The sequence below is a fragment of the Prunus dulcis genome, chromosome 2 (assembly GCF_902201215.1).
Source record: "Prunus dulcis chromosome 2, ALMONDv2, whole genome shotgun sequence".
In the NCBI taxonomy this organism is placed as follows: domain Eukaryota; kingdom Viridiplantae; phylum Streptophyta; class Magnoliopsida; order Rosales; family Rosaceae; genus Prunus; species Prunus dulcis.
The window spans coordinates 11,856,768-11,908,064 of NC_047651.1; the positions used below are offsets into that span (position 1 = coordinate 11,856,768).

A 51,297-nucleotide genomic window follows, 5' to 3' on the forward strand; every position below is an offset into this window, starting at 1 on the left:
GGTGCGTGCAGTACATGCTGGAACACACTCTTATGTTGCGGTCCATCTAGGCAATTGTAATTTGTAAACGTAAAGAATGGTGGGAAACACTTTCATGTGTTTCTGAAGTAAAATGAACTCATTCTTTGAGACATGGAAGTATTTAGTCGGAATGGGAAGAGAGAGATAGTTTATTCAATTAATCTTGTTAGGTATGGGTGCTTAGGATAATGGCTGGCTAGTACTATGCTAGGGGATTTGAGAGGCATATTAAGATTTTCGGGTTTATTCAAAGGCTTAGCTTAAGATTCCACTACTTGTCGAATTTGGTTTGGTATTGGTCGCATATGACCCTTGAGACACTGGGAGAGTCATGATGATATTTGCGAGGAAAATCTTTGTCAGAATATTTTTGCGTCTTGTTTTGAGCAATTAGCAATAATTTTGTCCTAAGACAAAACAGAGAAATGTGTTTCCTTTAGTTTGGCACTTGTTATTATTTTGATTCTCATGTTTGCTTTCTGGTTTGCAGTTTTCCACAACTTCACCCACGTTTTGTAGGAAATAAATGTGACATGAAAGCAACATTTTTTCCTTGAGCTTTTTCCTGTTATGCTTGATAGTTTCCTGAGCAAGTGAGGATGCTAATTGTTTCTTGACACTTATTATGCAGGAGTTCTTGGTGATGGATTCGTGGCCAGTGGCCTCACAATCCAGAACACAGCAGGCCCTGATGTCCACCAAGCAGTAGCTTTCAGATCAGACAGTGATCTTTCTGTAATTGAGAACTGTGAATTCTTAGGCAACCAGGACACTCTCTACGCACACAGCAACCGCCAGTTATACAAGTCATGCAACATCCAAGGCAACGTTGATTTCATCTTCGGAAACTCAGCTGCGGTTTTCCAAGACTGCAACATCCTCGTCCGCCCTCGACAACAGAAACCCGAGAAAGGCGAAAACAATGCAGTCACCGCCCAAGGCAGAACAGACCCCGCACAGTCGACAGGTTTTGTATTTCAGAACTGCTTGATCAACGGCACGGAAGAGTACATGAAGTTGTATCGCAGCAAGCCCCAAGTGCACAAGAACTACTTGGGGAGGCCATGGAAGGAGTATTCTAGGACAGTTTTTATAAACTGTAACTTGGAAGCTCTTATTACCCCACAGGGATGGATGCCTTGGAGTGGGGATTTTGCTTTGAAAACCCTTTTCTATGGGGAAGTTGGTAATTCTGGAGCTGGCTCTGATTTGTCCAAGAGAGTGTCATTTAGCAGCAAGATCCCATCCGAACGTGTTAATACATATTCTGTGCAGAATTTTATTCAGGGAAATGAGTGGATTTCGACATGAAAATTTTATAAGAATTTTCAAATCCGTTATAACAATAAATATTAATTAGTAGTGAGTGTACAAGAAGCTCATATCAAATTATTAAATACTTTTTTAGTGGAACTGTGGAGGGAAATATGGTTGATTTTTTCTTTGTCAGTTCTTGTAACATTTACCTTATAATGTGCCCTCATTATTATAATTTGCATTTCTGGTTGGCGTGAGATTTGAATGAGTGATGAGCAAAAGGCCATCAACCATCACTGATTTATTTCTTTCGTTTTCAAAGTTTTCTGGGACATTGGACGAACAAGTTTCAACCTCAAGGTAAGTCGCATTCGTTGAACAAGATGAGAGATCCAAATTGGTCTGAGAGACAAGAAATGGAAAAAGTCTGCAGTCTTGTCTGGGTTGATTGAGAATGAAAGTTGAATAAGAACGTGTATTTTCGACCACAATCTTCATTGAATAACACACGGAGAATTGAGATTCAATATTCCAACCACACGGTTTATTAAATTGGACATGTATGTCTTCATAAATAAAAAAAAATATGGACATGTTTGAAAACAAAAATTGAAGAACATCTTACGCTTTCATCTTCTTCTCCCTATGATTCTCCTACGCAAGAGGCACCAGTCAACGGTTGGGGTTGGGGTTGACTCTCGCTTCATAGCCATCGACCACGTCCAAGTTCGTGAAATTGCAATTCCATGGGTTGGTGGGGTTGGCATACCCAATAGAAGAAAAAGTCCCCAGGATAAAGAGAACATCACGAAGTCAATTCTGCAATCAACGGATATTTCTCCACCTATCGAGGGAGATTTTTACAAGTCCAAGCTCGGCTATGACGTTCTCCCCTTTCAACAAGTCCGTTGTTTATTGCTTTCATCAATTTTCTTCATTTTGATTTTGTTGTAAAGGTTTTTGTGTGGAGCCCACTAACTATTCATTTGGAGACTTTGGGTAAAGTTTGTCTGTAACTTTTCTTTAGTGCACATTCACGTGAGTTAGCTACCTCCCCCAATCTGTCTCTAAATAAGGCATTATCCTGCCTTTGCACAGATACCTCCAGATGAGAGAAGAATGAGAGTCAGGTAGAGAAGAGGAAGAGAAAGAAGAAAAAGGGTGAGTGAGTGGAGAGGAAAGAGAGCATAGAGAAATTCTCCAAGAGAGAAAATTTAGTGAGCCACACATATTGTAAACACTAAAGTTGTAGCCCTATTATTTTATATAGTGGAAAAGTTACTGCTACTACTCTCCGAGGATGTAGGGATAGCCGAACCTCGTTAAATGCTGTATCTCATGTACTTTACGTGCAGCTCAATATTCGCACATATTCCAGTTCATTTTACAACACGTTATCAGTACGAGAAGCTCTCAATTATAATTTTTGTGCTACACTATTATTTATACTACTAACCATTATGTTGATGTAAGGAAGAAAAGTAGTGAAGGAGCTGTGGTCTGCTAGAGAGATATACGAGCAAACCAACTGGAAGGATAAGCTCCTTATCTCTAAACTTTTCCATTATTTTATTATTTCTTTACAATATTTAATACATAGTAAGGTTAGTGCATGTGTACTGGTGACATTGGAAAAGCAGAGTCTTGAATTCAGACATGCACAAAACCAATTTAATATGATAAGATATGTTGGAAAGCTGTTTTTGGTTTAATATATTATAATGGCAAAAAGAAAAGAACATATGCAATTGGGAGCATGCATATACACAGAACACATCCTTATCATTCGATTATTGTTTACTTTTATATATGGTTATCTTATATATATATATATATATATATAATTATAATATTAATATTGAAAGGTGGTAATATAATATAACACGTTATATAAAGTGTGCGCGTATATATATATATATATATATTTATTTATTTATAATACTGATATACTTTATGAATATATATATATAGTGGCGGTTTTATCCATTGTATGGTGTAGGTTCATTACGCATATAATAGTATCTATTTAAAAGGGTGACGCGAGTTTATCGTCCATACCTTTACTTTTATTTAAATGTATGGAGCAGAATTAGTGCCCATACAAGCACGTTTACTTTATCGCAAATTTACTTTTACTTAAAGTATGATGTGGAATTAACCCTCATACTTTATGAATTTATTTTACCGCACATTTACATTTATTTAAAGTATGGTGCGGGTTTGTCATCCATACCAGTAATTTATTTACAAGCAATTTATTTTATAGATTAATTGTGTGGTATGATGAGTTTTTTCAGTATATAGATCAGGACCAGAAGTTTATTGATCCTCATCATACAATTACATCGGGACTTGAAGATCCTTGATTATGATATTGATATGAGAGTTGACAGTCTCTCTGGTACTATATTTGTAAACATGAGATTAGGCTTGAGGGTCCTTGATCCTTGACATAAAGGACCTGGGGTTCCTTAATGACTTAACAGTACCGTATTAGTTAATAGTGCCGTACACATGGATAATAACTGTACTGGCAAATGTACTGTACACATGAATAGATACGTATTCATGACTTGATGAATAGTACCAGATATATGAATAGTGATGTATACATAAATATTAACCATTTTGGGTAAACCGTCACTTTATACAAAAGGGAACTTGCAGTTCCTTAAACTCATGGATGAGCAATTAAATAAGATGCAAGAAGTTCCTCAAAATATGGACAATTATGTAAGAGCTTGAAGTCCCGAAATATGTACAGAAAATTGTAAAAATATTCATACCATGAGAATATGTGATTTTGGCCCGAAGTTCAAAATCTAAGGGGATTGAATGTCTATGCCATGAGAATATGTGATTTTTGGCATGAGATTCAAAACCTAGCAGTGTTGAGAACCTAAAGTTCCAACAGTTAAATGGACAACCCTTGAGGTATTATTGCAGATTGTGGTACGCCATATATTTCTTTGGCATAAGAAAATGATGAATTTAATAAAGTTTGATTATGTTATAATCGACACCTCAAGGAAGAAATGTATTTTGTGAATTCTGGTTGTTAAAAATACACCGTGAAAATGGATAATATGAGTATAAACCTCAAATGATGAATTGAGGCTCCCCACATATTTTGTTATATCTGGGCCGGAAGCCCATGGATCCAAATATATGAGAGATCCCGAACTTGAAGTTGTGGGCATATAGTAGTTAATGCTCTTCACTACTATATTGCGATATTATCGTGGCTTCTACTCAATTCATATTTCATGTCCATTTGAAAATGGCGAATAAATTTTGAGTTTGTGTTTAGCCCAGGTCAAAAGTTCTGGGCTCACATGCGTTGAAATAAGAAATTTGAGAGATTTGATGTGGTTACTTGAACCTATAAGACACAAAGTTCCAAACCGTCATTTTAAAAGACGTAAAAACCACAGGTGCAAGTTTAAGAATGTGCGCAATTATTATAACAGGAAAGGAGCATACAACAAATGGATTTTTCCCACCTGTAATGAAGGTGCAGACCCTGTAAAATCTATAAAATTACATTATGTTCCGGAAGCCTCTGAAGGAAGAGGACGGCGCCTCTTAAGCTTAGCCATAAGCCTCTCGCGGTCTCCCAAAATTCTTTCATTGGAGACCTGCAGCATGTCTAGCCTTCTCAGTGTATCAACGGAGGACGAACTCACCAGTTTCAACAAGGCATTATTCTCTCCTTTAAGTTTCTCAACCTCCTGTTGAGACTCATGAAGCATTCTTTGAAGAGACGAATTTTCAGTTGTTAGCTTCTGAACCTCGTTTGCTCTAGCACGCAAACGATCAGCCATGTTAGAAACAGAAGCAGCACTCTGAATGCTAGAAGCCATTGAGTCATCAATAGCCTCTTCCTCAGACCTCCCTGTTAACAGTATTTCATCCATTGGAGTAATGAAATTCCTAGCTACTATGACAGCAGTAGCATCATTCATCATCACAGAATCATTAACTGTGAGATGATGATTTTGGGATACAAAGGATGGACACCAAGCTTTGGCGTCACTGGTTGTTGTGGGAGCATAATTTAAATTGAAATAATTTGGGCAGGAAGAAGAGGAAGCCATTTTAAGAAGGTTTCGAAGAAAGTCTTAGAAAAACTAAAGTTTCAGAAAATGAAGGCAGTTGAGTTGAAACGCAGTTGCTCCAATCAAGTTTTGTAGAGGCAATATCTATAGGAAATGTGGCAACGTTTCTAGGATCCCAATATCTTCTCGGATCCCCATATTCTCTTTTTCTTTCCCAGATTCCAAAACTTCACGCTGCCTCTAATAATGTCTGTCGGCACTTTCGGCGTTTTCAAGTATTATTTCATCAAAGCCGATCTTGCTTTGCGGATTTCACGGAGCTACTTTTTCAAAAGTACCCTGAGAATCGCAATTTTCCTATGGTTAATTTGAAATTCACCGGTTCTACATATTCCTTGTATTTGTGTATAAATGTGTTACTAACGAAATTTTCTTTGCAGATCTAGATATGCGATATCCACTTGTTTTTCATATCAGTGAGCACTCAATGTGCTTAAGAAGCAAGACTATCTCTGATCATCCATTCAGGAAGCGAGACTATCCCTGATCACGTTTCTGCTACATTGGGTAGGACCACATGCTCTAATCTCCTGAAGTTCTTCTAGACTAGGAGAAATGAGAGTTTGTTGTCTGCTCTCATCAGCTTCCTCACCTGATTGCTTACCTTACCTTGCAATCAATATCACAATTTTTGTATCTTTTCTTTCTTTTTATAACTCTCTGTTCATAAAGGATTTTATTTCTTTAGAACGAACATCTGAAGAAAGAATCCATGCAGTGATCCTAACTCTGAGGGTTATTTGTTTTGACATAGGCAAAATAGGTGTGATTTTTGCTCTTGCAGGATATAACTAGATCATCAAGCGCTACACTATATTTACTGGGCCGATATGAGCTTGAATGATACTTGAGAAAAATTTCTCCCACCTAAGGATATAAGCAATACTTGTGTTATTTTATGCTTATATACTTATTTGATATTTTATCTTGAAAGGTAATCAAATGGGGAGATAAGTTCGTTCCAAAAGAATGGCTTGTATGTATTCATGAATTATTAACGCTAATTTTACAGATTGCAAGTTGGATACATTGATAATACACTGCACAGATTAAAGTCCCATAAGAACAGAATATGGGTGTAGCAGTGATCAATATGATGCACGCCTGTTGCGTAACAAATGATGTGAATTGAAATCCCGAAAGGGCAATCCTTTGACATGTCAATATTGATATTGTGCATGCTTAATGCGTAGCAAATTGTATAGGTTAAAGTCCCAGAAATTAATTGACATGTGTGTATTAATCTGTGGCATGCCTGCAGCATGACATATATATGGGTTCTAACTGTTCCAACTCCCTAAATAGAGATTATCCACGCCCTAATGTAAAATAACGCTCCATTGAAGGTTATAATCCACATTCTCACATAATAAAAGCCCTTTAAGTGGCTTGAGTACCCAAAAGCAAAGAAATGCTTATAATTGATGCATGCGCATGCAAATGAGAATGGTGGGATCATGAATTGATGAATGACAAATTTTGATTTTGGAGTAGCTACTCAAATCATCAATGGGCTGTGTTGATTGGAACCATGTTCAATTATTAAATGTCGACAATATCATTGGCCCAAATAGAATGAGGCAATTCCATTGTAGATGAGAATGAACGTGAAAGAACAAACCCACAATACGAACCCCAAAAGATGTTAATACTGAAAGTTATACTTTGGTGTTTGGAATAAAAGGGAATATACTTACTTTGTATGACACAATGTTTCTGGCAAAAACAAGGAATGTTGAGTTTTCTCCATATTTACAGATTCAATTGTTCCCCCTTATTGCACATTTACAGAGACCAACATATTATCTTTAAGGGTTATTAAATGTACGGTGTATATCACCAGAAGTGTATTACCAGAAGTGATTCCCTAAAGGTGTATAAATAGCTAAGTTAAAGCTATATAATGTGTCATAAAGTTTAATCCCTTTAAAAAAAATCCTTGAAAGGATTGAAATTGCGTGAAGCAAGTCCCTGAAGGACATGTGCCTGAAGCACAAGATCTGTACTCAATACTAATGTGCATAAATTGCCTCAGTGAGTACATTGATTATAATATGTTTGCAACATATTGAAACTCCTGAAGAGTTCAAGAAATATTTGTCTCGACTTAAAGATCGAGCATTATGCGAACGAGATTCTTGCTTATACTAAAAAAGTATTGAAACATTTTTATGAGGATTATCCGTTGGGCACTTTAGGGATTTTTCAGAAGTATATTGGACCGGACATTGTATTTTCTAGATAGAGCTCAACTCCATCACCATCATTTTGGGATGGTGTGAGGCATATTTGATGCTATCTCCGCATAACACCATGTACAGGCATATTCTTTTCAAGTGAACTTACAAATAGCCCAGGTTTTGTTGGAAACGCGGACTCTAAAAATTTCTATGATTTACATAGAGATAGCTCACTGCAAATATATTTACTTACTCAACTACAAGAATTGTTAATGGCTATATCCTCTACTCACTCAGAAAGATTTTCGCTCCAAAAGATAATCATGAAGATATCAGGGGGAGATATTCATCAGGGGGAGCATCCAGAAGTATGCTGCACTGATTACTGTAATCTTCTTCCTTCCATCAGTTTTCTACTTCACTGGGTTTTTCTCCAAGCAAGTCTTTAATGATGCAACCGACATATCATTTGTGGTCTCCAAGGGGGAGTGCTGTAAAAGTTTTTGTCTGCAACTATTCATTTGGAGACTTTGGGTAAATTTTGTCTGCAACTTCCCCTTACTGCACATTCACGTGGGTTAGCTACCTCCCCCAATCTACCTATAAATAAGGCATTATCCTGCCTTTGCACAGACACCTCCAGATGAGAGAAGAATGAGAGTCAGGCAGAGAAGAGGAAGAGCAGGAAGAAAAGGGGTGAGTGAGTGGAGAGAAAAGAGAGCAGAGAGAAATTCTCCAAGAGAGAAAATTCAGTGAGCCACACATATTGTAAACACTAAAGTTGTAGCCCTATTATTTTATATAGTGGAAAAGTTACTGCTGCTGCTCTCCGAGGACGTAGGCATATCCGAACCTCGTTAAACGCTGTGTCTCATGTACTTTATGTGCAGCTCAATATTAGCATATATTCTAGTTTATTTTACAACAGATTTAAAGTTTTATACTTTCTTGATTTTTAAATTTTATGTTTGTTTGTTTATATGCAAATTAATATATGACTTGTTTGTTGGGTTGGATTGCTGTAAATGTCAGAGCAATTCAACCAGGATTTGACTCTATCTGGTAAAATCTCAACTACACATTTCAATATTGCATTTGAGTTTAGAGGAGGATGGTAAAAGGACAATGTCAACACAAAAACCATCAGAAAATAAGTTTTTATTTATTTAAAACATATCAAAATGTGATAAAAAAAAATTTTCCCATCAATAAACATCCCAAGTTCTAGAATTATGATAATGAGTTAGTTGATGTAATCTTGTCTTTATAGATTTTGACAAAAACAAAAGAAAAAAAAACTTATCATATGTATAACTTAGTCAGACTATTTATCCGGAATAATACCAAACACCTTATAATATTATGGATAAATAGTCAGTATTATCCGGAACAGATTAATATTATCAGACATAAATAAGTCAGTACAATCCGACATACCAAACGAGACCTGATGGTGTAATTTATAAAATTAAAACCCTATGGGCTATATTGAAAATGACCTCATGGGTCCTTTGTAGTTAGCTTTTAAATATATAAGTTTGTTATTGGGTCGGCATTGAGACCGGAAAATTAAAACATCGAGCTGCATCGAATGGGAAAAACGAGAAAAAAACCGTGTTGACTAAAAAGTCAACAAATCGGCACCGAACTAGACCGGTTCAAATCAGTTCCGATGTCGATTTCACAACTTACAAAATCGAACCGGACTAGACCAGCTCCGTATTATTTTTATTTTTCAAAAAGTATTTAAGTCCAATGCTAAATTTCTAATCCCATAACTAATATTTCCCCAAACTTAACTTCAAAGCACCTTTCTTTTCTAGGCTCAATCATATCTCTTTGCATGAAATTGGATCATTTGTGAATTTTTAAGCCCAAAAAATAAAATTTTAGTTGGAACTTGTAAAAATAAATAATTTGAAAATAAAAAAAATAATATCCTGTCTAAAACTGAAAAAACTGGAAACTGTACCGGAACAGGTTTAAACCGAATCGACCAGTTTCATAATTTTTTTCACCAAAATAAGACCGAACTGCCCCGGTTAAATAGTAATAGTTCCGGTGTGAGGTGGAAACCGGACCGGACCAAACCGCACCATCCCTACTTCGAAGTACTAAAATTTTCTATATTTAAGTTTTAATATTGAAGATGTTAGGTTAGTTGACTAGGGAGTGAGTCTGCCCCTTGCATCCAAATTCTAATCTAGATATTTATTCAAAAACCTATTTTAGCATGACATATTATACAAAAATTCATATAGAGCCTATTTGGAGAGAAAAACCCAAAATTAGTCACTTGTTATTTTCTAATTGGTTATTATAAAATTTTAATACATTAAGAACCAAATAGAAAATGACAAGTGGGAGCAGCTCGAGCTGTCCACCGATAGCCGATAGGTTCGGGAAAAAAGAAAAAAGAAAAGAAAAAGACAAGTGGCTAGTTTTGGGTTTTTCATTCCAAATAGGCTCTATAAGAGTTTTTGTATATTATGTAATGGTAAAATGGGTTTATTAGTGAAATCCTCATTCGAGTCCCCCTCCACATCGATTAGAGTTATTTTAGACTATTGCTTGAACAAAAATTTATTTTATTTTTTATAATACTAGTTGAAATCAATTATCAGAATGGTTTGGTTATAGTTAGAAAAATTGATATTTTATCCTTTTAAATCAATAAAGATAATTTTCTTAAATAATAGCATAGAATAGATTATAAAAGAGTCCACTGCAAGACCGTTAAGCACAACATTTTGGTCCCAAAAAAAAAAAAAAAAAAAAGGCACACACACACATACACAATATTTCGTTGGGCAAAGTGGTCAAATTGGTTGCATCAAAGTAATTTACGGGCTTTCGTCCAAAAAAAAAAAAAAAAGTAAATAATTTACGGGCCAAACGATGGGGATGATAATTGGGCTATTAGCTTGATCCAGCAGCGTCTACAGCGAACTGAGCTGAGCCTAAAGTCCCGTCAGGTGTCCGTGCCTCTCATCTCACAAACTTGAAGAAGAGAAAGTTAAAATTGTTCAAAATTCCACTCCCAGAAGAAGAAGAGAATGGCGAATCAACATTCTTCATGTTCTTCCTCGCTCGGAAGTCCAGTGCTTTTAGTTTTGTTATTGTTGTTGGTATCTCCCACAGTTCTCGCCAAGTCTCGTCGCCCAATCTCTGTAATGCCTCTGTTTCTTACTTTCTGTTAATTTCTTTATTCGATACTATGCTTGTTGGGGTTTTTGTTTCTTTTTATTAATTCTGAAATTTGATGGGTTTTTGTATGTGGGTATTTGGCAGGATATTGAGACGAGGCAAAAGAAGAACCAATGTTATGCAGATATTGAGAGGTACCAACCTCCTTCTCTCTTTTTAATTTCCCATTTACTAATTTTTTGTGCTTTGCCTAGTAGTAAGCATATTGTCAGCTTGCAAATCATAGATAAGATAGTGCTCTGATTGCTTCTTTTTTTTTTTTTTTCCCCTTTCACTATGGGAATAGCGGATTGTGGGGTTGGCAATGCAAGGCTTCTTTGATAGCAAAAGAGAATTGTGCTGTGCGATGCCTTTCTTCAACTTGTTATGAGCTTGTCTATGAGAGTGATCCGGTAAGATGGACTATTTTATACTCTCCTTTGTTGGCTTGGTTCCGTTATACTTATTATTTTATGTGGCATGTGTTCTGGTTGTAGCTTGAAGAAGGAGAGAAAGATCTAGTTAGGGGCCAAGAGTTCAAGTACTGTATGCACAAGTAAGTTCCATGTATTTAGGGATACTAATTTTTTTTTTTTTTTATGTACGATTGAGTTGATGCAACGTGATAATTAGAATTTTGAAGATAACATAAGGGCCATAGTTGAAAAAATGTAGTTTTTACATTTGATTACTGGATTTTTGAAGCGGTCAATGGTAAAGATTGCTTAGAACATCAAATCACCAACTTTTTATTTTTATTTCCTTGGAAAAAAGGACTTTTCCTTTTCTTTTCATTAGGAAAAAAGATTGAGAACTGCCAACTGGTTCACTAAGAAGGTGAAAAATCAAGCCTCTTTTTCCTGAATATAAGAATGTAGCCTTGGCTGCTCTTGTATCCTGTAATATAGAAAACTTGAGATGATTGCGATACCTTAGCCAACAGTACAAAATTGATTTGGCTGATTGAAGTCTTTTACATTTTGCAGTTGAGTGTTGGGGCACTTTAGGGACTTAATTCTTTGTTGGGTTTTCATATTTGCTTGTGTTGACCTGCCTGTGGGCTAATTTGTCTAGTATAGACACTGAGGGCAGTTGTTGGACCAGTCTAGGACCTCTTAAAAGACACAATTTCTGGTATTATACTGAAATATATCCTCAGAACTGTAATGACTAGCAAATAGTTGACATTCATAAAGATCCCCTACCTAATGGAGGTTGGCGAGTTGAGTATCGCACTATCATTTGACAACTGGGATATATTCTTGAACCTTTCTCTTCCTTCTAAAATGTTATTACTATTTTCTCAGTTTTTAATTCAGTGTTGGTGGTGCTCATCAAGGCCAGTCTCCCGTGGTTTGAGGTCCTTCAGGTTATACCAGCAGCCACCTTTCGTATTTACTAGCACCAAATTTTATTATGAATTGGATCAAATCTGGTAATTGAGGAACATAATTTTTTTAGGGAGAAGACCGTTCTTTAATGGGAATTGAGGGATACAATGGTGGAATGGATTTTTGAGTGGATTAGATAGATCCTTTCTTTCGACACCAAAAAAAAAGATAGATAGATCTCTTCTAGTTTTTCCATGCATTCCATGCAGATTGATTTTGTGCTATCCTTATTTCTTTTTTCTGTTTTTTTCCCTCTCATTCCTCAATGCTTGGTTATGGCCAATGTGATAAATTTCTTACTTAAAAATAAAAATAAAATAACTGATCTGGACGTTGGACGTGCTACAAAGATTATTGTTATTTAGTGTGAGGATGTGAACCTTATTGTCACTTGGTAATAGTAGATAGTGATGTGGATCATGCCTATTTGGTCTACACTCAATTCATATTATAAATTAGGTCTTTCTGGAAGTGGCTTTGAAAACTTGTTGAGGAATTCTTTGCTTTATGGCAGTGTTGTTAAAGTATAACAAATTTACCATAGGTTGGGGATTAGATGTGCTGTGTTGGCTGCCATCCTTGCTTCTGTACTTACTAAGATGCTGAAGTTATATTGGCAGAGTATTTTCTCCTACTGTTCAGATAATGCTACCCTGCTGCCTTTTGTGGTATATAGAGCCTTGAAGGAAGTTGTGATTTTTCTTTAAGTGAAAGTGTATATATAAAAAGTCAAATCAGATGACTAATCCTGCTCCTATAAAACTACGTTATTCGGTGATGGAGAATAGCATGTCTTTTGGGGCTTCTTTTTACGAAAAATACATGTCCTTTGGAGCTAGAAGGTCCTTTCAATTATGCAACAAGTCAATTGTTCAGGCTACTTAAATGGATGCATTTTAGTTTATTGTAGTTTCAAAAAATACGTGCATGTGGGTGTGCTTAGTGATAATGTGATGAGCTGCATGTCCTAAGTATCCAAACTTAGCATAAGAATGTTTTTGCTACAGAGATTTCAATTCTTACCAGCGTGTTGCTTTGTCTCTGCCCTTTTCTTTTAGTTTGTGCTTAGTTTGCCAGGCTGGTTGAGTAATTTTGTGTTGGTTTTTTGAGATTACTTGTATTGGTGTTGTAAAAGTTGGTGTCTGCTGCAGCCTTTTCTTTCTCACTTTTTGGTGATTTTTATCTTACAGTTCCCGATTCAAGCTAGAGACAGTTTACCTACATAAATAATCGCATCAAGGCATTGGCAAATTACTTGGGGTTGTTTTGTAACTCTTGATACATGTTTCCTTGCAGGTTATCTTTGGGAGAAAGCCTTGAGGGTATCAAGGGTTCATTTAATTATTAAATATCTGAGCTAAAAATGTTGCTTGTAAAGTAAGTTCGTATGAACCCATCCATTTCTCCAACTCTGGAAAAAGAAGAAGAAAAAAAACAGGATTGATAAAAGTCAAGAGTTCATTTTCCAATTCTCCTCTTGCATGCAGTGGAATGATTTGCAGGTTGAACCGCAAACTAGGTTCGGGCTATCCAGAATGTCTGGCATTAGGGTTCATATTTATCCTTCCATGATTAGGAGTTTACCAAGGCGACAACTAGCAACTATTTTCTTTAACGTCTGTAATAGTGACATTAATATGCTTGGACTTTAGTCAATCTGAATGAAACCGAGGATAGCCTAGCGTCCCAATTTCTCATGTGCTAGCATATTCATGTGGCTGTATTATGAATTTTCAGTAAGAGAAATCAAACCTTTGTATATTATCCTGATAGAGATGAAAGAAAATGTGTTGCTACTATTTCAATTTTAACATGGAGGTTCAGAGTTTTACTTCAACTTTATTTTAAAAGGTGTGCTGTGTTTCTTCCTATATTTTGCTTTTTTTTTTTTTTTTGGTCCAATCGTTGCTTGATTTCAGTAATTGAAATTTTATCAATCTTACATTTCATTACTTTAGTCTCAGAGCCAGTTTTTTCCTTTTCTTTTCTTTCTCTTTGTTAACGCATAACGAGCCAACAGCTAAGTCATCAGGGTAAGTCATTAGGATTAAGATAGGTCAAGAGGTCAATGTCATCCCATCCTTAATTAGTGCAGCCAAGACCCCCCAGCATCTTCTACGAAAATCTTGCCCAATAATAGGGTTGGATATAAAATCAAGCTCCATGAAAAAGGATATATGACAATAAACAGCGAAGAAGAAAAAATATATAATAAAAACAAAACTTTCCCTTTCCTATTTGTTGCAGGGGCCGTCAGCCACTTTCCTTTTCCTAGTATGAGAATGTTTCCTAATATGAGAAAAAAAAAATATATATATCTCTCCTTTTTCTACACGGACAAGGTGTTATGGGTAGGCTATAAAATCACCCTAAAGTATCTTAACTTTTGCAACTCAAATCTCTCAACCAAAGCCAAAAAAGAAACTCTCCCAAGTTCTCAACTCAAAGTCTTAGTTAATATTACAAAGACCAAAACAATGGCCTCCGTTGAGATGAAGAAGATAACTCTGAAGAGTGACGACGGTGAGATCTTTGAGGTGGAGGAGGCTGTGGCCATGCAGTTGCAGACCATCAGGCATATGGTGGAGGACGACTGCGCCGATGGCCCAATACCTCTGCAAAACGTGACTAGCAACATCGTAGCAAAGGTGATCGAGTACTGCAAGAAGCACCATGAAGAGGATGCTGATGGCGAGAAGAACAAAGAGGACATTAAGAACTGGGATATTGAGTTCATGAAGGTGGACCAGAGTACTATGTTTGACTTAATATTGGCTGCAAACTATCTCAATATCAAGACCCTGCTGGATTTGACCTGCCAGACTGTGGCAAACATGATCAATGGAAAGACACCTGAAGAGATCCGTGAGATCTTCAACATCAAAAATGACTTCACGCCTGAAGAAGAAAAGGAGGTTCGTAACGAGAACCAATGGGCATTTGAGTGAGAGAGTTAAAGATCCCCTACATACCTGTTATTATTACACAATTTAACCTTTTGTCTATTATTTTTCTTCTAGTTATAATTCAATTGTTTTTTTTTTTTAAATAATTTTTTTTGTTAGATGATTGCTCAGATGTAACCAAGATTTCTACAAAACCTTGTTTGTCAAATATTTCTAATGATAGAGTTATGTCTCCTATTTTGTCTGTTAAGAAACTTCTTTGTTGTCGATAAATTCTTAACAAATTACATCTCTTGGAAATTAATCATAGAATAACTAAACTGGACTCACATGAAATCATTTGCATTCATACAAGGGCCATTCTATTAATTTTACATTCAACATGTTAGCTTATATACATATATATATATATATATATATATATATATATTAGGCAATGGGAATTGAATTCACGAGACAAGTCTTGCTTTTGGGGATTTTGGTTATTTTGAGTTGGGCAGTATTCTCTTTTCTTTGTTTGGTTTTGGAATTTGGATTCTTCAACTTGGTGGCTGGTTTTGGTTCTGTCTCGGTTTAGTATGCAACTAAAGAAGACGTACGACGAAAAAATATGCAGGAACAAAGTTAATGACGATCTTAACTAACCAATTATGTTACGTAAAAGATTAATGAACAGAATTAACTAATTATGTTAACAACTTAATGACTTTTCTAATTGGTTCTTCCCAAGTTTGCAAATTGGCCAAGTTACTCTATGGATTGCAATAGAATTCAACTCAAAATAATAATAAATTGAGATTTGTTTTGTTTTGTTTTGAAGCTGGAAATTTACCATTCCAGATTGAAATTTTTGGATGGCGAATGAATTCAATACACAAATAATAATTCAGGAGCTCAACACAAAACAATCATTGTTTTAGTCATTCACAACACTTTGAATTAATTTCATCAACATGCTTACATGTTTTCACCGCACAATTGTTTACATCGTGAAATAACGACACAGACATGATGACATGATGACTACATGACAAATTTATCTACCTTCTCCACTTGATGTTATCTCTGCGTCAGTAAAATGGACGGATGGTTTTGAAGAACATTTTGACTAGATGGTGAAAAATGGACAAGAGGAGATTCGTAAGGAGAACCAGTAATCTATTAAAATTAATATGTTGGATATCATTCGTAAGGAGACTCCCTATAATTCAACTGGTTTTTGGGTTTTTATTTTTGTTTTCGCTTAGGTGATTGTTTAGTTAGGTATAACCAAGATTTCTGCAAATTTCTCTTTTGTTAAATATGAAAAGGGTTTGTTTGTTAAAAATAATACAAATAAAAGTTTACATATACAAGAGTTATGTCTCCTTTTTTGTGAGTTAATTCGAAGCTTCTTTGTTTTTGATAAATTCTCATTACATCCTTAAACTTCCCAAAAATGAACTCGCACGAAATAATTCCCATTCATATAAAATTTAATAATTTTTTGCAATAATACATTGCCCAATTCTCATTTTGGTCGTTGAATTCGAAAAATAGCTCAGCTCTAATTTCGTTAGCACCGTTGATCCTACCACTGGATGTCCCAGCTGAGTCTAATTAAGTACCGAAGCACATTCTATTATTGTTTTCCAAATACCAATTTTTTGTCTCACAATGTACACTAGTCAGTAAAATTAATGTGAATTTTGATTAATTATGTGACGTATTTTATTAATTCTTTAACCCAAACACATCATACCTTTAAAATTAGAGTTGAACCAACAAACATTAAAAGAGAAACTCAAAACCTCCATCTTAAATATATCAAGATAATATACCAATGCAGGAATAACAAAAAAGGACATAAGGTTTACACAAAATCAATCTGTGTGGAAAATTTAGAAGGGATCTATCCAAACCAGTCAAAAATATATTGCACTAATGTGTCCTTCAATTCCCATTCATCTCCCTCAAAAGCTTTCTTACTCATTTGTCAGATTTAATCTTATATTCGTAATAAAATTTTGTGGTATTAGATACGAGGCCGATGGCATAATCTGAAAGACCTCATGATACTACGTACAAGCCTCTTGGGTTAGTTGCAGATAACGAAACAAGTTTTGTAGAAGATAAACACAGCTTTTGGCTGGGAGGAAAACTTAAACATAAACATAGTTACAGAGAAAGAGAGCATGTAGAAGAGAGCATGCTTACAGCCCTTGTTAGTATTTCTCGGAATTTCAAAGATAAAAGAAACTGAGATTGAGGTTGGGACTTCTTGTGCTGTTCGTTTGTGGACTATAAAATGTTTAAAGTTAAATTAGGGCTCATCTTTCTCTCTGAAGTTGTGCCTCAACCTCGTCGTGTATGCTAAATGAGTATTTTGCTAAACAAGCTGTGGCTTGAGGAGATTTTAAGTCGATGCGTTCAACGCTTTTTTAAACATATTGATCACAACAGAACCTAAGTATCTACTAGATAAATTGGCCCACAAGGCTAGTTAAGACAAGCAAATACGAAAAACCCAACCAAGAATTAAGTCCCTAAAGTACCTCAACACTCCACTGTAAAATGTAGAACAAAAGTACTTCAAACAAAAACGTATTTTGACAATAAGATGAGTTTCCTTGTACATTCATTAATTAATATTTGCTATTATTATAAACGGATTTCAAAATCCCTACAAAATTTTCATGTTGAAATCCACTCATTTCCCTGAATAAAATTCTGCACAGAATATGCATTAACATGCTCAGATGGGATCTTGCTACTAAAGGGCGCTCTCTTGGAAAAATCAGAACCAGCTCCAGAATTACCAAACTCCCCATAAAAAAGGGTGCTCAAAGCAAAATCCTCACTCCATGTCATCCACCCATCTGGGGAAAGAAGAGCTTCCATAGTACAGTTTATAAAAACTGTCCTTGAATACTCCTTCCATGGCCTCCCCAAGTAGCTCTTGTGCACTTCGGGGTTGTTTTGATACAGCTTCATGAACTCTTCGGTGCCATTGATCAAGCAGTTCTGAAATACGAAACCAGTTGATTGTGCAGGGTCTGTTCTGCCGTGAGCTGTGACGGTGCTACTTTCGCCGTTCTCGGGGTTTAGTTGTCGAGGGCGGATGAGGATGTTGCAGTCTTGGAAAACTGCAGCTGAGTTTCCGAAGATGAAATCGACGTTGCCTTGGATGTTGCATGACTTGTAGAACTGGCGGTTTCCGTGTGCGTAGAGAGTGTCCTGGTTGCCTAAGAATTCACAGTTCTCAATCACAGAGAGATCACTGTCTGATCTAAAGGCTACTGCTTGGTGGACATCAGGACCTGCTGTGTTCTGGATTGTGAGACCACTGGCCATGAACCCATCTCCAAGAACACCTGAAAAATAATAAGAAACAATCAGAACCTTACTTTCAAAGCATAATAAAAACAAGCAATAAATATAAATAAAAAGTTACGCAAATAACCTACCGACTGTGGCAGAATTGTACGTGGAGATTCCAGGCATGCCCACATTCAACGACCCTGTAATTACCGTTTTGCCAATCCCGTCACCCAAAAACACCACGTTCCGCTTCTCTAAGGGCACCCTCACAATCTCGCCGTACACCCCAGCCTTTATGCGGATCACGAACTTCTTCTCTCCCGCATTATCCGGTGCGGCGTTCACGGCCCTCTGAACCGTCCTGTAGCATTTCTCATACTTCTCCTTGCACACCGTCACGTCCGCCGTTAAATTCGACGGCACTCCTCCCCGAACCCCCTGGCCTGACCCTCTGCCCTCGACCCGCTCCCAGAACCCTTCGCGCTCGGTCTTGGGCGGGGCCCACAACTTGGTGTCGTTTCCGAAGTTGTCGTACGAGAACATCATGCTGAGGGCGTTGCTGGACTTTCCGACCAGCGAGTCGAGAAAAGACATGGTCTCGTTGACCATCTGGGTGTCGTTGGCGTACTTGAGGCCCGACCAGCAGCCGTATTGGTACAGCAGCGCGGCGCTCATCGAGGCACGTGCGTTTTTAATGCTTCCACGTGACAGGCCGTCGGTGGTGAGAGAAATGCGGTACTGGGAGTTCCCGAGGTCGTCGAGGCAATTGTTAGCAGCGGTGGTGCGGTTTTGGTTGCCTGCAGACGAGTCTAGGATAGCCTTCACCATCTTCTGCGCCGTGTGGAGGCTATCGGTGGAGACCTGGATGGCGGATTGGATGGCTTGAATTGGGGTGGTGTTTGGGTCAGTGACGAGCCCGGCTAAGGAGGCCTGACAAGTGTCAGGAAATCGCGTGGCTTTGCAGACTTGCTGGATCAGAGGGACGGGGACGGTGACGTGCCTGCGGGGTTGAAGGTTGCGGGCGGCGGAGGTGAGAGAGAGGAAGAGCGTGAGGGAGAGGAGAGGGAGGAAGAGGAAGGAGGCCATGGATATGAGCAAGAGGAACTTGGGTTTGGGAGAGTTTTTGTTTTCGCTTTGAAAGTTGGAGGGTTTGAGTGATTTTATAGCCTATATATATAATGCTACCACCTTGTCGATGCAGGAAAAGGAGGAGAAATATTTTCTATATTTTTTTCTCGTTTTAGGAAATCTCTTCTTATACTAGGAAAAGAAAGTTGGAAAGGGAAAGTTTCTCTTTCCTTTTTCATGCAGGTAGCTTGGTTGGGATGGGAAAACCCTCATGACATTGACAACCATTGGTCAAACATAAAGAACATAGAAGGCTGTGTAAATAATTCCGTTGACTCAACAAGGGAAAGAACTAGAGCTAAATTACATCAGTATATATTACAAGGAAACAAAACGTATTAGGTAAGAGTAAAGTCAGACCAGAAACACAATCAATTATGGATTCAATGCGTCAGAGAAGGGGGAATATTTGATGTAATAAGAGTTGACTCCCCTTACAAGGTGGAGGTTTCCAGTCTCACTTAAGTTTCCTATTGTGAGGGCGATAATATACACATACTACAAGGATGCTAAGATTCGAGATCACTATAATAGTGGGTCATTTGCAAAAACTTGTTCTTTTGGTCACATGTTCCTTATGTTAATCGATTGTCAATAATAATAATGTGGCAAAATTTAGATATTAATTACTTGGGGTTAATAAGTCTTAATAATAGTGTAATTTATCATGAGTGCTATTATTTCTACCCACCTGTCTTATTTTCCCACACACTTTATTTTTAAATTTTAAAAACAAAATTTATCCCTTTACAAAATGACTTTTAAGGACAAATTTAAAACTCTCTCTATTTATTAATATAATCTTGGCACATCATTAAAATTCAATCTCAGGGTTTTAAAAAAAAGGACACATTGCCACTTTTACTTGGGGAAAATAAAACAAAGGGAACCTAATGTCCCGCTTCTTTCTTCAGAAAGGATGAACAGAACCCACCCAAACTCTGAAACTCAAATATCCATTTTTATTGTCTAGTTTCATGCCATATTGAAATCTAATCTCTTATCTTTTCCTTCCGGACTAGAATTTAGAATCTTTAGTTTTTTCTACTTGGCTAATTTTTTTTTTTTTTAAACAGACCTAATATACTTCCTTTTTCCAAAAATAATAGAACCTTCAACCATATGTAGGCGTTAGAACACAAAAGACAAAAAGAAATTCCCGATTGAGAGAAATAATTGAAAATAAGATAAAATTAATAGTTTATTTTGAATATCACAGAGAGAGAGAAGCAAAGGAACCATTCATGATCATGGGAATCAAAATACAATGGGTTCTATTTGGGTTTTGAGGGTTTATATTTTCTAAGGAAGAGAGGTTTGGGTTGCGAGACTTAAGCGGGGACGGGCTAATAGAAGAATTTTTTAATTGTAATGGAAAATATGAAAATACAATTAATGGTTAATAAAAAAATTACTAATGATTAGCAAAGAGAATTTACTAGAATTAATAATTAAAGGTATTTTAAGAATAATGGTAGATAGAAAGATAAGTTCGTGTTCTTTCAAATTTATATGATGGATGGGAAGATAAGGCGGATGGGAAAATAGGATAAGGAGGTGGAAATAGCAGCACTCTTTATCATTTTAAGTGCCGCTTCGTTTCATGAATTTGGCTGAATTCCAAATAACAATCAATTGGGTATTGCAAAAGATGGGTAGTGGCTGTGATCGATGGGTATTGCAATTAATTGAGTATTTTTATGGAAGTTAAAAGTTATAAATTAGAGGAATATTGATAAGTTGCAAAGCATATAACGGGTTTTGGCTGAATAGTGATGACATAGGAGATAATAGAAGACAGAGATACAAAGACGTAACAGAAAGAGCTTTTGTACAGATGAATATGGATATGGAGGGTTTGAGTTTTACTTTTAATGTTGAGGTGTGCTGGTGGGTAAAAGAATTAGTAAAAAATCTCGCATAAATAATCAAAATCTTATTTTACTGACTAGTGGTACATTGTGAGACAAAACGCGGCATTGTAAAACAGTAATTGGATGTAATTCATTTGAGTTTCTTGTTTATTCTCCAGCTATTGCTTGAATTCCAGGAATTGAAACGGTATCAATCTTACATTTGAGTAGGTTGACTAAAAGTGCGCCAGCAGCTAAGCCATTACGGTTAGTAAAATGGTGAGAAAATGTACGAAAATATGTCATACAATTAAGTTTCTGCATGATGCATGTGTGAAACTAGCCAGCATCCTAACACGTCTTCTAAATTTTGTCATGGGGTTTTGCCTATCGAGGGAAAAAGGAATTATCAGAATATATGGTATGAAAAAAATATACGACAATAAATCGCAAAATACAAAAACTTTCCCTTTCCTTTTTGAAAAAGGAGCCATCATCAGCCCATTCCTTTTCCTAATATAAGAATGCTTCCTAATAGGAGAAAAAAATTGTCTCCTTTTCCCACTTGGACAAGGTGTTATGAGTAGGCTATAAAATCATGCCAAGTCTTTGAAACTCAAATCACTCAACTCTTCAACTTCCAAAGCCAGAAAAGAAAAACTCTCCTAAGTTTTCACCTTAAGGACTTAGTCAATATTACAAAGACCAAAACAATGGCCTCCGACGAGATGAAGAAGATAACCCTAAAGAGCGAAGACAACCAGACCTTTGAGGTGGAGGTGGCTGTGGCCATGCAGTCACTAACCATCAAGCACATGGTGGAGGACGACTGTGCCAACGACGCGATACCTCTGTCAAATGTGACCAGCAGCGCCCTAGCGAAGGTGATCGAGTACTGCAAGAAGCACCATGAAGAGGATGCCGATGTCAAGAACAAAGAGAGTCTCAAGAGCTGGGACGCTGAATTCGTGAAGGTGGACCTAAGCAAGCTTTTTGACTTAATCTTGGCTGCAAACTATCTGGACATCAAGAGCCTACTGGATTTGACTTGCCAGACTGTGGCGGACATGAGCAAGGACAAGAAACCTGAAGAGATCCGTGTGATCTTCAACATCGAGAATGATTTTACTCCTGAGGAAGAAAAAGAGATTCGTAAAGAGAACGAGTGGGCATTCGAGTGAGAGAGTTAGACAACCCCTACATACCTTTTTTCTTTTTTCTTGATAAATTGTTAACATATTACATATCTTAGAAATTAATCATATAATAATTAACTTTCTTTTTTAGGGTGCCAAAATTCGAGAAATTTTATCATAGACGTAAATAAAGGGTTTGCATCCTCAGCTAGTACAATATTAAACCGCCGATGTGACCAAATCACATCCCAAACATGGGAACCTCTAGAACGAGTGACAAAGCGAGTAACCTCATGTCCTGCTTTGTTCCTTCTACGAGATGTAAACAAAAAGTTCACCTGCTCTAGCTGTTGAGCAAGCTCCCAAATGTCAAAAACAATGCCAAACTGCACTCACACAAAATAATTTCCATACATACATGAGCCAGTAAGAGTGCGAATTATTCTTCCCCTCGTCACAAACCATTCCAACCACAAGTGTCCCATCACTTCACAAATACCTTCACACATTATTCTATCCAATTTCTTCACACTTACGAGGAAAAAATAGCTAAAATAATTTTAAAAAAAACTTAATCTTGTGTTTGAACTTTTGTAACCATGCATGGATCATCTCATGCTGCATGTAATAAATTTTTTTATTGCATAAATAGCTTTTTGAGAGGAAACAAAATTTAAGGTACTGTTTACTGGTTTTGATATTTACTCCTAAAGAGTTCATAATTTGAGAAACTGAGAGGATCATCTCAACTCAATAATATTTACAAATGTATAATGATGGAAAAATTGATGGTTATATAGTATATTACCTCGTTCGTTGCCAGTTTCTATATCATGCTCTATTATCATCAAATTACAGAGGAACTTTAGGAAGCGATAAGTTTTAGTGGAATGCGAAAATGCTTCTTCAATTATGTCTCTCTTTCTCTACTCTCTTATTGTTACAATAATTAAAAATCAATAAGGTAAGGGTTGTTAGCTCAAGTAGTTAAGAGTAGTTATCCTGCATTCGAAGTGCTAAAGTCATCTGTATGGGAGTTAGATGCACAATTTCCTAAATTAGGGAGAATGCAATGAGAATTTGGGAATGAGGAACTATGAAAATGAATTTATAATAAAAATTTATAATGAAAGGTATTTGAGAAAAAGTACTATGGTATTATGAACAAAAGTAATATTATCCCCATTTTTTGAACAATTTGTTACAAATCAAAAGGATAAAATCATAAAACCCCAAACAAATCTTCTTCTTTTTTTGTTTAACAACCAACACCAAACAAAATAATTACTTTCTGACAAAAAATATCCCACATTTTAATTGATATGGCAGAAAAAAATGTTAGCTACAGTTTTTATTACAAAAAATACGGAAGCTAAACCAATCGTTGCTGCTATACTGCGGTGCCTTTAAAATATATATTTTTTAAATAATTAATAGTATAGTCGCGGGTCTATACTCCTATAAAAAAAAAGGTAAAAAATAAAAAGAGGGCACCTAGGTGCTAGGCAGGTCCTTTTTATAAATTGTATAGCCGCACCGTTATATTTTGTAAATATAATATATTTAAAGAGTATAACCACATGGCTATATTGGGTCCCTTTTTTTTAGTTTTTAAATAAATAGTATAGCCGCATGGCTATACTATTTAAATATTTACTGGTTAATTTCTTGACCCAGTACGTTGACATAAAGGTAAAAATGTCATTTTCCTCCACATAACATAGTTAGTTAATGCACGTATGATATGCATACGTACCTATTAATAATAAAAAATTATTGTTTGTCGTATGCTTTCGAAAAATAGGAACAAAATTGTATATTATTGAGCTCAAATGTACGATTCGAGTATTATGCACGGACTCATACATTATTTCACAAATAAGACAATAATATTTTTCAAACATTTTACAATAATACACTTATTATTCGCCAATTTTATTTGGAATTTCACGTATTATAGAAAAAAATGGCTACAAATTACAAAAACATAATAAATAAATTTACATTTTTATCAAATGATCGAATTTTTTACCGTATGTTTTAAAGAAAGTTATTGAATAATAAACTTAGATATTTTATACGTATTATAGCCGCTTCATATTTTAGTAATGATACAAAGGTAAAATGAAATGACTACATATAAGATCATCATTTGTATAAAGCGATACATATATATTTTTTTGGAGTGTAAAGCAACTTGAACTTTTAATGCTACACTTACCACATTTTTATCCCACATTTCTATACCACATGATGTGGCATGTCCATATCATATATCACATCAATTAAATTAATGAAGTTATTTTAATAAAGGAAGTTTAATTAACAATTTTTTTAAAGTGTTAATAAATCATAAAAGAAAAGAAAATATTAAGTAATTTTAATTAATGTGGTTGTCCATCTCATCTGCCACATCATGTGGTATAAGAATGTGGTATACAAATCTGGTAAGAGTAGCATTATTCTTTTTTAAAACTAAAATATGGTTTCCTAGTAAATTGGATAAGGGATGGTGGTGTGTTCCAAACCATTGGATGCGTAAAAATGAGATTAGTCTCTTTCTTTTTATCTAGGGTATTTTGGGGTTTTCAAGTGTTTCACTTTTCCTTTATATGCGTAGCAACAGTCTTAATTATACGTAGCAAGATTAGCCTAGCAACCAAGTCTTGCTTATGCATTACTCTTGCATGTCTTCTTCCAGTAAACCAGAGGTGGCCACAGTCTTGATTAGCCTAGCAACAATCTTGATGAGTTTCAGGGATACTTCTTTATCTCAATAAACCAGTGGTGGCTATAGCTCATGACGGTAGTCCTCGAAGGCGTTGCGTCCATTCTTGTCATCTTGGGCGAAGGATGAGTTTCGGGGGTAATTCTTTATCCCAGTAAACCAGTGGTGGCCATAGCTCACGATGGCAGTCCTCGAAGGCATTGCATCCAGCATTCTTCTATTCTTGGGCAAAGAATGAGTTTCGAGGGTAATTCTTTATCCAATAAACCAGTGGTGGCCATAGCTCACGACAGCAGTCCTCGAAGGCGTTGCGTCCAACATTCTTCTCTTCTCATATAGGGAGGCCGAGGCCGAGTCATATATGCAGAGGGGTAAATGTAAACCTATTAATTTGGTTTATTTCCTTGTAGATATATGCAGATGAAATAGGTGCAGATCATCAGGCTCGCCAGAAAAATTATTAATTTGGACATGGTAATGTATATTTTGTTTGGCTCCTTCGTTTATTTGAATTTGTATTAATCAAGTTATGGTGAAATGGTTGTCAGTTAAATCTCTGTCTTTTATATAGAGTGGAGTTTGGATATGATTTTGCATTTCTGATGCTATTGGGATGCTTAAATAGAATTTATTTAGATATGAAGATACTGGTATTATTATCTCATGGATTTAGCCTGACATAACATATTTACACCTCAGAAGACAACTTTACTTATTTACTCTTGTCAAGAATTGTTAAACTAACACATTTGTGAAGAAATTTGGGATTTGAGTTCTGCATATTGCATATTATTGTACTCTGCCATATCATTCTCCTTACTGTGTTTTTCAAATGTATTGAGCTTATCCTTACTGCTCTAACCCTCTCTCTGGCTCTCCCTTGCTTATTTCTCCATCTCCGGCTCCCACATCAGACAAACGGGTAAGTCAAGTCAAATTTTTTTTTTTTTTTTTTTTCATTTTTTGCTTGAAATCCCACTCATCAGAAAACAGACAATACAATTACTATCATAGATTATGAGACTTTGAGAAATCATTCCTCAGGTTATTTGATGCATTTTGAGCAGCATGACAATTGAATGGTACAAAATTATTAAAGAGGATGTTTGTTAGAAAGTACGCTACTAAATTACATTCTTTAAAGGTATCCAAACAGTAATAGATACTCATGTTACTTAAGTATTGTGTCAAATGACACCATAACTTCTAGACTGGAACACATGGACTCAAAATCATACAATTATCGCATCCTTAATAGGTTCTGCTAGAGTTCCATCAAATTCAAATCATATTAGCTTCCGAAAGTAACCTCATTCGGGAAATTGATAACATCCAGTAAAAGACAATACGGCATATACTATTCGAGAACAATTGGTGTATCTACATTATCACCATCAAGCCTGTCTAGAAATTCAGATGGGATGTCACCTCTGAGAATTTGGACTCTGAATACTAGCCTAGTACTGCTGCACTCCAGTTGTTCAAACACACATGCATCTCCAACCTTCAAATTGTTGTCAATGGCAAACACTTTCCAGTTATCAAGCTTTTTATAATTGGATGATCCATGATATGTCATCTCCCAATTCTTGCCTTGAAATGTGAGAACCGTGGGGATTGAACAGGAAGGTAGTGTTGCACTAAATTTGCCTGGGACCACCTACTCGAACAAATGATTGTTTCAACAAATTAGACTAATTAAAGAGAAGAAAATGATAATCCCAAAGTAGTGAATTAGAAATGCACAACATTATTGCCTACAGTTGCAAAGAAAAAGAAAGTTTCAGCAGTAGCTAAATTATTTTTCGCTTAAACAAGGCAACTCTTTATTTAAAACTAAGACGTATGTGCAAATTGCCCATACATTATGTTCATCAAACAAATTGTTACTTCATTGCAATGGCCAATTGACAACTATAATCATGTAGAATGGCATCAATAGTTAAGAAATTGACATAGAAGGAAGTCTCACCACCATTTAAACATGAGAAATTAGGGGATTATTTACCAGTTGGTACATGGGTTTGATAGTTGTTTTCGTCAGAACCACATCAAAAAAGGGTTTCCCAGAAAGTGGCCAAAATTCATCCCCTTCCAGTTCAATCACGGGATTTGATGTGGATAGATCTTCCATTTGAGGTTCTCCCATTTCATCAACTGGAAATTAACAAAGAAATTATCTGCAAAAACAATCATAATACTAATGAAAACATACCCAACAGTACAAACAAAACACAAAAAACATCTTATGATGAAAAAGAGATCATGAATTTTAAAGGTTATGGAAAGTTGCAAAGAATTTCAGAGAACTTCAGAATTATATGCACTTGTAGGCAAAAATTATTAGAAATAATCCGAAAGGGTGAAACACAATGAAACAAGTCCATGAAACATATAGAAACTAAACAGACTAAACATCACGTTTGTCAATAGACAAAAACAGTAAACCCATCTGTTGGGTAGACCTTATGACATGAAAAATTTAGGCATTTTCTTATGAAATCGACAGCTCATAGGCTTACTACATTCACAACAATGCCCAAAGCCAAGAAATTTGAAACCCATTTTGAAAAAGAAAATACCTTTTAAGATCTGGTGGAAGTGGCTTGGTGAGGTGAAGAAGATAGCATGAAGATCTGGTGGAAGTAGCCAATTGACAGAGCCAACAGCGAGAGAAAGAAGAAGAGAGCCAATCAGCGAAAAAAAGCTCAGTTCGATTTAATTAAAGAACTGTATTAATTTGTTTTTGGTAAGACTGTACGTTAATATATTCCTATTTTATATATGTACTAGCAAGGGCACCCGTGCGATGCTGTAGGTTTTGAAATTGTGTCCAATGTGTATAAAGTCGTAAAAATATGTAGCAAATATGGCTTTGTTTATATGTATATTGAGATCTAAATAGTAGCATCATGCTTGGTTTAGTATGTTTAAGTTATAAAAAATATATTAATAAGGCAGATAAATTAATAAGATGATATATGTGCTGCTTGTTATGTTAAAATACTGGCCCTATTTATATATAAATTGAGATCTAAACAGTGCCATCATGCTCAGTTTGGCAAGCTTAAGTTGTAAAAAATAAACTAACATGTTTTATATGCTGCTTGTTATGTTAAAATATTAGGCATATTTTAATATATCAAGCAGCTATTAAAACATCAAAATATGAGCAGCATTGAGCTGTATATTATTCCAAAAAAACTTGTACAGGCGTTTATCTATATTTTAATGGGTGGTGGGCCATGGATTTTTCTTTTTTGATGTTTCTTGCAAGGGCATCTAGCTGTTGCTGCATTTGTTGTGTAGCTGGCTAATGTTCCTTCTTCTCCATTCAAGAGGTTTTAAAGTCGGAAAATGGCAACCGTTAATTATTATGATAGAATTAAGTTAAAAATGTAAACCAGAGAAATAACAATTTACATACATCAAGCATTCGATTAATCTGATGGATAAAAGTATAAAGTCAATTTTATTGAATCAATTGAAAATAAACTGAAAACAATTGTGACAATTTTAATAGAATCAAATCAAGGGGTGTTGACTCTGTTGATATAAACTTGGTAAACGGTAGGTGTCAGTGTCGACAAATGAGAAAATTTGAGCAAAGAAAATGGCTATTGTTATAGAATTAAGGCTAAGAACAAAAACTGAACAAACCACAATTTAAATGATCTAAAAATACCTAATAACCTATAAACAGAAATAAGATGATCTAGTGACCTAATGAGCAAATTTGTTATAGAAGTAAGATAATCTAGTGGAGAAGTAAGCTATAGAAGCAGCATTGTTGTATAAACAGCTATATGTTATAGAAGTAGAATAAAGGTAGAGATAAGACGCTATAGGTTATAGTTTTGTTAATTACATTTAAAACATTTAATAAAGATGTTTCAAATTTGAAAAATGTAATTGAAAGTCAGTTCATATGGGAGCTCCAAAAAAATACTTTAATAACGATGTTTCAAATTTGAAAAATGTAATTGAAAGTCAGTTCATATGGGAGCTCCAAAAAAATCTGAAAAAAATAAATTTTTTATTATGAATTAAAAAGAGTAATAAATTTATATATTTATTGAAGTTATCAAATATCCATACCCCAACTTCTAAAAACAGGAAGTTTCTTAATATGAGCAAAAATTTGAAGTGACTAAAATATTAGAATCAGGGAGAATTGAAATATATGTACATCACTTGTGTAAACCACAAAAATTTATGCAAGGCAAATGCTTTAAAATCAAACACATTGGCTCAAAGGAATGAAACCAAATTGCATTCTAAAAGACGTTTGAGAAAAATCATATTTTAAAAGAGAGTTGATAAATTTTCTTTAAAATTGAATCATAATTGAAGACAATTATGAGAAAGGAAACTTTGCCCAAATTCAATGCAATCAACTACCACTTAATATAGAGAAATTGAGTGGGGAACTAAGCTATGAACAATGAAATATTATGTATATAATGTGTACGTTAATGAGATGAATGAATTGAAAAGGAAAGAGCATAAACTCTGATGTGGAAGTAGGAGAGACAATTTTGGAACTGCCCTGGGCTTTTTTCTTCTTCAAACCGATAATTGGTAAATTGTCAGAATCTGACACATTTCCTTCTCTGGTTTTATGTTTATCATCAGCAAGACAAACACTTTCATAAGAGATTCCTATACCATTTGAAATGGCAAAACTATGAGCTTCTTGCATCATCTGATTTCGTTTGCTATCTCTAGTCCTTTACGCATTATGCACAGAAATTTTAAACCCCAAGCAACAGATTGATAACTGGAAAGGAGAAAAAACATGCATTTATAAAATTTTAAATTATCAATCACACCTAAACTGTAATTAAGCAAAGCAAATGCACTGTGATTTTGACAGAACCACAGAAATGAGAATTTTCAATTGTCATAATATTTGGCAATCAATAAGCTACAGCCACCATGCATGCAGTCTTTTGAAAAATGGATGAAACACTAACCTGTAGTCAAAGAAGCTATCAAGCACTCTGAAAAACAGCCACACAAAAGCAGGATCACAACAGCTATACAAAGACAGAAAAAAAAAAAAAAATAGGTTAATAAATATAATTTTGGTTTTGCTTGTGAGATAAGACAGTCTCAATTAATTAATCTGTTTCAATACTGATTTTGGTATTGAAGAATATCAAGAATATAGACCCCAACAGAAACTATACTTTTTGTTTCGTTTCCTTTTCTTACACAAACAATTGAAAACACGAAAATATGATGATACAAAGTAAAGACTGGTTTCTTTTCAAAATCCTTGAGAGGAGAATCACATGTTAATTGGTTGAAAAGTAACCAACACCATAAAGAGAAAACTAAATAAACACATCACAACTCATCTCAAAACCCATATGCATGCAAGACAGTGTAGACCAGTACCAAATGTTCTGTAAAAAAACAAATTCGATAAAACCAAACACTATATAATTAAGCAACAATCAAAAGAGCGAAAAATAAAGACATTCTAGATTCTAAAACAGGGCTCTGAACAATTGATGATCCCTAATTCGAGCATTAGTGCCACATGTGCTACATCTTTGACAGTGTTTTGATATGTAGCCAACCTTTAAAAAAAAAAAAAAATTCTCATCCCCATTGTTAAAAATTGATGATCTTTTCCACTTTAAAGTTATTTCCACTATGAATTGAAAACAAAAAACAAAAAACAAAAAAAAAGTTCTTTCACTAACTGTATTGCAATAAATAACACAACAATTTCTTTTGTTTCCATATAATATCCTAATTTCCTTTGTTTCCATGAAAAATTGGCATTCTTCAGATAAGGAAAAGCAAGAGAACAATTTCATTAAAGTTGAGTCTCAATTGCATTGCATTGGACACTTGTTTTTTTATTTTATTTTTCAAGTTTAATCCAAAAGAAACAGAGAGGAGAGGAAATATTATGCAGATAAGATTCGAGTCTCTGACTGTCATATAAAAAAAACACACACTGAAAAGCATTATCCTGAACTGAAAGCTTTCAATTCCCATATCAATATCAAATTCCAAAAAGTCCAACTTCTAAAAACACAATACATAAAAACCAACCCATGAATCAAAACAGCATAAAAAATAGCCCCAAAAGAAAAAAAAAAAAAGAGAAACATGATCCATCTATTTATAATTACTGTCACTCTATATATTAGCTTGCTTTCAGAGCCTTCAACTGTCGAATGAACATCAAACCACTAAAAGAAAGAAAGTGTCTTGACAAAAAAACTCCCAACCAACAAACAAATTCTTCAGATGAAGACCAAAATATCTGTTAAAAAGTTTACGGGAAGCATACCTGAAGACAAACGATGCAAGGGACAAATCTCTAATTCAAAATTTCCAATTATTAAATTGGTGGTGTTTTGCTGTAGAAACGATTAAACGTTTGCAACAGAAGAGTGCGTATGGCTGGGCAAATAGGGAAGAGAAGAAGAGGCTAAGTGGAGAGCCTTAAGCAAACCACATCAGCTTTTTTATGGTAGCAAGCTATGTAAAACAGTCGAAGCCTCCAGATGTAGACATTGAAGAACCAACCCAGCTCTCCCATCTTTACCCCTGAAACTCTCAGACCAGCCAGTCGAAATCGAACCAGACGGCTCTCAAGAAGAAACAGCTGCTAGTTACAACCGAAGGAAAGAGAGGGCAAAAAAGGGAAAACACAAAACAATCAGCTAAGGGCAAAACCGTGATTTCGCTGTGATGATGAGAAAAATGAGTTTGCAAAACAGTAAAAAGAGAGGTAGTTTCGTCATTTCACTGTGCTTAGCTACAGTGTTTAGTTGCATTGGGTTTTAGTATATATAGAATTTCCTAAAATTTGGAATTTGAAACTAATTTTCCCTCCAATTCTTTCTGGCACTTTTGCGTCCTTTTTGCTGTCAATGAAGAAGTCTTAGTTTCTTTCTTCATTGACCTGTGTTGTTAATTGACCTCGGTCTGACAAACTAATCCCATGTGGATTATGATATTATAGTTCTATAACACATTGTTGATAAGAAGCTGCCATTTGACTTTTGACTTAGCACAGACAAGTGGGTAAGTAAAGTCTCTATCTTTTTTAGGTTTTTTGCTTTAAATTTCAGATTTTTGCAGTCCTTTCAGTCCTTGTGCTCATCACCCATGTCAACCACAGACAGCATGTTCGATTCTGATATCTGGGTTTTTGCATAAATTGCGTTTGGGTTTGGTGCTTTGGTGGGTTTTTCTGATTTTCAATTCATGTGGGTTTACAAGGAATGTCCTAGATTGTTTTAAGCTTCGATAGAATATTTAAGTCCTTTGCCGGAATTAATTCATAAAAGAACTTTTCATAATTCATACACTTTCAAGCTAACTGCAAATTGTATTAATTGGTTTTGGAGATGACTGGGTTGAAACCACTGCAAAACAATTTGGGAATTTGTTGATAAATTTTTTATTCAATTTTGGTGATGACTGTTTTGAACCCAAAATTTTATAGCCTTTTAACTTCCTTAGTTGTTTTGAGATTTGAAAGGGACAGTAAGTTCTCTCTACCATTCTGCATTGGGGGTTTTCTTTCAAACTCTATCTGCAACCTGAAATACTCTAATGTACCTAAAACAAAAAAAAAAACAAAAACAAAAAAGGTGTTTGTTACAGTATTTATAGAGATCTAGTTTGGAAATTGAGCCAGTAGTGCTCTTGTTTAGTGTGCATTGCAAATATACCTTCGTGATTTATTTTGTTTTCTTATTGTGTTTTGCAAATATATTTGAAATGATGACCTTATTACAGAGCTCTGGAAGATTCTGTACCTGATGAAGGTATTCAACTTTACACTGATGCTTGTGCTCTTCTTGAAGATGATGACAAGGATCAAATGGCCTTTGATCTATAATGAGCTGCCACTAGCTGTCTTCTGCAGCATTAATAATCAGGCAACTAACTGTTATTCCTTATGGCTTAATTGAGGCTAAGGTCTTGGAAAACTGTGGTTCGAGGTTTAAAATCTATTAGAAAAGAGTAGGACGACTCTCTCGCTTGGAATCTGGGCTAAATATGAGTCTCTGCTTGTGCCATTGTTTTCAACTTTAAGTTCTTACTGGATCTAGAAAATGTTCTTACTGCTGCTTTTCTGTTGAGATGGGGCTTAGCAGCTGATAAGTGCAATGCTACTAATACCAATGCTGATAAGGTGTGGAAGTATTTCTTTTGGCACTAATCTTTATCAATATTTTGGATGTATTTAGAAATTAGATATATCGTACGTCCTGGACTAGTGTAGAGGTATTGGTATGTGATATGAAGACAATATTGAAATGGTTTCCTACACTATACATACATGAGGTATTGGTATGTGATATGAAGACAATATTGAAATGGTTTCCTACACTATACATACATGAGGTACTAAGTAATATGTATTTTCTATCCTTTCCCCTTTCATTTCCTTGTGGCTTCATTAAATAAAGGGACCAAGTTTTGGTTGCATCTGTAGTAATTAGCATTTCTCTTCTCATGAAAGCTTATTATGAGTCGTCTTGTATTCTTGTATTCTTGTATCCTTGTAGCCTTTTTACATATTCCCTGAGTCTTGACTATTCCACTGTGAAAAGTAATTCTGTCACACAATTTACTGTTTATCCATATATTTTTGTCTCCTTGAATTCCTTCCTACTAGTTACAAGAACCCATGAATGTAATGACTGTTAGATCTTGAAGCAAACCTTCACAGTTGGGTGGCAGAGTGTCGATTTGCATCCTTTGATTATAAAAGAGTCTGATGTAAACTTCTTAGTTGTGTCCTTGAATTGGCCTAACGTTGTCTTTGTGAAAATACAAATAACTCTTGTGTACAATCATTGTATTTGCTGTCTTATTTTGAAAGCTATTATTTTTTTCTTGATTTCAAGGTGGCTATCTTTATGACATCAAAGAAGTATCTTGATTTTTTGTTTCCGGAAGAAGTATCTTTATGACCCAATGGAAAGAAGTATCTTTATGACCCAAGTTCTCTTATGTACTTTTGTTTTACATTTTGTATTATGAAAGTTTTGGCTATACCCAGCAGAAGAATCAATTGCTGGTACTCCCATGTTGAACTTTTGGGGTAAAGTTACTTCAATGAAGGATTCTGATGCAGCTTCTCCTGCGGTTAACTATGTCTTAGAGTGTTGACAAAGTTGCACAGCCACAGTTTCCTTTTGCTTTGTCAGCGGCAGTTGGTGAATCTGTTGACGTAAAATCGGGTGCCTTTTCACACCTCAAGCCTAAAAGCTCAAGCAGGTCCGTATGATAATTTGCTAATTTTCTTTTTAATATTCTCCTATTGTTGATAAGCATTGTTGAAGGCCCTTGAATGTTGCATTTATCTTTTTCCTTATGTTTTCTTTATAAAAAGAGATAGAAGGAGATTTAAGTGTATTAAAACAAACCTAGGCTTCTGAAGGATTTTCCTTCAAAGGAATGGGCAAATGGATTGGAACTCTGTGAATATCTTTCAGTTGGTAGATGATATGCATGTCCAAAGACCATGAAGGTAGTTATGACCTAACACCACGAAGGCAGGTTGCCTGTAAATGTCAGTTTAAAGTGCTCACTTGAGTGTGGCAATGAAAAATTAAGCTATCGTCTGTTGGAACCTTTGTATGGTTCAGCGTGGGTTCTCTTATGCACAACCTTTGTATAGAATCCAGATCTTGTTTTCTTATGCACAACCTTTGTATGATTTCATTTTATTTGACTGCCTACATTTGTTTGTTTGTGAAATTTCAGTTGAGGCTTCCTCAACGCTTATCTATGGGGTAGAACAATGAATCGTATGTTAGGCTTAGATTCTTTGGATCCTTGTTAATAAGTTTGACACCTTCTTTTGAATTGTTATATATCTGAAAATATCATGTCAAATTGAAAAGTGTCAAAATAGTTCCATACGGAGTTTTATTAAAAATCATACTTTAAGAGTCACATGCTAATTTTAGCTGTAGATTTGTAACACTGAAGTAGGAACCTCTATAGCACTTCCTTATTAGATTTGAAAGTCACCTTTTCACGTTGTGTTGAACACTGCTGAGTGTACTGTTATATGTTGTTGCTCATTGACTCGCTGATTTTCTTAGTGTCATCCTGTGCCCAAGTCTAGATCAGATGGTTTCAAAGCAAGTTCAAATGTCTTTTCCTTGCCGCTTCTAAGTTTTGGGGAGACATTTGAAGATGCATATGAAGTGATCTTGATTTTGGATGATCGAGAGCAATTTGCCACTCAGGGGGTCAGTAACTTATTTCTTCTGCCATATTTCTTTTCATGTTGAAGCTAGTGAAAGATACTCCTTGTTCTTTCTTGACATCGAAAGAGTTTTGTGGTTAAGTAATAATTATTTCAGAATGAAAGACAGAGCAATACTAAATTTAAAGATTTACGAATAAAAAGAGAAGAATCAAAGACTGGGAGGCGATGAAAGCTGAACAGAATTAAAACAAAATTCTTCCCCAATCTTCTTCTCCGATCAGCCCCAAGCCCTCTTGCTCGAAGGGAGGGAGATCAATGAGAGAGAAGAGAGAGGGGCGGTTTTGAGTGAGAGCACCTTCCTCTGTTTCGTGTTGTAACTGGTCTCCCTTTTATGTACTCTTCATGTTGGATTCTTGCTAGTGTACTATCCTCAATAGTCAATACTAATGTTTAGTCCTATTCTTTGTCCATTGTTTGCTATTGTTTATAGAACTGTGATTAATTTCGTATCTATTGTGTTTAGATCACGACCTGGGAGAATAATTGAGAATGTTCGTACTCAATTCAAAATCAAAATAGAGGTCAGTTCTCGAAGTCTGTTATATGCTAGTTCTTCTAATACTTTCATTGAACATTAACTAGATTTTGAACTGTCTGAGTATCATTTTTATATGTTTTACTTTGTATTGGTTTCACAAAACATGGCAACTTTTGGTTACTTTTTGTGTGTTTGTATTGTGTTGACATATTTTGCTACTTAATGATTGAGTCAGCTGAAAATTTTAAATACAATGAGGAAACTTTTCATGTTTCCCTCTTCAGTCATGAGTAGTTTTTTTATGAAATGGCACAGTGAATTCTGTGAAGCTAAGCTAATGGCCTTTTTTCTGAAAAATATATACCTGTGGAATTATTGTAAATGTGTATTCGACTGTGGCTTTTGTTCACGCGGTTCACGACCTCTCGGAAGGGGTTGAGTTGAGTAATAGCAGATGAAACCTCCGACCAATGCCATCTTGTCTTCAAGTCGTAGTTAACAGTACCAGAGTCAATGGTCAACGTCGTCATCTCTATATTTTTATGCATTTATTTTTGTTTTTGTTACCTTTTTGGTTTGTTCCCACATCAACGTTGTGTTACAAAAAAAGGTTACCGTGAGTTTAGAGTATGCAGTTTTGAGAACCTAAGACATTGCAACTGGGACTTATTTGGCCTTGTGTAGAGGAAAAAACTCACCATGGGATTTTGGTTTCCCCTATATGAAGAACTCAACTGAGTTGATCCATTCATCCTTGGATAAGTAAGTCGGTTTCACTTTCACCTCCCTGGGACATCTTAGTAAGGCCGTATGTCTCTTCAGTGGCCCTATTCTTTATGTGCCTTGCAAAATCTGTCCACTTGCTTCGAGTCCTATAATTAAACTCCACATTTTCCATTGACCTTTACATTTCTCTCTTGCTATTTATATATGATGACAAAGTCATACTTGTAATCTATTCTACTTGTTTTTGCCTTTTTGTAAATAATTCCATTGCTAAAACCCGAACTCAAATTGGCTAATTTTCATTTATAATATTGACAACTTGCAAGTATTTGGCTCTGGAACCTTGCATTCTTGTTAAAAATATTTTGGCTTGTTGTAGTGTTCCTCATGTGTTTCTACTTCAAATCTCAAATTGTTGTGAGAACTAATCCACATGGCATCATAAAATGATTTTTGGAATTTGTGAGAATAGTGAATCTCTGTCTTTTATGTAGAGTGGAGTTTGGACATGATTTTGCATTTCTAATGCTATTTGGATGCTTATTGGACTGGATGACATATGTATTATCTAGAGCCTGCTGTCTTTTGTATTATCTAGAGCCTTCAAGGAAGTTGAATTTTTCTTTAAGTGAAAGTGTATACATAAAAAAGTCAAATCAGATGACTAATCCTGCTCCTATAAAACGAGGTTATTTGGTGATGGAAGGTCCTTTGAATTATGCAACAAGTCAATTGTTCAGGCTACTTAAATGGATGCATTTTAGTTTATTATAGTTTCAAAAATTACATACATGTGGGTGTGCTTGGTGATAATGGGACGAGCTGCATGTCCTAAGCCTCCAAACTCAGCATAGGAATGTTTTTGCTGCAGATGTTTCAATCCTTACCAGCGCATTGCTTTGTCTCTGCCCTTTTCTGAGCCTTGAGGATATCAATGGTTTATTTAATTATTAAATATCTGAGCTAAAAATGTTGCTAAAGTAAGTTCGTATGAAGCCATCCATTTCTCTACCTCTGGAAAAAGAAGACAAAAACAGGAATGATTTGCAGGTTGAGCTGCAAACCAAGTTCAGGCTGTCCAGAATGTCTGGCATTAGGGTTCATACTTTTATCCTTCTTCAATGATTGGGAGTTTACCGAAGGCGACAACTAGCAACTATTTTCTTTAACGTCTGTAATAGTTACATTAAGAGAAATCAAACCTTTGTATATTGTCCTGATAGAGATGAAAGAGAATGTGTTGATACTATTTCAATATTAACATGGAGGTTTAGAGTTTTACTTTAACTGTTGGTTTCCTCAACTCTATTTTAAAAGGTGTGCTGTGTTTCTTCCTATATTTTCCTTCTTCTTTTAAGATAGATCAAGAGGTCAATGTCATCCCATCCTTAATTAGTGCAGCCAAGCCAAGCGGCCCCATCATCTTCTACCAAAATCTTGCCCAACAATAGGGTTGGATATAAAATCAAAAGGATGACAATAAACAGCGAAGAAGAAAAAGTATATAATAAAAACAAAACTTTCCCATTCCTATTTGTTGCAGGGGCCGTCAGCCACTTTCCTTTTCCTAGTATGAGAATGTTACCTAATATGAGAAAAAAAATCTCTCTCCTTTGGACAAAGTGTTATGGGTAGGCTATAAAATCACCGTAAAGTCTCTCAACTTTTGCAACTCAAATCTCTCAACCAAAGCCAAAAAAGAAACTCTCCCAAGTTCTCAACTCAAAGTCTTACTTAATATTACAAAGACCAAAACAATGGCCTCCGTTGAGATGAAGAAGATAACACTAAAGAGCGACGACGGTGAGATCTTTGAGGTGGAGGAGGTTGTGGCCATGCAGTCACAGACCATCAAGCACATGGTGGAGGACGACTGCGCCGATGGCCCAATACCTCTGCCGAACGTGACTAGCAACATCGTAGCGAAGGTGATCGAGTACTGCAAGAAGCACCATGAAGAGGATGCTGATGGCGAGAAGAACAAAGAGGACATTAAGAACTGGGATGTTGAGTTCGTGAAGGTGGACCAGAGTACTATGTTTGACTTAATCTTGGCTGCAAACTATCTCAATATCAAGGGCCTGCTAGATTTGACTTGCCAGACTGTGGCGAACATGATCAATGGAAATACACCTGAAGAGATCCGTGAGATCTTCAACATCAAGAATGACTTCACGCTTGAGGAAGAAAAGGAGGTTCGTAACGAGAACCAATGGGCATTTGAGTGAGAGAGTTAAAGATCCCCTGCATACCTGTTATTATTACATAACAAGATCCCCTACATACTTGTTATTATTACATAATTTAACATTTTGTCTATTATTTTTCTTCTAGTTATAATTCAATTGTTTTTTTTTTAAATTAATTTTTTTTTTAGATGATTGCTCAGATGTAACCAAGATTTCTACAAAACCTTGTTTGTCAAATATTTCTAATGATAGAGTTAATGTCTCGTATTTTGTGTGTTAAGAAACTTCTTTTACATCTCTTGGAAATTAATCATAGAATAACTAAACGGGACTCACACGAAATCATTTGCATTCATACAAGGGCCATTCTATTAGGCAATGGGAATTGAATTCACGAGACAAGTCTTGCTTTTGGGGATTTTGGTTATTTTGAGTTGGGCACTATTCTCTTTTCTTTGCTTGGTTTTGGAATTTGGATTCTTCAAATTGGTGGCTGGTTTTGGTTCTGTTCGGTTAAGTATGCAACTGAAGAAGACGTTCAACGAAAAAATATGCAGGAACAAAGTTAATGACGATCTTAATTAACCAATTATGTTACGTAAAAGATTAATGAACAGAATTAACCAATTATGTTAACAACTTAATGACTTTTCTAATTGGTTCTTCCCAAGTTTGCAAATTGGCCAAGTTACTCTATGGATTGCAATAGAGTTCAACTCAAAATAATAATAAATTGAGATTTGTTTTGTTTTGTTTTGAAGCTGGAAATGTACCATTCCAGATTGAAATTTTGGATGGCGAATGAATTCAATACACAAATAATAATTCAGGAGCTCAACACAAAACAATCATGGTTTTAGTCATTCACAACACTTGAATTAATGTCATCAACATACTTACATGTTTTCACCACACAATTGTTTACATCGTGAAATAACGACACAGACATAATGGCATGATGACTACATGATAAATCTATCTACCTTCTCCATTTGATGTTATCTATGCGTCAGTAAAATAGACAGATGATTTTGAAGAACATTTTGACTGGATGGTGAAAAATGGACAAGAGGAGATTCGTAAGGAGAATCAGTGGACATTTGAGTGATCTATTAAAATTAATATGTTGGATATTATATAGTTAGATACTCCCTATAATTCAACTGGTTCTTGGGTTTTTGTTTTTGTTTTAGCTTAGGTGATTGCCAGTGCTGGCCCTGAGAGTGGGCAAGGAGGGCGATGGCCATGGGCCTCGCATTTATAGGGCACCAAATTATATATATTATATATGTACCAAGTTGAAAAATATGATTTTAGACGAGAATAATTTCAATAGTTTGGCATTTAGAGGCCCCAAATCTGATTACAAGTGTTTCTGAAGAGTCCAAATGAAAATTCTGTAATATATGAACATCAATTGCAGATATTTTAATATTTAATTGCTAAAAGTAGCAATCAATGAAATAAAGCCAATAGGGACTAGAAATTCTTTTAATTATCCAAAAATTCTTGTTAGTAGATTATTTAGCGAGGAAATATGAATGAGTACAAATTATTTGTATCCTCATTCTTGTTTATTTTCAGATTGGGGTAGCAATTATATGGCCAATACGGGAGCTGTATTTATTTATCCAAATTGTATTTAATTGCATATTATTTTTTTCCATGTTAGTTTTTTATTTTTAGAAGAATGAAAGAGAAATGGGCCTCATTTTCATTTCTAGCCTGGGGCCACCCAAAAGTCAGGGTCGGCCTTGGTGATTGCTTAGTTAGGTCTAACCAAGATTTTTGCAAGCCTCACTTTTGTCAAATATGAAAAGGGTTTATTTGTTAAAAATAATACAAATAAAAGTTTATATACACAGGAGTTATGTCTTCCTTTTTGTGTGTTAATTCGAAGCTTCTTTTTTTTCTATAAATTCTCAACAAATTTACAGCCCTTGGAAATTAATCATATAATCCCAAAAATGAACTCGCATGAAATAATTCCCATTCATATAAAATTTAATAATTTTTTGCAATAGTACATTGCCCAATTCGCATTTTAGTCGTTGAATTTGAAAAATAGCTCAACTCCAGTTTCATTAGCACCGTTGATCCTACCACTGAATGTCCATATAAGGATAAGTACCGAAGCACATTCTATTATTGTTTTCCAAATACCAATTTTACTAGTCAGTAAAATCAATGTGAATTTTGATTAATTATGTGACATATTTTATCAATTCTTTGACCCACAAACAAACACATCATACCTTTAAAATTAGAGTTGAACTAACCAACATTAAAAGCGAAACTCAAAACCTCCATCTTAAATATATCAGGATAATAGACAAAGTTTTGCTTTCACTACATGACTGAAGTCCAAGCAAACATGTCGACTAAAGTCCAAGCGTATTAATTTACTTTTAATTACTTACACGAATTCCTCAAACAAATTTTCAAAGCCAAAGACCTAATTTTATAATCTGAATTGAGTATAGACCAAATCAATCCAAACCACTCAAAAATATCCATTGCACTAATGTGTCCTTCAATTCCAATTAAAGAAGAATTAATCATCTCCCTCAAAAGCTGTCTTACTCAATTATCATATTTGATCAGATAGTAACTGTAAGGACCTAAACCTAAAATTCATAACTAATGAATAATATATTTTGAGAAAAGACAATTTTGCCCTTAAAATATTTTATTAAGAAAAAATTGACTTTTTGACCAAGAAGGGATTTGACAATTCTACATACACTGTTGCGTAGAGCACGGTGAAATGAGTTTATAGACACGTAGTGGGCCCGAATCGGAGTTGTAACGAGAGAGTTATGGTCAAAAGAGTCTCAGTGGCAAAATCGTAAATTTTTTGAAGTTGGATTTTATAAAACCATCCCCTTCTCTCTCTCTCTCCTCCCGCGAGCTCTCTCTCTCTCTCTCTCTCTCTCTCTCTCTCTCTCTCTCTCTCTCTCTCCGCGACGGCTCACCTTCTTCAGCTTGTAACTCCGGCCACCGGCCACGGCTGTGGACGGGGCCGGTACCAAAATGACCGGGACGACTTCCTCTTCTTACCCCAGCCACCTCCCGCAGCCAACCGCCGCGGATTCGTCGGAATTTGGAGAAGAAGCGGCCGACGTCGTCCGAATTTCAAAGTCGCCGATCTATCCCCTCCGGCCACTAATTCCATCGACCCAAGCACCCGTGACCAGGCAGACCCGCAAAAGAGACCTTCAGGAGGTCTAGCTAGCTCGGACCAGGAGTGAGTGGACTTTTCTTTTATAAATGATTTATATAAATGAATTTCATTATTTGATCTTGAATAAGTTTTATTGACTGTGTTTTTATGAGCATGATTTGTGCAGTAAAATATCTTTATTTTTGTGTTGCTTAGTTGAATATGCTAAAGAGTTATAGAAAGCAGAGTTTGAGGTTTATATCAGATAAAATAGCAGCATAGTTTCAGATTTAACAAACTTCAGTTATTTATCAGACTTTTCAAAAATATTTTATTTTAAACCACCGTGAGTACCCAGCTACAGTTATTGCCTTCAGTTATGCCGATGTCTACAGACATCCAGTTTACTTTCAGTTTTGTCAGTGCACATGACATTTGCCTCACGAGTTTCGAGGATGCACGGACCGTGAGTGCCAGGATTACAGCTCGGGTTGACTTGGTGTCACTGAGATTTCCCAGGATTGCAGCTTGGGTTGACTTGGTGTCACCGAGACCTGCCAGGATTGCGGATCAGACTGACTATAGTCCCCTGAATTCTGCCAGTTTGTGGCTCGGGTGGACTTTGTGTCACCGAGACTTGCCAGCGGATCAGGCTGACTATAGTCCCCTGAATCCTGCCAGTTTGCGGCTCGGATAGACTTTGTGTCGCCGAGACCTGCCAGGGGAATTGACGAAATTACAGGGGTACACCCGAGTGGTATTTTTAATTGATTGCAGTGCTTTTATGCAAGGTTTGAGTACATTACTTTTATGCAAGTTTGATTACAGTGTTTTTATGCAAGTTTTGATTTCAGTGCTTTCATGCAAGTTTTATTGATCTTGAATGCGATTGTATATATTTATACAAATATATAAATACCTTGATTTCAGCATGTGAATGCTGTGAGTTTAGTATTTTTCAAATGCAGAGTACATATTCAGTTTTACTTAACTATTTTTTTTTTCAACGGGGGTTAGTATATTTTTAGGATATTTTATGAACCTTTATTTTAGTCCACTCACATTTTCAAATGTTTTGCCCCCCCAGGCTGTAGCGTGCACAGGAAATCCACCACTGGGCCATTTTGCCTTCCGCGCCTTCTTGTTATAAAAGTGTTGGTTTGTAAAAAGATTAACTTATCTGTATACTATTAGAACTGCTCTAATAATTACCCTAGATTGAGAACTAGACTGGGTATTGTATCTTAAGTATGCTGGCAGTTGGTTGTGTGGATATTTTTGCTCGTTTTGACAGGTGTAAGTTTTGGGATTGAGCAAAGTACAAGGGAGACTCTGCCGAATTTTCGGCAGGAGTCAAGGTCAAAATACAGTTCGAAGGGCAAATAGGTCAATTGTGCCTGACATTCGTCAAGTGTCGGACACGCACAGGGTTCGACTTGAATTCCAAAGCGAAATTTGGTTCGGGTCCTGTCAATTTGGTATCAGAGTAAGGTTTCACTACCTGTAGACTTTGCACTTTGTGCATTCTCATTTTCTTTTCAAATCCGTTTTCGTGACAGGACAGATGGGCCCTAAGGGTGGTGGTGTCCATTGGGGGACTAGACAGTTTCCCGACATAAGGGGATGGGATCCCCAGATCGGGCAGGAACTGCACCGGTAGAGTAGTCTTTTGGTAGAGGCTTGTCAGGAGCCGTATCTGCTGTGCCTATTATGCAGGGAAATCCTAACTTCCAGTAGACGTTGGAGTTGTTGGCTCAGGCTTTAGCCAAGACTGGGCAGCCCAGAGATCCCTCCGTGAGATATGTGGAGCAAGTAAAGAGGATTGGGGGGCCACTAACTTTGATGACGGTGGTACCCAGCAGTAAATGAGGATTAGATTGAAAGGATGGAGCATATCATGGAGGTCATAGCTGTTCCACAGAATAGTAGGGTTACTCTGGCCATCTCCTTCTTGAACAGAAATGTCATACATTGGTGGGACTCGGTTAAGAGGAGATACCGAGATCCTTTGATTAGTACATGGCAAGTATTTTAGAGCCGCATTTGATAGTCAGTATTATCCACAAGTCTACAGAATGTGAAGAGGCAAGAGTTTTTATAGCTGGACAAGGGATAATACTGTATCAGAGTACGAGAAAAAGTTTCAACCGTTTAAGTATTGTTTGCCACTAGTAAAGATTGAAAGCAAGAAGTACCACTTTTTCACGATGGAGTTAAAGTCTTCTATCAGAGGTATTGTGATCAATTAGTAGTTGATTAACTTTGGTGATGTGGCAATATCTGCCTCATTACTTGAAAGCAGCCAGATGATGGTCAGGCACGGGGTAACATAAGTGGTAGTAGTCAGGGATTATCTAAGAGAGGCAGTTACATTTCGGGATCATCGAGTGGCTGCAATTATGGAGGCTACTGACCTGGATTCAGTTTCAGTAGAGGTTCTAGCCAAGGTAGTAGTATTGGAAACCGCTCTTGGGTTAGTGCAACCAAAGGTATTGGAAGACAGTTGTTGTCAGGATTTAGCAGTTGGAGTCGCCCCTAATGCACCAGGTATGGTAGGTACCATTCCGGGCCTTGCCAATAGGGCACTACTAGACGTTATTACTGTTGACAGTCTGGACCTTTTCGAAAGGATTGCCCACTGTCTCCTCAGCATAGAGAGATCACAGCTGGATCGAAACAGGTATGCATGGTAGATTACCGGAGATACCACAGTCTATAGAGGCTTTGTCCAGTGGTGGGCCCAGATCAGTGTAGCCAGTCGAGGCAGCAATCAGCTAAGAGGACGTGGTGAACGTTCCAGGGCCACAAGCAGAGCGTATAACATGTCCTAGCAGGAAGCACATGCATCATCTGCTGTAGTTACAGATTTAATTCCCTTCGGCATGGTTGACTTGGATGTCATCTTAGGGTTAGATTGATTGGCCAGATACCGTGCCTCAGTAGATGGTCCAGGAAAGGGTGCTTAGGATATATAGCATATGTAATTGATACCAGAGATAATTAGCTGAGATTAGTAGTACAAGAATTTCCAGATGTTTTCCTCGAGGATCTTCTGGGATTACATTTTCATCGGGAGATCGAGTTCATTTTGAGCTCGCTCCAGGAACGGAGTCTATTTCTCCGGCACTGTACAGAATGGCACCAGCAAAGTTGAAGGAGTTAAAGACTCAATTGTAGGAGTTGATAGAGAAGGGATTCATTCGGCCTATTTCTCTCCTTGGGGTGCTTCAGTGTTATTTAAGATAAAGGATGTCACCAGGAGGTTATACAGGGATTCCAGATAGGTGAACAAGGTTACAGTGCAGAATAGATGTCCATTGCCTCGCAGTAAGGAATTGTTTAATCAGCTGAAGGGTGCCAAGGTATTTCCTAAAAGTGACCTGAGGCCTGGATATCATCAGTTAAGAGAAGAGTATGTGCCTAAAACAGCGTGTTGAATGTGGTATGGGCACTATGATGCCATGCAGATTAAGGAATGTGCCAGCTGCATTTTGGACCCCCCTTGAACAAAGTGTTTCGGTGTTACTGAGATCGCTTCATGACTGTGTGCCTAGATGACATTTTGGGTAGATCGAGTGAGTTTTCTTGGGACATATGAACTCTGCAGAGGGCATTTTTTTGTTAATCCTCAAAAGATTGAAGCAGTAATAAATTGGCTATGGCCAAACAGTGTTACTGAGAGTAAGCCAAGTATTACTGTCGCTCCGTGGAAGGGTTATCCACCATAGCGACACCGCTCACCTATTTGACAAAGAAAGAAGTTAAATTTGCTTGGTCAGATAAGTGTGAAGAGGGTTGCGTCGAACTCAGGATGTTAGTGGGAACTTCGTGATCTACAGTGTTGCATTGCAACAAGGACTTGGGTTTGTGCTGATATAGCATGGTAGAGTGCGTACCTATACTTCTAGGCAACTGAAGAAACATGAGTCGAAATATCCTAGTCATGATTTGGAACGGGCCGCAGTAGTTTTTGTCTTAGAAAGTTGGCGGTAGTATCTTTATAAGGAAATATGTCAGATCTTTACAGATCACAAGGTTACAATATTTATTCACACATGAGGAATTAAAAGTGAGGCCAAGAAGATGGTCAGAGTTGATAAAAGATTAGGACTACACCACCGAACATCACCCAGGCAAAGCACTCAGCAGGAAATCCCCAGGAGCAGTAGCTTATCTCCAAGCGAGATATTTATCAGTGATGATAGAACTGAGGAAGTTCAGAATTGGGCTAGATACGGATAATCAGAAGGCACTGTTAGCCACTTTTCAGGTGTAGAACGAATACCCGCAGCTCAATTTCAGGATCCTTGTAATTGCATACTACGAGTGAAGGTTGGTTATATGATTCTATTAATGAAGTTTTAAAAATGGGGTTTTACTAGTGGCCTCTTATGATGAAAGAAATTGCAGAGCATGTCAGAAGGTGATTAATTTGTCAGCAAGTGATAGCTGAGTGACAGGAACTATCAGGGTTCTTGCAACCACTTCCGATTCCTGAAGGGAAGTGGGAGTAACTGACGATAGATTTTGTGTTCAACTTTCCCGAGCACAGAGTAAGCAGGAAGGAGTGTAGGAAACTAAGGATCGACTCAACAAGTCTACGTATTTTCTGCCGGTGAGAGCCAAGTATAGTTTGACCAAACCGACTAAGATTTTCACAAATAAGATCGTGAGACTTTATGGAGTACCAGTCTCCATTGTTTCAGATCGAGACCCACGGTTTACATTCTGTTTTTGGACAAAGTTAAGTGAAGCTTTTGGAATATAATTGCAGTTTAGTACTACAGTTCACCCCCAGACATATGGTCAGTCTAAGAGAATGATTCAGACTTTAGAAGGTTTGTTGAGAGCTTGTATACTGTAGTTTCGGTGTGATTGGGATGAGAAGTTACCACTTTTAGAGTTTGTCTCAAAGGACAGTTATCAGATGAATTGATCTTGCTCAGGATCACAAATCCTAAGTTTGTCATTGGTACCTATAATTGAAGTGTCTTCACTTGATGCCTTGTATGGGAAATAGTATAGAACACCCTTGTTTGAGGATGAAATGGGTGAGCATGGATTAGTGGTGTCCGAACGTTTGGTAGAGAATAAAGAAACATATTGGGTTAATCAGTGAAAGACGCAAAGTGGCCCAGAGTCGACAAATGAGTTATGCAGATAATAGAAGAAAGATCTTCATTTTGAGGGTAGTAACTGGGTATTCTTAAAAATTATCACCTTAGAAAGGTGTAGAGATTTGGAGAAGCGAGGGAAACTAAATCCTCGCTATATAGGACCCAATGAGATAATAGAGCGTGTGGGCCAAGGAACTTACAGGCTTACTTTGCCTGCAGATTTATCACGATGACTTGATGTTTTCCATATCCCCATGCTCTGAAGAAATAAATCCGATCCATCTCGTGTGTTAGAAGAGTAACCAGTAGAATTGAAGGCTGATTTCACTTACGGGGAGCAATCAATTTAAAGGCTATATGGTAACCCGAGTAGTAGATACGGGAGCAGTCCCTTCCCCTCTTCGAGTGACAGGCGTGTAAATTTCGAGGACGAAATTTTTATAAGGGGGGTAGGTTGTAAGGACCCAAACCTAAAATTCATAACTAATGAATAATTTATTTTGAGAAAAGACAATTTTGCCATTTGAATTTTTTATTAAGGAAAATTAACTTTTTGACCGAGAAGGGATTTGACAATTCTACAGACACTGTTGCGTAGAGCACAGTGAAATGAGTTCATAGACACGTAGTGGGCCCGAATAGGAGTTGTAACGAGAGAGTTATGGTCAAAAGAGTCTCAGTGGCAAAATCGTAAATTTTTCGAAGTTGGATTTTATAAAACCAGCTCTTTCTCTGTCCTCCCGTGAGCTCTCTCTCTCTCTCTCTCTCTCTCTCTCTCTCTTCGCGACGGCTCACCTTCTTCAGCTTGTAACTTTGGCCACCGGCCACGGCTGTGGACGGGGCCGGTACCAAAATGACCGGAACGATTTCCTCTTCCTACCCCAGCTACCTCCAGCCGCCAGCAGCCGCGGATTAACCGAAATTTGGAGAAGAAGTGGCCGACATCGTACGAACTTCAAAGCCACCGATCTCCCTCTTCCGGCCACCAATTTCGTCTACCCAGGCACTGGGACCAGGCAGACCCACAAAAAAGACCTTCAGGAGGTCTAACTAGCTCGGACCAAGAGTGAGTGGACTTTTTTAAAAAAAAAAAGGTTTATATAAATGAATTTCATTATTTGATCTTGAATAAATTTTATTAACTGTGTTTTTCCAAGCATGATTTGTGCAGTAAAATATCTTTATTTTTGTGCTGCTTAGTTGAATATGCTAAAGAGTTATAGAAAGCAGGGTTTGAGATTTATTCTGATAAAATAGCAGTATAGTTTCAGATTTAACAAACTTCAGTTATTTATCAGACTTTTCAAAAATATTTTATTTTAAACCACCGTGAGTACCCAGCTACAATTATTGCCTTCAGTTATGCTGATGTCTACAGACATCCAGTTTACTTTCAGTTTTGTCAGTGTACTTGACATTTGCCTCACGAGTTTTGGGGACGCCCGGACCGTGAGTGCCAGGATTACAGCTCAGGTTGACTTGGTGTCACCGAGATTTGCCAGGATTGCAGCTCGGGTTGACTTGGTGTCACCGAGACCTGCCAGGATTACGGATCAGGCTGACTATGTCCCCTGAATCCTGCCAGTTTGCGGCTCGGGTGGACTTTATGTCACCGAGACCTGCCAGCGGATCAGGCTGACTATAGTCCCCTGAATCCTGCCAGTTTACGGCTCGGATAGACTTTGTGTCGCCGAGACCTGCCAGGGGAATTGACTGAATTACAGGGGTACACCCAAGTGGTAGTTTTAATTGATTGCAGTGCTGTTATGCAAGGTTTGAGTACATTACTTTTATGCAAGTCTGATTACAGTGTTTTTATGCAAGTTTTGATTTCAGTGCTTTCATGCAAGTTTTATTGATCTTGAATGCGATTGTATATATTTATATAAATATATAAATACCTTGATTGCATGTGAATGCTGTGAGTTTAGTGTGTTTTAAATGCAGAGTACATATTCAGTTTTACTTAACTATTTTTTTTTCAATGGGGGTTAGTATATTTTTAGGATATTTTATGAACCTTTATTTTAGTCCACTCACATTTTCAAATGTTTTGCTCCCTCAGGCTGTAGCGTGCACAGGAAATCCACCACCGGGCCATCTTGCCTTCCGCGCCTTCTTGTTACAAAAGTGTTGGTTTGTAAAAAGATTAACTTATCTGTATACTATTAGAACTGCTCTGATAATTGCCCTAGATTGAGAACTGGACTGAGTATTCACTACTACAAAAAAGCAAAAAGACGACGGTAAATCACCGTCGTGTATTAAGATTTTCAGTGGTCGTGGAATCCACCGTCATCTTTTCCCTCATAAACCACGACGCTAAATCACCGTCGTTGTTAAAATATACAACGTCATCAACAAATACAAAACGACGTCTTTATTCTACAAAAAGAACGAAAAAAGCAGTCGGGGATGAGAATAGACGACGAACTCTCTAAAAAAACCGTCGTTATAAAAGAAAAATATGACACATATTAACAGAACAAGGCCGCAAAATAGACATACAACGACGAAAATTAAAATAATACGCCGTTAAATATAATTTTCACGACAACAAAAATATGACGTCTTTAAGAAAATTAGAAGACGACGTTATTGATTCATACTACGTCGCATATATAAAAACAGCCGTCGTATAATACATTATCCACTTCGATTTTTCTATAAAACATGACGTGGAAATAGTTGTCAGTGTCATTGTTTACGACGTATGTATTTATATATTAGACGTTGAAAAAAACAAACAACGTCGGTTACGAATATATGAGAGTCGTATTACAAAATTTATACGTCCTATTTTCAGAAACAACAACGACGATAAATTAGACGTTGTTAAATAAAACAACGTCGAAAAAAAATAAAAACAGACGTGTTTAGTCTGCATAAGTTTTAAAAAATAGTCGAGGATGAGAATAGACGACCAACACAAACAAATCACCGTCGTTAAAAAGAAAAAATATGACATATTAGAAGAAAAAGGCCGCAAGATAGGCATACAACGACGATATTTAAAACATTACGCCGTTAAATATAATTTTCACGACGTTATTGAAAACTGAAAACTCTGTCTCTTATTGAAAACTACTACGTCTTTAAATACATGAGAAGACGACGTTATTGAAAACTACTACGTCTCTTATTTACAAACGACCGTCGTGAAATAAGTTTTCCACTTCGATTTGTCTAAAAAAGATGACGTAGATATAGCTGTCTGTGTCATTATTTACGACGTATGTATTTATGTTGTTGACGTTGAAATGCGAAACAACGTCGGTGGCATTTATATAGTCGACGTTGTATTTATATGTATTCAGTACTCACGACGTACTTATTAATGTAGACGACGTTGAACTTCTAAACAACGTCAATATTTACGACGCATTTAATAAACCACGCCGGTTCTAAATTAATGTTCAGATATTTAATCTCATTTTTAGACGTCGGTATTATGGGATTGGAGTCGTGTTATTTTGGATTACATGGCTGTTCTTAATCCTTCCCCGACGGATATCCTGGATAATTGCTTCACAATAGCGTCGTGGTTCTTCATTGTTACGTTGCTTTAAGACGTCGGTAAATATGCTGAATAAATGGTTAACCATAACGTCGTGTTTTATTTGAACAGACGCTGTTTTTTATGCAGAATATAATGATTTAATCTGGATCCAGTATTTTTTGCACTGATTGTTTTGTGGCCAAAACCTGTATAATGAAAGTGAAGAAATCACATTACAATATATTATAAAATGAATGTCATACACTGCCAATTACATAAGCATCATTCAATCCATATATCTTCACACCCATCTCGAATATTTTGACCACCTAACTCACCCACCAGTTCATCAAATGTGTCAACATTTGGCATCCCTCTAGTAAATGGCTCACACTCAATTATCACATCACCTAAGACTTCATCACCAATAACATCATTATATTCTCTATTAGGCATTGATAAAACTACCGACCAACCACGATGCATCGGGTCGTCAACAAAAAAATATTTGTTTGACTTGAGAAGCCAAAACAAATTGGTCATTCCTATGTCCAATTTTACTCAAATCTACAAGGGTAAATCCAAGTTCGTCGACTACAAGACCAGAACTATCTATCCAATCACACCTAAAGACTGGGATTGTAAACTTTTGGT

The 51,297-nt window shown here is 36.4% G+C and overlaps 6 protein-coding genes and 1 long non-coding RNA gene across 9 annotated transcripts; 5 read left to right on the top strand and 2 right to left on the bottom strand.

The window, feature by feature from the left end:
• Positions 1–633: 633 nt before the first annotated feature.
• On the top strand, positions 634–1,537 carry LOC117618133 (probable pectinesterase/pectinesterase inhibitor 51; the record flags this gene model as incomplete). The annotated part of the gene is made up of 1 exon (XM_034347749.1): positions 634–1,537. A coding segment is annotated over one exon (699 nt), but the record flags the coding sequence as incomplete, so codon positions are not given.
• A 9,004-nt stretch (positions 1,538–10,541) lies between these two features.
• On the top strand, positions 10,542–13,964 carry LOC117617340. Its single transcript, XM_034346675.1, has 5 exons — positions 10,542–10,746; positions 10,868–10,917; positions 11,070–11,175; positions 11,260–11,318; positions 13,450–13,964. Exons 1-5 carry the CDS (start codon positions 10,633–10,635, stop codon positions 13,499–13,501), a joined length of 381 nt encoding a protein of 126 aa, XP_034202566.1. The 5' UTR covers positions 10,542–10,632; the 3' UTR covers positions 13,502–13,964.
• A 583-nt stretch (positions 13,965–14,547) lies between these two features.
• LOC117618952 (SKP1-like protein 1) lies at positions 14,548–15,106 on the top strand. The gene has a single exon (XM_034348743.1). It carries the CDS (start codon positions 14,631–14,633, stop codon positions 15,099–15,101), a length of 471 nt encoding a protein of 156 aa, XP_034204634.1. The 5' UTR covers positions 14,548–14,630; the 3' UTR covers positions 15,102–15,106.
• Positions 15,107–17,732: 2,626 nt separating this feature from the next.
• On the bottom strand, positions 17,733–24,628 carry LOC117618723 (probable pectinesterase/pectinesterase inhibitor 51). Of its 2 annotated transcripts, XM_034348428.1 has the most exons (3): positions 24,614–24,628; positions 18,506–19,463; positions 17,733–18,412 (listed from the first exon to the last, which is right to left on the bottom strand). In XM_034348428.1, the coding sequence occupies exons 1-3, from the start codon at positions 24,626–24,628 to the stop codon at positions 17,733–17,735; spliced, it is 1,653 nt and encodes a 550-aa protein (XP_034204319.1). The 2 variants fall into 2 exon arrangements, with proteins under 2 accessions (XP_034204319.1, XP_034204320.1); XM_034348429.1 differs by lacking the exon at positions 24,614–24,628 and having other exon boundaries at positions 18,506–19,475.
• On the top strand, positions 22,054–22,521 carry LOC117618724 (SKP1-like protein 11). Its single transcript, XM_034348431.1, has one exon. It carries the CDS (start codon positions 22,054–22,056, stop codon positions 22,519–22,521), a length of 468 nt encoding a protein of 155 aa, XP_034204322.1.
• A 1,658-nt stretch (positions 24,629–26,286) lies between the features above and the next one.
• LOC117620131 lies at positions 26,287–31,825 on the bottom strand. 2 transcript variants are annotated; one of them, XR_004584677.1, is made up of 5 exons: positions 31,518–31,825; positions 30,181–30,243; positions 27,787–27,840; positions 27,213–27,384; positions 26,287–26,864 (listed from the first exon to the last, which is right to left on the bottom strand). It is a non-coding gene; the product is annotated as an uncharacterized LOC117620131 (long non-coding RNA). The 2 variants fall into 2 exon arrangements; XR_004584678.1 differs by lacking the exon at positions 27,787–27,840 and having other exon boundaries at positions 31,518–31,824.
• Positions 31,826–38,376: 6,551 nt separating this feature from the next.
• On the top strand, positions 38,377–38,943 carry LOC117620351 (SKP1-like protein 1). Its single transcript, XM_034350523.1, has one exon. It carries the CDS (start codon positions 38,433–38,435, stop codon positions 38,901–38,903), a length of 471 nt encoding a protein of 156 aa, XP_034206414.1. The 5' UTR covers positions 38,377–38,432; the 3' UTR covers positions 38,904–38,943.
• The last annotated feature ends 12,354 nt before the right edge of the window (positions 38,944–51,297 follow it).

Excerpts from the sequence above, each read along its gene's own strand:
- LOC117617340 (XM_034346675.1), top strand. The coding sequence starts at position 10,633 with ATGGCGAATCAACATTCTTCATGTTCTTCCTCGCTCGGAAGTCCAGTG. Across the intron at positions 10,918-11,069 it reads TGTTATGCAGATATTGAGAG|CGGATTGTGGGGTTGGCAAT; the intron begins GTACCAACCTCC and ends CTATGGGAATAG. Across the intron at positions 11,319-13,449 it reads TTCAAGTACTGTATGCACAA|GTTATCTTTGGGAGAAAGCC; the intron begins GTAAGTTCCATG and ends GTTTCCTTGCAG.
- LOC117618724 (XM_034348431.1), top strand. The coding sequence starts at position 22,054 with ATGGCCTCCGACGAGATGAAGAAGATAACCCTAAAGAGCGAAGACAAC.
- LOC117618723 (XM_034348428.1), bottom strand. Across the intron at positions 18,413-18,505 it reads GTACAATTCTGCCACAGTCG|GTGTTCTTGGAGATGGGTTC; the intron begins GTAGGTTATTTG and ends ATTATTTTTCAG.
- LOC117620351 (XM_034350523.1), top strand. The coding sequence starts at position 38,433 with ATGGCCTCCGTTGAGATGAAGAAGATAACACTAAAGAGCGACGACGGT.
- LOC117618952 (XM_034348743.1), top strand. The coding sequence starts at position 14,631 with ATGGCCTCCGTTGAGATGAAGAAGATAACTCTGAAGAGTGACGACGGT.